Consider the following 71533-nt stretch of genomic DNA (forward strand, 5'->3'; position numbering starts at 1 on the left):
GCACGGGTTAAAATTGCATCATGAGCGCGGGATTGAAACTGAACCGTCCGCACATCATTTGGCTATATCGGTTCCGTAATGCTTCTGCAGGATTCTTTCCTGGAGGGGAAATTTCGCAGTACAGAGCAACAAAAGCAGGACCAGAAACAAACCCGAAACATTTGTGGTGTATACAGGATTTCAGGAGGAAGTTACCGGGGGGGGTGTTGCACTGATCAGAAGTAGACTCACCCTGCAGCTTTTGCCGGTGCAAACATTATTTGTAAAACCACAGAACTGTAGAATTGTAGGGATGGAATCCTCCTGCCCACCTAGCAGTTCGAAAGCACACCAGTGCAAGTAGATAAATAGGTACCGCTCCGGCGGGAAGGTAAAGGGCGTTTCCGTGCGCTGCTCTGGCTCGCCAGAAGTGGCTTAGTCATGCTGGCCACATGACCCGGAAGCTGTACACCGGCTCCATCACCCAATAAAGCGAGATGAGCGCCGCAACCCCAGAGTTGGCCACGACTGGACCTAATGGTCAGGGGTCCCTTTACCTTTACCTTTCGGGATGGAATCACAGCTAAATAATCTCAGACAGGTGAACCTGTGTTCAGAAATCTCCAATGAAGGACAGTCCGCTATCAAATAGCAATGACCCTCAGAAAGTTTCCCCAAATGTTTAGTCAGAAACTCCTTTCTTGTAACTTGAAGCCATGAGTTCGAGTCCTCTGCCCGACCGGGAGGCCAAGTGAGGTGAGCGCCTCAGGCGACAGGTACTGAGGGACAGGGCCTGGTCTGCACCCTCTGACCTGACCTGCCGCTCTCTGGCACAGCAGAGGACGCTGCCCTGTTGCCAGGCCCAACAGCTGGACTCGGTACCCTTTGCGCACAGAAAGAGGGGCAGAGCCATCTCGCCCTTCGCCTCAGGCGGCAAAATGTGCTTTGAAGTCCCCCACACCCTCTTCAAGCGCAGCAATAGCCCGACTTTTCCACGCAGAGGTAAACCGTGGCTTGCTGCTACACCCGACCCGGGAAACCGTGGTTTGTTGTGCTCAGCCTGCAAACTGGGACCAAGCCCTGGTGGGCAACCTGGCATTGCAGGGCTGGCACAGACTGGTCTTTGCCCGGTCGGGACGGTGCAGAGGGGGTCCTCGCGTGCCGCTCCCACTTGTTATTTATTGCCACTCGCTGGCGAGCTTCCACCGCGACAGCTTGAGCCAAGCTAGGCCTGGCGCTTGCCCGCCAGCTGCCGTCCTCGGCCGTCCTGCCAACCCATGGCACTCCGCTCCCCTCCGGCTTTGTTCAGGCAACAATGGTGCCATCTGTGCACACCCGGGGGGGGGGCAAGGCAGGAGGAACTGAGGCCGGGCAACAAAAGGGCTGCGGTTTCCGCGGCTGACAGGCCTCCTTTTCACCTGCCAGCTCCCTCCTTTGTGAGCAGGGAGAAGGAAGCGCACTCTGCGGCTGCACAGCTCCCCACCAAAGTGATTAACAGCTGGGGGGGGAGAGAGAGAGAGAGAGAGAGCAGAGCTGGCTTGCAGGGGGTTAATGGGGGCGAGGCGGCCTTGGTGGCTGTTGCTAGGTTAAATAGCCCGACCTTGCCCAATGGGAGCCTGTCCTGGTGACATCATGCTCACACAGCTGGGCTTTCCATTGGCTGCGCATGCCGTCCTTTCAGAGAGCCTCCAGGAAAGTGGATAGGGGAGGGGGGCTCTGTCACCTCTGCCTCCCCCTGAGTTTTAAGGCCTGAGCTGCAAACAAGGAATGACATCAAGGCTGGTTTAAATCAGCCAGGAGAGGAGAGGGAATCAGGGAATCCAGTTCTGCAAAGGAGTAGATGGAGCCAGTGGCGTAGCGTGGGGGATGCAGGGGGGGCGGCCGCACCGGGCGCAACATCTGGGGGTTAGGGGGCGCAAATCCACGGGTTAGGGGGCACAAATTACTTGCCTTGCCCCGGGTGCTGACAACCCACACTACCCCACTGGATGGAGCATGCATGCAAACTGGGGAAAACAGCTGGCAGCCTGGGAGGGGAACCTCTGCAGCCCATTGAGCTTTTGCGGGGGGCTTAGGTACAAAACGAAAGCCTTTTTCGTTCCCCATGCAGGTGCCAGGGAGTTAAGCAAAATTGTCATTTATCTGAAGGCTGCCGTTGCTTATGAACCCAGTGATCAGAGTAAGATTTAATAATACAGTGGTACCTCTAGATGTGAACGGGATCCGTTATGGAGCCCTGTTCGCATTTAGAAGCAATCCCACAGATAATTCCTTTTCCCATCACCATCCACCACCCCTCACCTCACCTTTGTGTTAGACTTCCAGTCTACTCAACTGCAATTTCTTTCCACTTCTATTACTTTCTTTCACACAATTCATGCTAATTTCATGCTTCTTTTTCTATTACACATTGTTATCCATCTTATTTAGTATTCCAGTATTTAAAACAGAACTTGTTTATTCTAATAGGAGTTCTGATTTTTCAATATGGTTTTGCAAGTATCCTTTAAACACCTTCCAGTCCCCGTAGGAATCTCTGGTCCTAAAGCTCTGATCCTTTGCAGGATATCTTCTTCTTCTCCTTTGGCAATCACTCATAGCCAAGTAAGATCTTCCAAAACAGGGTTTTAGCTGTGAGTCCGTAAGTGACCGTGGAGGCCAGTTCTGGATCCACACCTCCTTCCAAAGTGGGGACATTGGTTTCCGGGCGGGAGTTGATCACAGTGTGGATTTGCCAAGCGTGCCTTCCTCTTGGCATGTTTCTCCCTTGCATCCTGAGTTCGAGTGTCTTCAAAACCCATGACTGCTTTGGAAAAGGCTGTTCTCCAATTGGAACGCTCGCAGGCCAGTGTTTCCCAGTTATTGGATATATTCAAGGAAAGAAAAGGCCGGGGAGTTAAGGTAAAGGTAAAGGGACCCCTGACCGTTAGGTCCAGTCGTGGCCGACTCTGGGGTTGCGGCGCTCATCTCGCTTTATTGGCCAAGGGAGCCGGCGTACAGCTTCCGGGTCATGTGGCCAGCATGACTAAGCCACTTCTGGCGAACCAGAGCAGCGCATGGAAATGCCGTTTACCTTCCTGCTGGAGTGGTACCTATTTATCTACTTGCACTTTGATGTGCTTTTGAACTGCTAGGTTGGCAGGAGCTGGGACTGAGCGACGGGAGTTCACCCCATCGCGGGGATTCAAACCGCCGACCTTCTGATCAGCAAGCCCTAGGCTCTGTGGTTTAACCCACAGCCCAGTTGTCAGATATATTCAAGGAAAGAAAAGGCAGGGGAGTTAATCCTACACAAATCCAGAGCGGAGTCCCTAAGGTGGTTGGATGCTGCCTTGGGCGCCTCCTTCTGGCAACACCTGCAGCCAAGCGGGTGCCAAATGTCTTGTTCTGCTTTCCTTTGGACCACATCAGGGAGGCCAGGGGGGGGGTTGTCTTGCCGTCTGGGCCGCCCAGGATCTCCAGACGCACTGCCCAGGCTTGCACCCCAGGGAGCTCACTTTGGGGCTACTAACACAGCAGCTTGACTTCACCCTCGGAGGCAAACTCCATTGTCTTTTGAGACAGACGGGTGCCAACCACAACAGTGCAAGCATGCCCAGGGTCAGCTGTGTCAAGAATTTTCCAGAACACAGAAAGCTGCCTTCTGCTGAGTCAGACCATTGCAACATCTACCTCAGTGTTGTCTGCAAGGATAATAATAATAATAATAATAATAATAATAATAATAATTTTTACCCCACCCATCTGGCTGGGCTTCCCTAGCCACTCTGGCTAGGGCGGGTGCCACCACCGAGAAGGCCCTTTGCCTGGTTCCCTGTAATTTGGCTTCTTGTAGTGAAGGAACCGCCAGAAGGCTCTCGGCGTTGGACCTCAGTGTCCGGGTAGAACGATGGGGGTGGAGACGCTCCTTCAGATATACTGGACTGAGGCCATTTAGGGCTTTAAAGGTCACTTTGAATTGTGCTCGGAAACCTACTAGAAGCATTTCTGAAAAGGAAGCTCTTCCAGCCCTACCTGCTATCAGGATTTGAACCCAGGACATTCCAGCTGCAAGGCAGTTGCTCTCCCACTAAACAATGGCCAATGACTACTGGGCAATGTAGTGTTTCTCCATGAGATGGAAAGCGAAGGTCTGTGCTCTTTGGCCTGTTGAGATCTAAATATTCATAATTTGGAACTGAGCAGAATACCGAACCAACCTTGTTGGAGACAGTAAAATAGTAACATGATATCCTGTTGGCATTCGCACCCAGATGCATTATGCATTTGTGAGAATGCCTGTACAGTCCAAAGCAGCCTTGAGTGCCCAGACACTGGCAGACTACAACTCCCATCACCCTTGACTTTTGGCTACGCCGGAAGGGGACAATGGGAGTTGTAGTCTGCCACTGGCTTCTTGGGAAAAAAGCAATGACAAACCTATACAGCATCTTAAAAAGCAGAGACATCACCTTGCCGACAAAGGTCCGTATAGTTAAAGCTATGGTTTCCCCAGTAGTGATGTATGGAAGTGAGAGCTGGACCATAAAGAAGGCTGATCGCCGAAGAATGGATGCTTTTGAATTATGGTGCTGGAGGAGACTCTTGAGAGTCCCATGAACTGCAAGAAGATCAAACCGATCCGTTCTGAAGGAAATCAGCCCTGAGTGCTCACTGGAAGGACAGATCGTGAAGCTGAGGCTCCAAGACTTTGGCCACCTCCTGAGAAGAGAAGACTCCCTGGAAAAGACCCTGATGCTGGGAAAGATGGAGGGCACAAGGAGAAGGGGACGACAGAGGACGAGATGGTGGGACAGTGTTCTCGAAGCTACCAGCATGAGTTTGACCAAACTGCAGGAGGCAGTGGAAGACAGGAGTGCCTGGCATGCTCTGGTCCAGGGGGTCGCAAAGAGTCGGACACGACTAAACAACTAAACAACAACAGTCTGCCAATGTCTGGGGGCCCAAAGGTGAAGGACTCTCGTCCAAAACAGAGGCGGCTAATCTGTGGCGCTTGGGCAAACGTCATGCGAGGGAGCGATGGAAAGAGGAATGGGGAAATGTGGCCCTAAGCTCAGAGTTTTGGCAAGAGAGATGGCCGCTTTCCTGTCAAACAAGGGGGGAGAGGTGGGGAGGGCTGACAGAGAGAGAGAGAGAGAGAGAAATGGGGTGTCACAAACGAGGAAGAGGGGTGCTTGCACCCACCTTTGGCTCTGGGTCCGCCCATCGCAGGCTGCAGCCCCACTCACTGGCGGCCGGCAGCCCTGACAGTTTTCCTGCAAGGGGAATGCAAGGGGCATCTCGGCCCCAAGAGACAAATGCGGCCCTCCAGGCCTCTCAACCTGGCCCTCCCGACTCTCACCAGGCGAAAACCCTCACCAGCTCTGCTCTATACACCCTGTGTGTGGCCCTCAGAAGAAAAAAAATGGTTTCCTTTCATCACACCCCCCCCCAAATATTGCTCCCCAGCCTGTGAATTCGTTAGATTTAAATCTGCCTTCAGAAGCAAGGCCCCCGGGTCAAGCTTGGCTGGGGCTAATGGGAGTTGTAGTCCAAAGCATCTGCAGGAGGGCACCCGGTTGCTAAGCAACCGCCGGCAATGGGTGGATAAGTGTCATTCCGCGCTTGAGTCACTAGGTGGCGCTGGACTTGGCTGGATCTGCGTGGAATCTGGGAGCGATTAACCCAAAGCAGGGAAAACAAGAAACTTCAGGGGAACACCGACCAAAACTGGTTCAGATTTGTATTAAATCGGCATATGCTAATTTATATGGGTGGAAAGAATTGCTGTGATTTAAATGGAAACGCAAGGCATTGTGGGGAAGACCAGGTGATCTGTGTGTGACTGCTAGGTCTGTTTCATGATGGGTGGGCAATGACAAGGTTCCCCTACTTAGGACTCCTTAACGATGATAATTTTTTAATTTAAGCTGAATTGGGACCACACAACCCCATCTAATCGAGGACACCTTGAAACAGAGGACTGTGCTCTGTAAAGTAGGACACTTGTCTGCATGCTGCCTAGTGCAGAGAATGACAGTAGCCTGTTCTTCTGCTTCTCAGAATTGTAGAATTGGAGGGTCATCTAGTTCAACCCCCTCAATGCGGTTACAGCTACAAAAATCTCTGACACATGTCTAGTCAGAATCTCCTTTCTTGTAACTTGAAGCCCTGGGTTCGAGTCCTACCCTCCAGAGAGAAAACAAGCTTGCTTCATCATCTGTGTGACAGCCCTTGAGATATTTGAAGATGACTAGCATATCTCCTAGGGATGCGGATGGCGCTGTGGGTTAAACCACAGAGGCTAGGGCTTGCCGATCAGAAGGTCGGCGGTTCGAATCCCCGCGACGGGGTGAGCTCCAGTTGCTCGGTCCCTGCTCCTGACAACCTATCAGTTCAAAAGCACGTCAAAGTGCAAGTAGATAAATAGGTACCACTCCGGCGGGAAGGTAAACGGTGTTTCCGTGCGCTGCTCTGGTTCACCAGAAGTGGCTTAGTCCTGCTGGCCACATGACCCGGAAGCTGTACGCCGGCTCCCTCGGCCAATAAAGCGAGATGAGCGCCGCAACCCCAGAGTTATCTGCAACTGGACTTAACGGTCAGGGTATTTTACCTTTACCTTTTATAATATCTCCTCTCAGTCTCCTCTTCTCCAGGCTAAATATACCCAACTCCTTCAACTGTTCCTCATCAGGCTTGGTTTCCAGACCCTTCATCATCTTGGCTGCCCTCCTCTGCTTGTCCATCTGCGCCTTGTCCATCTCCTTCTTCCGCTGGGGTGCCCAGAACTGGACTCGGGACTCCAAGCGGGGTCAGACCAAGGCAGAATAGAGCAGAATATGACTTCCCTTGATCTGGACCCTTGATCTTGTAGATATGGTGTAAAATCCTCCTCCTGTCCATCAAACACATGAAGTCCCTGATACTGAGAGCATTGGTCCATCAGTAGTCATGAGCGTCTTGGCAGGACTGGTCTGAAAAGCAGAGGGGAAAATGGGGAATTGCTGGAATCGGGCTCTAGATATCATAAATAAAACTCAGTGAGCAAATGAAGAGTCAGTTTGCTGGAAAGCTTGGATAACATATTCATTCATTTGACTTTAGCTTTGATGCAACCTTATCTAAACTCCCCACAAACAAAGCAGGAGCAATGGTCCACAAACAGGTAATCTGGAAGCCACCCAAGGGACGATCTGTTGGCTGTAGGAACGATCAGCCGGGTCTCCTCAGAAGATCTGGCTTCAGTCTAAACCAGGTGGTTTGAATACTTAAAAGGTAAAGGGACCCCTGACCATTAGGTCCAGTTGCGGCCGACTCTGGGGTTGCGGCGCTCATCTCGCTTTACTGGCCGAGGGAGCCGGCGTACAGCTTCCGGGTCATGTGGCCAGCAGGACTAAGCCGCTTCTGGCGAACCAGAGCAGCGCACGGAAACGCCATTTACCTTCCCGCCAGAGCGGTACCTATTTATCTACTTGCACTTTGACGTGCTTTCGAACTGCTAGGTTGGCAGGAGCAGGGACCGAGCAACGGGAGCTCACCCCATCGCGGGGATTCGAACCGTTGACCTTCTGAGCGCCAAGTCCTAGGCTCTGTGGTTTAACCCTGTCAGTCTGACATCAATAGCAGGGAAGATTCTGGAGCAGATCATTAAGCAAACAGTCTGTGAGCACCTAGAAAGGAATGCTGTGATCACCAATAGTCAGCATGGATTTCTGAAAAATAAGTCATGTCAGACTAACCTGATCTCGTTTTTGACAGAATTACAAGCCTGGTAGATGAAGGGAACGCAGTGGATGTAGCCTACCTTGATTTCAGCAAGGCATTTGACAAGGTGCCCCATGATATTCTTGTAAAGAAGCTGGTAAAATGCGGTCTTGACTATGCTACCACTCAGTGGATATTTTTTTTAAAAAAAGATATTTATTACTTTCCAACAATTTAAACATACATAGAAAAAGAAAATAAACAATACAATACAATACAAAAACAATACCTAACACTTAACTAACAAAAACAATTTAAACTAAGAAAACAAAACAAAAACAATTTAAACTAAGAAAACAAAACAAAAACAATTTAAAACACATCAAATAATTTCAATCTTTCATTCACTTATTTCCATGACCTCCTCACACCTCCCTTTTTCTATTCCACTTCTATTTAGTTGTTTCAGCAATTCCTTTCCATCTTCCTCTGCTTTCCATCCTATAATTATCTTAACACATTTTAACCTTATTTTTCCCTTTAATTCTCTATTAATCTATTTATACTTAATTCCTTATAACATTTCTACTGAAGCCATATAACTTCATTTCAACATTTTTCTAACATTCAGTAATTTTACAATATTTCTGTAAATAGTCTTTAAACTTTTTCCAATCTTCTTCCACCGACTCTTCTCCATGGTCTCGGATTCTGCCAGTCATTTCCGCCAATTCCATGTAGTCCATCAACTTCATCTGCCATTCTTCCCGGGTGGGTAAATCTTGTGTCTTCCAATACTTTGCGATGAGTATTGTTGCTGCTGTTGTAGCATACATAAAAAAAGTTCTATCCTTCTTTGGCACCAATTGGCCAACCATGCCCAGGAGAAAGGCCTCTGGTTTCTTCAGAAAGGTATATTTAAATACCTTTTTCATTTCATTATAAATCATCTCCCAGAATGTCTTAATCCTTGGGCATGTCCACCAAAGGTGAAAGAATGTACCTTCAGTCTCATTACATTTCCAACATTTATTTTCGGGCAAATGGTAAATTTTTGCAAGCTTGACTGGGGTCATGTAGCACCTATAAATCATTTTCATTAAGTTTTCTCTTAGGGCATTACATGCCGTAAATTTCATACCTGTGGTCCATAACTATTCCCAGTCAGCCATCATTATATTATGTCCGACATCTTGTGCCCATTTAATCATAGCTGATTTCACCGTTTCATCCTGTGAATTCCATTGCAACAGCAAGTTATACATTTTTGACAAATTCTTGATTTTGGAATCTAACAGTTCTGTTTACCACTCAGTGGATTTGTAACTGGCTGGCTGACCGAACCCAAAGGGTGCTCATCAATGGTTCCTCTTCATCCTGGAGAAGAGTGACTAGTGGGGTGCCACAGGGTTCTGTCTTGGGCCCGGTCTTATTCAACATCTTTATCAACGACTTGGATGATGGACTCAAGGGCATCCTGATCAAATTTGCAGATGACACCAAACTGGGAGAAGTGGCTAACACCCCAGAGGACAGGATCACACTTCAAAACGACCTTGACAGATTAGAGAACTGGGCCAAAACAAACAAGATGAATTTTAAGAGGGAGAAATGTAAAGTATTTCACTTGGGCAAAAAAAATGAGAGGCACAAATACAAGATGGGGGACACCTGGCTTGAGAGCAGTATATGTGAAAAGGATCTAGGAGTCTTGGTTGACCACAAACTTGGCATGAGCCAACAGTGTGACGCAGCAGCTAAAAAAGCCAATGCAATTCTGGGCTGCATCAATAGGAGTATAGCATCTAGATCAAGGGAAGTAATAGTACCACTGTATTCTGCTCTGGTCAGACCTCACCTGGAGTACTGTGTCCAGTTCTGGGCACCACAATTCAAGAAGGACACTGACAAACTGGAACGTGTCCAGAGGAGGGCAACCAAAATGGTCAAAGGCCTGGAAACAATGCCTTATGAGGAACGGCTAAGGGAGCTGGGCATGTTTAGCCTGGAGAAGAGGAGGTTAAGGGGTGATATGATAGCCATGTTCAACTATATAAAAGGATGTCACATAGAGGAGGGAGAAAGGTTGTTTTCTGCTGCTCCAGAGAAGCGGACACGGAGCAATGGATCCAAACTACAAGAAAGAAGATTCCACCTAAACATTAGGAAGAACTTCCTGACAGTAAGAGCTGTTCGACAGTGGAATTTGCTGCCAAGGAGTGTGGTGGAGTCTCCTACTTTGGAGGTCTTTAAGCAGAGGCTTGACAACCATATGTCAGGAGTGCTCTGATGGTGTTTCCTGCTTGGCAGGGGGTTGGACTCGATGGCCCTTGTGGTCTCTTCCAACTCTAGGATTCTATGAACCCACAGCACCACCCGCATCCTGCGTTGGTTACTTAGAATCATAGAATTGTCAAGTTGGAAGAGACCCAACAGAACCCCCTGCAATGCGGGAATCTTTTGCCCAAGGTTGGTCTCGAACCCACAGCCCTGAGTCTCCCGCTCCACTGACTAAACTTTAAATATCAACCATGAAACTCTGATCTTGGCTGACCAGTTGCCCTGAACAGTTAGTGGCTGTCAACAGGCTGCTCCTAGCAGTGGCATAGCGTGGGTTGTCAGCATCCGGGGCAAGGCAAGTAATTTGCGCCCCCTAACCCGTGGATTTGCGCCCCCTAACCCTAACCCCCAGATGTTGCGCCCGGTGCGGCCGGCCCCCCCTGCACCCCCCACGTTACGCCACTGGCTCCTAGCCAGACAAGCAAGCTACATTTGTGCCTTCACCACAATTGTGCCCCATCTATTTGAATTATAACTATTATTTCTGAATTTGAATCTGTGCATATGAACCACCATCTCCAACTTTTACTTAGATATGCACATAACCTGTTCAAAATTTGTGCGCATTTTTAAATTTTTTTTTAAAAAAAATCATGCTTTTATTCATTTTTTGGCAATGCCCACCTTATCTAGAGATCACTAGACACACACACAGAGAGAGGACCCGGGCAACCAGCTGCCAGCACCAATTTTAAGGGTTTTTCATGAGCAGCTGTGATAGTGAAATTGGCTTAGATTCATTCGAGCAAATGCACTTGGTGGATTTGCTGTTTGGTAGAAGAAGTGGATCAGTCATCTTGCAGAGTTGGGCCTCCGGCGAGTCTCGCTCAGCCTGGGATCCCTGATCTGTGAAATGGGGAAAATAAGACATGGTGATGGGCAGTGGCGTAGCGTGGGTTGTCAGCACCCGGGGCAAGGCAAGTAATTTGCGCCCCCTAACCCGTGGATTTGCGCCCCCTAACCCTAACCCCCAGATGTTGCGCCTGGTGCGGCCGGCCCCCCCTGCACCCCCCACGCTACGCCACTGGTGATGGGTGATCGGCATTTAGGCTGAACCATTAGGACTCCTCCAGTTTGTTTCAGCTCCTTTCACTGCTAGTCTATGGCTTAGTTTAAGCACTAAGATCAGCCTTATTAATACAAACCCCGGAATTTGACCAATGTTGGGTTTGAGGGGGGATATCTGGGGCCCCTGGTATGATAATAATAATAATAATAATAATAATAATAATAATAATAATATTTTATTTATACCCTGCCCTTCCCGGTTCAAAAACCGGGCTCAGGGCGGCTAACAACAAATTTAAAACACTTAATTGTAAAAACAGCATAGAATACCGTATAAAAACATAAATAACAATAAAAATCAAAAATCAATTTAGGGGAAATAAGCATTAGATAATCCCCAGGGCTAGCTGGCTGAATTGGTCCTACTTGGGCCAGCGAGGAGGCCAGGGGAGAATGAGCTGTGGGGTCTCAGAGCGGGTGATCTTCATAAAAGGGGAGGAGGAGGAAGAGGAGATAAAAGATCAGGCTGAATTCAAATTAAAGGCCAGGCGGAATAGCTCTGTCTTACAGGCCTGACGGAAGGAGGTTAAATCCTGCAGGGCCCTGGTCTCATGGGACAGAGCATTCCACCAGGTCGGAGCCATCACTGAGAAGGCCCTGGCCCTGGTGGAGGATAGTCTGACTTCCTATGGGCCTGGGACCTCTAAACTATGGTTATTCATGGTATATCAGTTACTCAGCCGGGTGTGTGTGTGTGTGTGCAAAACAAATGCAACACTTTGGCATCTGTCTGGAGGGGATTCCAATTTTGGGGGTTCATTTATATTCCACCTCTTTCTCCAAGGAGCTTGAGTCAACTTACATGATTCCCCACCCAAGGTCACCCAGTGAGTTTCATGTGGCTGAGTGGGGATTTGAACCCAGGTCCTAGTCCGACACTCTAACCACTGCGCCACACTGCCTCTCGAGGAAGTGTGCTTAGGATCGTAGCCAGACAGGAGTGCACTATACATTTCAAGCGGGGCATCGGGCTCCTTTGAATAGTCGCAGCTTCCCCCTACCACCCCGGGAACTCTAGTTTGCTAAGGGTGCTGAGTTCAGAGACCCCCTATTCCCCTCACAGAGCAACAGTTCCCAGAGTGGGGATTAGCAATCGCTCTCTTCCCATTCAGAGGCACCAAAACGACACGAAAAGCTCATTTCTCCTTGCCAAAAAAAAAAAAAACCCAACACCAAACCTCACTGGTTGCGCGAGAGCTGGGGAAAGGCAGCCCGTGTGATTTCCACATTGACCAGCAGATGGCGCTCCCGCTCCATTCATCGCAAGCCAACGGCGCAAGCCTTCGGTTAGAGCAGGATGCTTCAGCAGACGGGCGCCACCACCCACGGCCACCAGGGGGCGCCCAGTGCCATCACGCCCAGGTCTCCAGGGGAAGAGAGATGAATCATTTGCATCCCGAAGATGGGATGTGACCAGCTTTTGATCTACTGGATAAAAGGATAGGCTTTGATCTATGCGGGAGAGCTGGGTTCGAATGTCGCCTCTGCGCCGTGAGTCATGGTTTGGCTTGGGGACCAACGTGTGTTTACAGACAGATGTGAGCTTCCAAGTCTTCTTTAAAGTGAGTAATATTCTAGCTAGCATCTGTGCTGGAGTGGTAAATGATATTTTTTAAAAAATTATTTATAAACTTTTTTTCAAAAGTATATTAAAAAACAACAACAGGCATTGGGGGGTTGGTTTATCACGAAGGACGTCACAAGCGCTAACCAATAGGTTGCTCCATCTCATGGCCCATGTCTGGGAGATTATGGGGTGCAGAGACATATTTTCACAGCGATGGAACACAGCGATGACCACACAATAGATGTGGTTCTTTGGGGAATGGCAGCCAGACCTCCCACAACGCCTGAGTAAATGCTACATGTTTCTTTATGCGCAGGAAGAACCCCGCAGAGCTGCCAGCTTTTCGTCTGACAAAACAAGGGACGCTGGAGTTTCTGAGCATATGCAGAGGGTGCATGTCCCAAGGTGTTCCTTTTTCAGGAAAGTGCCGTTTAGACAGGCGCCAAGAAGCAATGATATGAGCGTGTGGAAAGTGGCAAACCTCTCTGGCCGGAGGTGGTGCATAAAGGTTGCATGACTACACTGCTTTTGAACATGGACACATGTGTTGGGTTTGTACTGGAGAGGCAGATCTTCCTGATGCCCAATTTGGGGAGGAATTATGCCCACTGGGTGACCTTGGGCAAAAGCACCCTTTATTATCCGAACCTAGGGTTGCCATCTTTCAAAAAGTAAAAAACCAGGACACCCCGAAAATCTGGACGTGGTTCTGAATGCGAAAGACGACCGGCTCCTTGGAGAAACATAAATAAGAGAAGCGGCTTTGTTGTGGCATCTAGTTGGCAGCTGAAGAAACCAATAATCTGGAAAGAGGCATTTTTTTTGGGGGGGGGTCGGATATGGAGGAGGGGGGGCAGGCACCAAGATACCCTAGAGGTGGAGAAGGAAGGGGACCCGGGCAAAGGGGCTAGATTTACGGCAGCCAACAAAGACCCCTGGGCCTTCCTGCTAAATGGCTTTGCCCCCCCCCCATCCCTCCTCCAGATTTAAAGTGCATCTGTGTCCTTTGAATCTGGGGTGAAAGCCGAGGTGGTAAAATGTCACCAGCTGGGCCGTAAAACGCCCCACAAAAGCACCTTTTGTTTTCCAGCCGGAGCTCTCTGGGGGCTGCACAAAGGAGCGAGGGGACAGCCCCCCAGCACTGATCCCCCCTTCCCCCCCCCAAGGGGGGCTGCTCTCCATGGGAGGAGAAGTGGAGGGAGGGGGGGAGCTGCTGCAAAGACTCTTTGCTTCAAGGTTTGAACACTGCAAACGGAGCATGTTGTGAAGCAAGGCATTTAACAGCGCCTCTGAGCATATGCAGAGTGCTCTCCCCTCTAACCCTCCCTCCAAGGAGTGCATGTAGCCTGTTCCCACACAGAGTTTGGAATTTATGCAAAAGGGTTTGTTTAAAACAAAAAACAACAACCCAACGCATTTTAACATATGCTCATTTATTACTTTTTGAGCATCCCAGAGTGGGAAGCCAATAAGACGGCCAAGCCAAGGAAAATATAAAACCATAACTGTAACCACAGCAGTGTTCAGAGGTTGTTTACATCATTCTTCTTCACCCTCGGTGTTAGGAAATAAATAGGGAGCCGTGGGTCGGGATTTACATCAGATCAAAAGCCATCGGTATCGACAATGCAAATAATCGGTTTTGGAAAAGGAAAGATGTCTGGGTCAGGCAGAAGAAGAATCGCACGTTGAGTCACTGGAGGTCTGCAAAAACACACTGTGGTCGGTGATAAAAGTTGTAAATGGAAACCACAGTGCAAAACTTTTGGGGGCGCCGGGTTGGGGAATGCTGCTTCGGTGGTCCTGGAAGGAGGCCCCTCCCTCTCTGCCCCTCTCTTCCCTCCTTGCACACAAGAGGTCTCTCCCCCTTTGCTCCTTTGAAGGCCTGCCTGTTTTAGGGACTCCCCTCCAGGCCCCGCCCACTGCCGTCCTTGTCTCCGCCCCTTTGCCTCTACCAGGACCTTTTATGGCAATCCTTGGCCGGTTCCTGCTTGGGAAAACCCCTTCCCTGCCCCTCTTTTTTGGAGAGAGCACCCAATGATCAGGCGGCCAAGTTTCACCATCGCCTGCAGGGTACAATGCCAAGCAGGTGGGGAGGGGAATATGGGTGGGAAGACCCACTGGCCCATAGAGCCTACACTGGCTGGAAGCAGCGTTCTAGGGTAGAAAGGCTGGGAATTGAACCTGAAACCTCCTGCATGCAAATTGCAGTATGAATGCAATGCTAAATTAGTTCAGTTATCCCTGGGGTTTCAGGCTGGATTTCAGCCTGACCTGGAAAGGCTGAGGCTCAAACTTGGCTTCTTCCACATGCTGCTTTTGGGCACAAAACAGCAGCACTCACTACGCAGAGGGCAATCGTACAACTACAGAATTGTAGAGTTGGAAGGGGCACAACGGGTCATCTAGCCCAACCCCGAAACCCAGAGGTTTGCAGAAGTGCAAAAGAAGGTATGCCCCATGGCCCCAGGATGCTGGGGCAGAGAGAGGGGTGGGAAAAAGGAACGGAGCCTACAGAAAGATGTCTGGCTCTGCGCTGCAATTTTCTGTTGCAGTTCTAACTGGCTCACTCTCGCACTGCCTTCAGAATCTGAGCAAGCTTCCCGGGGCGCTGGGTCTATGTTGCCCCTTCACCGATTCATATAATAAACGTTCATAAATGTACCAACCAAGCATGTACATAGATCAGCACAGGAAGACCGACCTGAAACCATTTTTGACTCACAAACTGACCAAATGTTTTCTCTGCAAGGTCAAAGGAAAATGGAAAAGCCTCCCTATTGTCTTTTCCTTCACAAATCCTGTCTTAAGGGTATGTATGTGTTTGAATAGGGTGTGAGCCTGTGACCTGGCCCAGGAACTAAGTATTTATCATTACAAAAAACTGGCCAGGCTCCCCAGGCAATCCAATCAAGTGAGCATTAACAGGTCACTAAAACGACGCACTCAGATTTCTGCTGTAGACCGCCTTTGCTGTGATGTCAGTATTATGTTTCTGCGGGGTGGTCTTGGGTTACACCCCTTCTGTGATGTATGTATGATGTATGGAGGGGTGGTCTTGAGCTCCAGGGCAGGAAATTTAAAATGTCTATATAAGGGTGGGCACACCTTGGTTCTGGGTTCCTCCTCCTTTCCTGCGTGTGAGGGGAGCACCCTGTTGCAACAGATCAATAAAGATCAGGCTTATGAGCTTCTTTGCTTCTCAATATTCTCTGGTTGGCCTCTGTTATTTTCTCCTACCGATGGAGAACCCATGTAAGGACTCTATGCAAGCTCTTGGATGCCCCATAAGGGAAAAAGGGCAGATTTCCATTTATTACATGGGCAACTTGTTGGCCATTGTGGGAACAGGATTCCGTACAAGATGGCCTGATCCAGCCGCCTCTTCTTATGTTCTCAGGTTCTTCCCTATAGCGGCTGGGAGGTGAATCAGAGCACTTAGTGTGACACATAAATTGAAAGCTTGACCCTCGTATTGTGTTAAACCTGTGTCTCTATACACGCAACCCCCCCTCTCTCTCTTCCCAGCTCTGGTAAGCCTCATGACAGCTGAGGTCAACAGACTGTCAGAAGTGTCCGACCCCTGCCTTGCAGTGGGGCTGGACTAGATGAGCTTTGGGGAGACCCTTCCAACTCTCCAATTTTTATGATTTGGAATGAATCAAGCTTGGACTCCCCTTGCTTTTTAAATTTTATTTAATCATTTTCCCCCCGATACAAACAACCACCGCAAAAGACACTACAACAAAAACAATAATAACAACAATTTGACAATTCAGTTTTAAATGCACTGATATACCTATGACTGCATCGTTTCAACAATATTTTCCCACCTCTCTCTCCTCCACCCAATACCCGCCTTATCGCTTAAATATTCATTCCAGATTTCTTCATATTTATCCATTCTTAATTTGCATCGAGAGACGCAAAAAAGTAGAGTCATCACCTTGCCAACAAAGGTCCGTATAGTTAAAGCTATGGTTTTCCCAGTAGTGATGTATGGAAGTGAGAGCTGGACCATAAAGAAGCCTGATCGCCAGTGGCGTAGCGTGGGTTCTCAGCACCCGGGGCAAGGCAAGTAATTTGCGCCCCCTAACCCGTGGATTTTAGCACTCGAGTCTCTTCCGCGCCCCCCACAGATGTTGTGCCAAGTGCGGCAGGCCCCCCCTGCACCCCCACGCTACCCCCTGCACCCCCCATGCTCCCACCACAAGTCTTCAGGACAGCCATCCGAAGGCTGGCGCGGGGAGAAGGTCTCTCCGCCCCACCGCCAGCCTTCGGAGGAGGTCCGAGGACAGTGGGGTTCCTGCTTCCTCGAGGAGGGCCGGCCAAACGCGCCCCCCCCCAAATGTTGCGCCCGGTGCCGCCGGCACCCCTGGCACCCCCCACGCTACGCCACTGCTGATTGCTGAAGAATGGATGCTTTTGAATTCTGGTGCTGGAGGAGACTCTTGAGAGTCCCGTGGACTGCAAGAAGATCAAACCTCTCCATTCTGAAGGAAATCAGCCCTGAGTGCTCACTGGAAGGGCAGATCCTGAAGCTGAGGCTCCAAGACTTTGGCCACCTCAGGAGAAGAGCTTGGCAGGGGGTTGGACTCGATGGCCCTTGTGGTCTCTTCCAACTCTATGATTCTATGATTCTAAGAGAAGACTCGCTGGAAAAGACCCTGATGTTGGGAAAGATGGAGGGCGCAATGAGAAGGGGACGACAGAGGACAAGATGGTTGGATAGTGTTCTCGAAGCTACCAGCATGAGCTTGACCAAACTGCGGGAGGCAGTGGAAGACAGGAGTGCCTGGCGTGCTCTGGTCCAGGGGTCACAAAGAGGTGGACACGACTAAACAACAACAATTTGCGTCGAAGTGCAATTTGTTCATATGTAGCCAATCTGTTGGAGTCTCCTTGCTTATTCATTTAGTTTTATTCATTGCCTTCTGCAGGCATATGTATCAAGACAATGTGTATAAAAATGACTACAAATAGTGCCAAAAACCAGGAATAAATACAGAATAAAACACCCAAGGCAGGGGAAAAGCTTGTTGGGACGCAGATGATTTTTCAGGGATGCCGTTCTGCAAAACTGCGGCAGCTCTGAGTTTCCACAGACAGAGTTTCTGATATTTTAGGGACATCCGTGGGAAACTCCTGCAGAACAGAGCGACCCACTTTTAAGGAATGAGGAACGGCCTGCTCCTTTCTGGGGAATCCCTGGATTTCCAGTCGGGGCGTGTCTTGCCCCGGGTTTAACTCCAAAGCCACGCCATAAATGGGACGGTTCTAGAGATCTCTCCCGGGACGACGTGTCTCAAGCCCCGTCGGCTGCACACGCAGGACAAGAGTGTGTGACGGGGAACACGCAGCCTCTCTCTCTCTCTTGGCAGGGAAGAAGCCAGTTGCACAAGGCGGATTAAGGACTGGAAAGCACCAGCAATTACTTTGCAGGGTATAAATAGACGCAAGCTTATGCCTTGGTGCATTACGGAGGCTGCTCTTTGCCAAAGGCCCCCGCACAAAGAACCGTCCAGATGCCACACACCCCAGGTCTTCAAGCGCCTGGGCACAGCTGTCACCAGAGCAGCTCTTGACGCAAGAAGCTGGGTCCAGCCAAGGGCTTCTGTACTCCAGCATCTAGGATTCTAGGGCTGGGACCGCCAGGGGCCATCTAGTCCAACCCCCAGAAATGCAGCAATCACGGCTAAGGAATCCCTGGCAGATATGATAGGTAGGATAAAGGTAAAGGTAAAGGGACCCCTGACCATTAGGTCCAGTTGTGGCCGGCTCTGGGGTTGCAGCGCTCATCTCGCTTTATTGGCCGAGGGAGCCAGCGTACAGCTTCCAGGTCATGTGGCCAGCATGATGAAGCCGCTTCTGGCGAACCAGAGCAGCGCACGGAAACGCCGTTTACCTTCCCGCCAGAGCGGTACCTATTTATCTACTTGCACTTTGACGTGCTTTCGAACTGCTAGGTTGGCAGGAGCAGGGACTGAGCAACAGGAGTTCACCCCGTTGCGGGGATTCGAACCGCCGACCTTCTGATTGGCAAGCCCTAGGCTCTGTGGTTTAACCCACAGCGCCACCCGCGTCCCTGCATGATATGATATGATAGCCATCTTCAAATATCTGAAGTCGGCTGCCCCATGGGAACAAGCTTGTCTTCTTGCTCTGGAGGGTAGGACTCGAACCCATGACTTCAAGTCACAAGAAAGGAGATTCCGTCTCAACATCAGGAAGGACTTTTTGAAAAGGAAGAGCTGTTTGGCTGTGAAACAGTCTCCCTTGGGAGGTTGTGGACTCTCCTTCCTTGGTGGTTTTTAAGCAGAGGTTCGGTGGCCATCTGTCATGGATGCTTCAGCTGAAATTCCTGCATTGCAGGGGGTTGGACTAGATGGCCTTTGGGGTCCCCTCTATGATTTTATGGCAACCTCTGCATTAGAAACCTACAAGGAAGGAGAGTCCAGCACCTTTGGAGGGATGTCCACTGACAAACAACTCTTAGAAGTTCTTCCTTGTATGAAATCCAACAAAAACAATTTAATTCAATCAATTCAGTGCACCTGATGAACGTGATCCATTGCTACCCATTTTTCAAAGTCTGGATCATTTGCACCTATTGCCCCCCAGCTTCTCTCTTGATTCTTAGTGCCCCCCAAGTAATCCCTCCCCCAGGAAGCGGTACCACTGGAGCAGATGTTTAGGACTGCCTTGAAGGGGGTTGGTCTGGATGACCCCCAGGGTCCCTTCCAACCCTACAGTTCTGTGATTCTGTTACTGCGCTGTGAGGGGGTGGACACGCCTCCCGTCTCCCCAGGAATCCTGGGGCTTGTAGTTCTGGGAGCGGGGGGGGGGGGCTTCTCAGCCCCTTCTCCAAACTAAAGAACCCATAAGTCAGTCAACGGTGAGTCGACATGGGATAAAACCAACACAAGTTTTGCGTTTGTGTGTCAGATATTTCCAAAGCCGCTGCTCATCGACTTGGGATCCAAGCTGGAGAACAATTCTTGAAAGCCACAAATAAGTTCTAAGGCCACATTCCCCTGCAAGCAAGCTGGGGGGGGGGGCAGCCCTCCTCCAATGGGTCACGCTGCCTCTTTCACCTCAAGCGGGGAACCACGAGAAGGGAGACACAAAGCAGGTCAAACGACAGCATTTGCTGGACAGGATTTGGGGGGGCTGAGGCATGAGAGGGCAAGTTTTCCAAGAGGGACAGAGCGTTCTGCGAAAAGCCCAGATTGCATCTTTGGTCCAGCAGGAAGGGCAATCGGGTCAGATGCCTCTTACCGGCAAGCCGGTAAACTCCAAATTCTGCCAAGCCTTGGGTATATTTTAAGAGGGGAAAATTATTATATTTTAAAAGGGGAGGTAGCTGAGATAAAAAAGAGGGAGAGCAAACACAGACTGGTTTGCCATGAAGATCTGCAACCAAGGAATTCATGAAGCCGCAGTGATAACCGTGTCAGCTGTCTAATAATAATAATAATAATAATAATAATAATAATTTATTTGCACCTTGTGCATCTGACAGGGTTGCCCCAGCCACTCTGGGCAGCTTCCAACATATAAAAATATATACTATATATAAAACATAATAAAACATTAAACGTTAAATTGAATTGAAGAAAATGTTAAAAATAACTTTTGTAAAAAAAAAAACCCAAAGCCTTTTTGTTAGGTATTTTAGGTCAAGACATACCAAAAGAAATGAGGACTTTATTTATGTGTGCCACTACAGCAGCAAGAATGTTGATTGCACAAAATTGGAAGACTGGAGAAATACCAACTAAAGAACAACGACAAATGAAGTTGATGAACTAGGCAGAACTGGCAAAAATGACAGAAAGACTAAGAGAAAAGAGACTTTGAAAAAGATTGGGAACCATTCCTATTATATTTGAAGAAAAAAAGAAAGGCAATAGACTTGATGGCAGGATTTAAATAGACATCCACATTATCAGCATCAGAAAATGTTTGGAAGACAGTGAAATAAGATGACGTATTTAATTTTATTTGTATGTTTTTAAGGTTTGATGTTATGTTATTAGTAACTTTTTCTGCCGAGAGATAGCAGAGCGGGTGAAAATATAAAACAAACCAGAAGCGCAAGTTGGGGGAAGCCTTGGAGGGGAGGGAGGGAGGAATATATAGTAAACGTTGAGAATTTGAGATGTATGTAATGAACAAAAATGAAAAATAAATAAAAGAATTTAAAACAAAAACAAACAAACATTAAACGTTAAAAAGCTTCCCTAACCAAGGCATCAGGAACTCAGAAAACAAAAACATGCCGGCCTTCTGTCACAGGCAATTGCTATGGTCAGAGCGCATGAAATGGAAACCCATCTCAAAATGGTCTCCCATATGACTCACGGGGAAGCGCAGCATGCTGGGATACGTAGTCCGCCCCGCAGCAGAGGCAGCAGGCCTTTGATTTAGCAGCCCATTTATGTCCACATAAAACTGCTTCCTTCCCACAGGCTTCGGACGCTGCAGGTCACAGAGCGTCCCTTGTGGCTGATTTTGTCCGGTCAGTGGGGGGGGGGGGTTGCTGCAAGATCGGCTTGCGGCCTGGAGGTCAGGGAAACTGACCTTTCCCCACGGCTCCAGCTGTCAAGAGGACAGGGGGTGGGGTGGAGAAGCCCCTGCAAGGCTTCAGTAGAGGGGGGAGAGAACCTCCAACTCCAATCTGACTTCCCCGGCTGTTTTGCACCGTCAGTGCACAATAAGCGCATCCTTTCGTCTTTTTGGCATTTTGTGGCGCCGGTTCCTTCTGTCTCCACTTAACCCAGAGCGCCTTACAGAGAGGATATTTGTATCAGCCCCACAAGCGGAAGGCCTCCCCCTGCCTCCCAGGCATCTGGGGAAACGCTGGGTTTCATCTCTCCGGCGCCTGCGGAGCGTTGTGAGCAAAAGGGGAAGAGAAAGGTCCCCGCCCGGAGGAGCTTACAATCTAAATTTAAGTCGGCAAGAGAAAGGAGGAAGCAAGATAGGGAAGGGTAGCAGAGAAGTCGTTCTGCTGATGCCACCAACATTACCCCATGATTTTTGTCCTGGGATCTTTTCTCTGCCCCCTAAGAAACATCGACCCCTGGGTCCACCTAGGCCCCAGTTTTGTCTACTCTGGCTGGCAGAAGCTCTCCAGGATTCCACAGGAGGTGGATTTGCAGCCCTACCTGGAGATGCCCAGGAAGGATGCTGCGAGGGCTGTTCCCCAGGAATAAGGGGGGGGCACCCTCTGGTCTCTCCCCCCCCCCACCTCTGGTTTCCACTGGGGACTTTCGGCCCACGCTCTCCCTCCCCGCCCTTGCCTTGCTCCCAATCTCTGCCCGCCCCAAATCATTTGAAAAGAGGGTGGAGAAAGAGAGAGAGACTAAAAAACACCCTTCCTGGTTTTGTACTCCTTAAAGGTAAAGGGACCCCTGACCATTAGGTCCAGTCGTGACCGACTCTGGGGTTGCGGCACTCATCTCGCTTTATTGGCCGAGGGAGCCGGTGTACAGCTTCCGGGTCATGTGGCCAGCATGACTAAGCCGCTTCTGGCGAACCAGAGCAGTGCACGGAAACGCCGTTTACCTTCCCGCCAGAGCAGTACCTATTTATCTACTTGCACTTTGACGTGCTTTCGAACTGCTAGGTTGGCAGGAGCAGGGACCGAGCAACGGTAGCTCACCCCGTGGCGGGGATTCGAACCGCCAACCTTCTGATCGGCAAGTCCTAGGCTCTGTGGTTTAACCCACAGCACCATCCGCGTCCCTCTTTTGTACTTCTTACCCAACCCCCCAAATACCCCCAATTCATCTAGTCCTAACTCCTATGCCTTTAAAATAAAATAAAATTGAGGTGTAATTGGGTTGCTGTTGCTTTTATTTTGATTATGGATTTTGTGGTTTCATATTTTGATTTTATTCTGTATACCGCCATGCGAGGATAGGGCAGCATATAAATTTAATAAATCTAATAATAATAATAAATCTAATAAATCTAATAATAATAATAATAATAATAATAATAGTTTCTTTCCTAAGCAGGTAACGCAAAAGTTAAACATCCCGATTTGGTGAGCTTCTGGCTATTTTTAAAGCTTTGTGCACTGAAACCTGCAAGCATGCACACACACACACACACACACACACACACACACACACCACCACAACGCAAAGGGTTCCAGCTAGGGGAAATCTGAAGTGCAGTCAAGCGCAATGGGAAGCACTCCCCCCTTCCTGCTGCTGTAGTATTTTCCAGGTTGAGCAGGTGAGTCACCCGTGCAGATTTCCATATCCCTTCTGGTCTCAGCCAAATTTTCCTCCCCCGCCTCTCCCCGAAAGTGCTCCCGCCCACACCTGTCATTTGTTGCCAACATCTGTGTGCATTACAAGTGCCTATAGTCACGTGTGGGGTAATGCACTCTCCCCCTCCCCGTAGCTCAGGGGTCCCCCTGCTCCCATGTCCTGTTTGCAACAGCGGACGGATACCTCTGGGAAGAGCGCTAGCAGGGAATTTGGCCGGGCACCTCCTGCCAAAGCTGGCAGACTGCCTCTGGACAAAGAGGTTCCACGTGTGTTGTGTTCACAGTTGGCCAACTATCTCTTGGCAGTTGCGGTTCTTTCTTTTTCATGGGGGGGGGGGTATTGTGAGCTTGAGGAGGCTCCAGCAGGAAGTACCCCTTGCGTTCAACAGTGCAGAAATAACCGGTGGAGGAAAGACTCTCAACAGCACCCTCCAATAATTCATGATATTATCTACCACCCCGTGGCCATTAAAAAAAGGGGGGAGGCTTCCTGCCCCTCCCACTACCTCACCAAAGCTCTGTGAAGTCGCCTTCTCTTTTGGTCCCATTTTACAGATGGGACAACCGAGGTGGCAGGATTGGAGAGCGGAGCCGCTCCAAACCACCCCAGCAGCGCCTGCACCAGGAACCAGGGCCGAAAATCTGGATCCCACTCTCTGGGGTGCTTGCATGGCTGCCCCCACCCCGTAAATCCTAACGTGCGGTGGGGATTGCCAACTCCATATCTCCCTCTGCGCATCTTCGGCGGGTGGATTCCTCCACGAAGCCAACGCGCGCGCGCGCTCCCAGCAAGCAGCTGCAACCTCCGCCCCCGAACCTATTTATTCGTGCACGCGCCTCCCAGCGCAGCTGTAAACGCCGCTTGCAGGGGGCTGAGCTGCGGGAGGAGGGAAAGAAAGGAGCGCATTCCTCGCGCCCTGCCGGGCCTCCCCCTCGAAACTTGGACGGCAGGCGCTCGGCCAGCCTCTCCCTTCCCTCCCTCCCGTCGAGCCGCGATGGTACAACCCTCTCTCCACCCCCCCATGTATTTTTCCATTACGCCATAAGTACCTCTTTTGTTTCCTTGCGGAAGGCAGCCCCGCCGAGCCTCCGCTGCTGGAAAATAACCTCGCCACGCCCCACCCCACGGGCCGGGGTGCGACTCCAGGTTCCTCGCTGGGGTGGCTGTTGCGGTGGGAGCAGGAGGGGTAAAGTGGGGCGGGCAGCTCCCCGCTTGCTAACTCCCGTTCAAGCTGTTTGCACCCCCGACACTCAAAGCACGCCCCCTCCCGCATCGAAGAATCCTGGGATCTCGAGGACGCTGGGAGTTGTAGCGCGGCGCAAACTACACTTTCCGGGGTCTTTTAGGGGTGCGCGCACTCTGTGCTGAAAGCCAGCTTGGTTTGGCAACGGAAGCAGAACACGAATGAAAACAAATGACATTAATTTGGTTTTAATGTGCGCACCCAGCCCCTTCGCGCTACAGGGGACAGCTGAAACCTTTGGAAGAATGCGCAGCGGGGACTGTTACGGACGACCCGCTTTCTGTCTTTTCCAGAAGCGCAAATAGATCCTCTTTTTGCGTGGAAATAACAACTTGTAAAAGCTCGATTTTAAAGCGCTTCCCACGCGCGCTTCCTTTCCAAAGCGACACATTCCAATAAAAGCAGCGCAAGGGTAAACGGGCTTACGCCGAAGTAAATATCGTCGGCTTCCATGGGGCTTCCTCCCTAAGCACGTTTCCGAGACCAGCCTAAAAAATGGAGATCTGGAGTATTCTGGGGGTAAACCCAGACTTTAAAAGCCACAATTGCAGGAGAGCCTCTGCAATCGCTGGTTATTTGGAAAGGATTTCCATGGCGCGCTGCTCTTAAGCGCGTCTGAACCCACCCCTGCGTGTTGACCCGGGATGTCTCCGAAGGGCTGTTTTCCCGACTGAAAACCGGCCTGCTTCCTCTCTCCCTCGCTTGAAGCCCCCATATGTAAAATCTACGCTAAGCAACAACAACGAAAAGGGGACATTTGGTTTCAAAATGGTTTCTCTCCTGCTCGCTATGCTGTGCTCTCACGATGCCGCATTCCGGGCTAAAAATGGGACTCTTGGGAACCCGATCATCCGACAATGCGCTTAGCAAGCCTCGTGGCTTTGCCACCCGAAAACAATGCTGCTCTTTGCTCGACGTTTACCCCGCCCGCTTCTCCCAGCTTCACGTTAAACCAGCAGAAATGGCGGGGCCGAGAGCGCGCAGCTTTGCCCGGGCAGGGATTCAACGCCTGGCTCCCCACATCTAAAGCCGGCACCCCAAAATTGAACAGCTCCTCTTTGCACCTTGTAGCCGCCACAAGCTAAAAGGTGCAAAGGCGCTGAAAGCAGCCCCCCCCCCAAAAAAAAGTCAGCCCGTCTTTTTACACTCCTCTTTCATGGTGATTGTTCAGATTGTAAGGTCCTCGGGGCAGATGATCCGGGGTCTCGCTTCTAGTTAAGCTGCAGAGTCATGGCATCAATTAATGGAAATAATAACCAGTCGTGGGGCCACGGAAGCTAATGCAACGCGCATTTTTTATTAACATTGCCATGGAAGGGATGCTGGGGAAGGGAAACAGACGGGAAATGGAGGGGGCAATTTTAGGAAAACTCCCGTCAAGCCCACAAGCCCCCTCTTTGGCATAAAGCTAGTCAGTCATCCTCAGTTGCTTGTCTGTAGAATGGAACCAATCCTCAACACAGAATTTAAAAAGATGCGAGTCAGCGAGGGAGGCGGGGTGGTTTGTCCGTGCACAGTGAAAATTGCAGCTAGACGTGGCGTTTTAGCACCACGGACGATACCCAAAGGAGAGCTTGTTAAATAATAAGACATTGTTGGTGGTGTATAATCGGAGGTGCGGGTGGCGGGACGAATATGAGGGATGGAAAAACAGGTCGGAGTGCAGAGAACAGTATTTGGAGGGGCGAGGGAGGAAGGTGAAGAGACAATAAATCGGACGCATACTTACCTGCGGAAATTTGCAAGGAACAAGAACAACCCCTCGACTCCTTCGTTTCTAAAAAGACGCATATATATAAAGGATTCTCAAGACGTAAAGGCGACCTCGCCATGGCGCATTTGCTTGGGCAGGAAAATAAAAGGAGACGCGCTGCTCTGGCTTTTTTCCCAGCACACAAACCACTGGCTTTTTGCACACACCCCGGGAAGGCATCTAATGGTGGCCCCTTCATCCAACCCCCACCAGCCCAAAGAGCGACCACCACCTCGCGCCCCCCGAGACTCCTCTAGCGAGCAAAGGAGACCCCCGCGATCCTTCCGAGGGAGCCCAGGGCGAGGCAAGATGGCTTCCTTCGCGCGTCCGTCTCCCCACCTTACGCAAAACGGACTTTCTGCAGCGAAGGGCCGTCGGATTTCCCGCGAGGAAGGATCGAGGGGCGCCCGGAGGCCGTCCCGTCCCCCTTTCTCTCTTTTGGGGCGCTGTTCAGGGCAGCCCGATGGCCCCCTCCCCAACCCGCCTCGACGGGTCCGGGCTCCCCGCAGTCTTCTCGGAGACCGGGCCTCGTTCTCTCCCCCTCCCGTCCATTCCCAAATCCTCCTCGTTCGTCTCCCTTCCTCTCTCGTGCTCCCTTCTCTTAGTTTCCAGCGTCCTCCGTGTTTTAAATCTGACCCCCTCCCTTCTCTCCCCCCCCCCGTCTATTTCCACCAAGCGCTGCCTGATGCGGTGGGTTGGGTTGCGGGGGGAGCAGCAGATCGGGGCGCACAGCGCAAGGACACACACGCGCAGACACACACACGTGTAGCAGCAGCAGCAGCGAGGAAAGGACAACTCGGGGTCACCCAGAACAAAGAGCGGCCGCGGCCGGGAGAGCGCCTTTTCCGCACACCACCATCACCCAAGGGCGCCCGTTTGAAATGGGGACACGGTTCCCTTCCAGAACTGGGGCACCGGCTCAAGACGTGCGCGCCAGGGGGACACAGTCGCCGGTAGAGGTCGAGGCTACTAGCCACGACGGCTCAGTGCGACCTCCGGGGACAGGGGCAGTCTACCCGTCTGAATAAGAGGCCTCGGTGCCTTGATTTTTGAGGGGGGGCGGTATTCGAAGGCACCTTTGTTGGCCACTTTGGGTGAGAAAGTGCTGGGATCGACGGCTGATCTAGCCGCGGAATTAGAACGCTTTTAAATATATACCCCCTTCGTTTTTGTTTTGGGGAAATCCAGGAGGTTGCTTATGTGCGCGTGCAAAATGCAGGTTCCGCAGCAACGTCGGAAGTTTTTTTGGGGGGTTGGCTGGGTTTAGCGAGCTGGCGTGCCCGTCTAGGCTCGCCTCGGCCCCGTTTGGGTTTTGCAAGCTTTTGCTGCGGGCCTCCCCGCCCCCTCGGGGGGGGTGTACAAAGATCCGCTTCCCTTTACCTCCTGCGGGCCCCCACCGCCCCGTCACCGAAACTGCCAACAGCAACAGGTCAGGAGGGATATAGGCTAAAGCGCATGTTGGTCCAGAGGACGGGGCGGGCGAGGGGGGGAAGGCGGAGGAGGATTTGCAAATCTCCCCCCTCCCCGCCCAGCTGGTCCTTTCTCCTGACATCCGACACCCCTTCGCCCTCCCCGCCTGCTGCTATCAGGCACCGACCCCTCCCGCCCAGCAGGCAGATGCTATTAATACCCAGCACGTTTCGGACGTGCACAAAAGGAGTCCCGCGTGGTCCTTGGCAGCGTGGGGAGGGGCGGAAGGATGGGGGGGGGAGTCGGAGCTCTCCCTGCAAAGGGATGTGTCCGCCACTAGGGGCCGCCGGCGCGCACGGCAGGCTGAATGAATGGAGGGCGCGCCCGCGATCCTGTGCCGTCGGGGGGCTGAAAAAAGGCTTGGGGAAGGAGCCGGGGGCCGGAGCAAGTGGCTTCCCAAGGCATGCAGGGCGAGAGCTGACTTGGCAAGCAAGCCCGGGGGCCGGGGGGGGCGCACAGAGCAGGCTCACCCTTGAAGTGCAAAGCTCCTGGACGTGTCGTTTTGTGTTTAAAGCCCCCTCCTTGTTGTCAGGGGTATGCGAAATGGCACCAGGAGGGCATCTGGAGGATGCCAAAGAAAACCCCAGGTTCTTTCCTGGTCACAGGGGGGCAGGTTTTTTGGAATTGGTTTGGAATTAGAAGCGGTGTGGGTGCCAGTCGCAAAATGGCTGGTGTGGGGCCGCTGCAGATGTGGGGCATAACATGGAACGGCTGGTGTCGGTGGCGTAGCGTGGGTTGTCAGCACCCGGGGCAAGGCAAGTAATTTGCGCCCCCTAACCCGTGGATTTGCGCCCCCTAACCCTAACCTCCAGATGTTGCACCCGGTGCGGCCGGCCCCCCCTGCACCCCCCACGCTACGCCACTGGCTGGTGTGGGTCTGTCTCATAATGCAAAATGGCTGCTGTGACATGTGTGGCACAACAAAATGGCTGTGGCCGAATACAAAATGGCTGCTGTGGCAGGTGCAGGGGAGGCAGAGCAGGAAAAGCAAACAAGTCCCGTGTGATGTGAGAGGATATGACAAGGGGATATTATTTTTGTTTTGTTTTTGATATATTCACGGAGCTGTTACAGTAGCTCGGAGCCCTGCCGCTAGAAAGCTAGAACCTCTCTCCCTGACCTGCTAGTTTTCTACGTGCGGTGATATTCACAATAAAAATTTGGGGGGATGACCATAAAGTCATGTGATAACAGTAGCAGAGCTCTGGCCGCTATGGTAGCCTTTTCTTGCACGCTGAGGTGTTTGCTGCCTGCAAGGCCTCAAAAGATGGCACCTGTCCCCCTTGCCGGCAGTCCAGCCAGCCGGATGAGTAACTCCTTACTCATGGTTCAGGATGGCGGGACTTTCTCAAGCTCCCAAACATGGCCGTGGCCCAGCGTATCTGCAGTCAAAGCACATTTTGCCCTGCAAATGTATCTTTATGGCTGTGTAACTGAGCATGCAAGCGCATCTATTTTTTGCAGGAATTGCTACCCAATATTTATGGAGGCTTTTCACTCTTCTGTTTCTTACATTTATGCTCCTTCATCGAGGGAAATGGCCTTTTACAAAGCCACCGGAAAGGCAGATATTTCTAAGCTCCCTCCTGATTTGCAGCGGGCCTCATGCGCTTAAGCCAGAGCTGCCTGCTCACGATTCCTAAACACAGCGATGTCTCGAGAGATTCAGAGTGCGTGCAAAATTTGTAAGTGCCAAATGGCAGCGGGGACTCACTGCAGAAGCAGGGAGGAGATCACAGAGGAGTCCCTCCGGCCCTGCCGTAGAGCGAGAGAATTGAGGACTTGCCCCAAGGAGCTTACAATATATATATTTGTAGTGGGGAAGGGAAAGGAGGGCGAGACAAAGGAAGAATGTGAGCTTCTGCCCTTGAATACGCCTGGGGAAGTATTAGCCTTATCCTCCATTAATTTCTCTTTTCTTCTTTCAAGTTGGTGGCCGTTGCTGCTTCTTGTGGCAGTGAGTTCCGCAGTTTAACCCCACGCCACGTGAATAAGTCCTTCCTTTTTTCTGTCCTGAAACTTTCAGCTTCACCAGACACGGCAGGACTGTGCCACTTCTGAATCACACGAACCGAAGGATTCTTCCTCCATTTAAATAAATAAAAATAAAATAAAATCCTCGCATGCAGAAAAGTAGCATGTCAGGGAGGAAGGTTCCAGTTTTCTATTGGAAAGGCTTTCCATTTTGTTTGGGGCCTTGGTCCAGCCCCACAGGGAAGGCCCATGGCTGCCCTGCAAAAGGTACCCTCCAATGGACACTGCTTGCATCTTTTAATCTAGCACAGGGGATGATTTTGCACTGTTCGAAACTCAAAAAGCTGTCTGAAAAGTTTGCATCCTGCCTTTTCAAGAGCGGCATATTCAAAGGAAGTTGAGTTCATTTATCTTCTCTGTTTCGTGGAAAAATGGATAGCCCTTTTGCTCCCTGCCCCCTAACTCTCCCTTTTTTAAAAAAAGGAATCCTCCCTGTGGTTTTGCCCTCATCCCATTTGAACCCTCCCAGTTCCTGCTTCCTCCCTTCCCAGTAAACAATGGCAAGAGGAAATGGTCCCTCCAGTGAATTTTTTCCACCTCTTTACATCATAAAAGACCTGCATTGTGGTCATTCCTTGAAGGTTTTAATTGAATCTCCACCACCACAATAAAGGGGGGGGGTGGCTTTGGAAACAAGTGGAAAGAGCAACACAACAACTCTCTTGCACCCTCTCCCCATAGGGCTACCCCATAATAAGTTTATGGGGCTCTCCTGTGAAGGAATGGGAGCTGCCCTAAATTCTTTGAACCCCCTTCCAGCAAAGAAACAATTGCACCTCCGAACCCAAGAAGTGCTCCCAGGATTTTCTCCCAACCGACTAAAATTGTGCCACCTTAATTTGCCAGCCTGTGATGAAATTTGCCGCAGCCTGGAAGTGCCCCCAGGGGGTGGGCTCCCCTCTCTCCCTTCCTCATTTGCCTCTTCCATAAGAGGTCTGGAGGGTGGCAACACGAGAACAGGGCCTTTTCCGTGGTGGCTCCCCGTTTATGGAATGCTATCCCCAAGTAGGCTCACCTGGTGCCTTCATTATACATTATATTGTGATTTCATGTTGCAAACTGCCCTGAGGTCCATGGGTATAGGGCGGTACACAAATTTAATAAATAATATAAAATAATAATAAATCTTTAGGCACCAGGCAAAAATATTTCTTTATAACAAGGACTTTGGCTGATTTAACATTTTACGGCCTTTTAAATGGGTTTCTGGGAGGTGGGTTTCTGGTTTGTTTTTGTTTGGTTCTGCGACGTGTGTGCTCATTTTGTATTTTTACGTTGTGATGACGGGCAACGTACAAATTTAATATATAATAATGATAGCTGCAAATTCCATCGGGACATCTGCCTGACCCGATTATCCGGTGGATTACGCGTAATCTCAGGATTTGCAGGGACGAGCAGGTGGTGGCGGTTTCGAAAATCTGCCCGGGATGCAAAAGTCGAGCCATGCAAGCACCCTGGTTTTTTTGCAGCTAGCGTTGCAAAATCCATTTGGGGGAACTTTCCTAGCGCTCTGCTGGCCTCCCCTGAGTCACCGCAAAATCTCCAGGAAACAGGAAAGACTCCTGCTCCCAGCTGCTCCGCCGACTCCCATTTTCTCTTTATCCCCCAGTTCTGCTCCTCCTCTGCAATGTTCCCTAGGAAATTTGTTGCCCTTTGTCTCTTCCCCGCAGCCACACGATGAGCTTGGCATGGTTGAAATAATAAGATAATAATAATGATTTATTATTTTTACCCCGCCCATCTGGCTGGGCTTCCCCAGCCACTCTGGGCGGCTTCCAACAAAATATTAAAATACAGTAATGCATCAAACATTAAAAGCTTCCCTAAACAGGGCTGCCTTCAGATGTCTTCTAAAAGTCAGGTAGCTGTTTATTTTCTTGACATCTGATGGAAGGGCGATCCACAGGGTGGGCGCCACCACCAAGAAGGCCCTCTGCCTGGTCCCCTGTAACCTCGCTTCTCACAGTGAGGGAACTGCCAGAAGGCCCTCGGAGCTGGACCTCAGTGTCCGGGCTGAACGATGGGGGTGGAGGCGCTCCTTCAGGTATACAGGACCGAGGCCGTTTAGGGCTTGAAAGGTCAGCACCAACACTTTGAATTGTGCTCGGAAACGTACTGGGAGCCAATGTAGGTCTTTCAAAACCGGTGTTATGTGGTCTTGGCGGCCGCTCCCAGTCACCAGTCTAGCTACTGCATTATGGATTAATTGCAGTTTCCGGGTCACCTTCAAAGGTAGCCCCACGTAGAGCGCATTGCAGTAGTCCAAGCGGGAGATAACCAGAGCATGCCCCACTCTGGTGAGACAGTCTGCGGGCAGGGAGGGTCTCATCCTGCGTACCAGATGGAGCTGGTAGACAGCTGCCCTGGACACAGACTTGACCTGTGCTTCCATGGACAGCTGTGAGTCCAGAATGACTCCCAGGCTGCACACCTGGTCCTTCAGGGGCACAGCTACCCCGTTCAGGACCAGGGAGTCCTGCATACCTGCCCGCCCCCTGTCCCCCAAAACAGTACTTCTGTCTTGTCAGGATTCAACCTCAATCTGTTAGCCACCATCCATCCTCCAACCGCCTCCAGACACTCACACAGGACCTTCACCGCCTTCACTGGTTCTGATTTGAAAGAGAGGTAGAGCTGGGTGTCATCCACATATTGATGAAAGCTGCCTGTTCCCCTCCAGCCATTGCAAAAGAAGGGTAGCCGACAAACGGATTTAACCTGGCAAGGAACGTGGCCAGAGAACAGCAAGATGAAGAGAGCAACAAGGTCCAGAACTTAAGGTCCGTTAGAGGATCAACTGGATCCAAACAATGGCTCATGCTAGTGTGCCCTGTGTTGCACGAGGCTTCAAAATTTATTTGCTTATTTACGTATCACCTTTTCCTCTAAGGAGCTCAAAGGGGGTGTAAATGGTCCTTTCCCACCATTTTTATCAAAGCTGAAAGATAGGTTAGGTTGAGTGACAGTGACAGGCACCCAAGATCACACTCAGCGAACTTCATGGCCGAGTCAGGATTCGAACCCTGGTCTCCCGGTTCGTAGTCTGATGCACTTACCACTTTACCAGCAGCACCCTGGTGTGGAAGGAGGGGATGGGAAGGTGCGGCAGAAAGATTCAAGGACAATCAAGGAAACATTTAAACATTTCAGAGTAGCATAGAATATATGTTGTAAAATATTTATATTTATTTGCGGAATATGGATGTTTTTTCAAAGTGAGAGCAAGATGATCAAGTGATACTAAGGACAATCCTGAGGACATTTGAACAGAAGGCTGGAGAAGACTCATTTATAATTATATTTTGGGAATGCTTATATGTAGCTGCTTTGTTTTATATTTTCTGGGCGTCCCACGATCATATTATAAAATAGTTGTGTTCTGAGTTATAAATCAAGCACTGCTGGAAGTTGTTTCTTTTTGTTTCGTAATGTCTTACCAATATATTTTAAAAATCATGGTGGCACAAGGAAATTTTTATTCCAAAACTGGCCCGGAGAAAAAGAGTTTGAGAACCCCTGTGCTAACCACTACAAAACGCTGTCCCTGGAAAATCTGGGCTGCTGTTTAGAGGCTTTGCAAGCAGCATCAAGATCTGCTTCCTGCACTGGAAAGAGTGATGGAGGATGTATGGCTGAGTCACAAAACACCCTCTTTCCATGCTTTAGTTGCAAGGGACCCCAAGGGTCATCTAGTCCAACCCCCTGCAATACAGCTAAAGCAATCCTGAGGCATTCCTCCAAAAGAGGCTTCACCTTCAGCTGGTCTCCTCTGGATGTTCTGGATTACAGCTGGACTAAAACTCCCAAGTGGTTCAGATGTTTTGGACCACAACGCCCAGCTGAACTAAAACTCCCAAGCAGTTCCCTCCAGATGCTATGGACTAAAACTCCCAGCAGAACTAAAACTCCCAAGTGGTTCCCTCCAGTTGTTTTGGACCACAACTCGCAGCTGAATTACAACTCCCAAGCAGTTCCCTCCAGATGTTTTGGAGCACAATTCCCAGCTGAACTAAAACTCCCAAGCAGTTCCCTCCAGATGTTCTGGACTAAAACTCCCAGCTGAACTAAAACTCCCAAGCTTATCTCTCCAGATCTTTTGGACCCCAACTCCCAGCTGAACTAAAGCTCCCATCTGGAGAGCGCCAGCTTGGGGGAGGCCGCAGTAAAACAAGAGCCCTGTGGCGGCCAGCTCTCCCTTGTGCAGAAAGGAGCGCTTGGCTTTGTCGCCTCCTGCCTCCAAGGCTCTCCATCCCCAGGTCTCCCTTCCCGAGGAGCCTCCGTCCAGGGTGGGTGGGGAGCACCTTCTGGGGGTCGATTTTCCAGGGGATAATCCTGGGAACGGAAATCTGATGGCAGCAGCCTTCTCCCCTCCTCCTCCATCCTGCTCGATCTTTGTTCGGCTTCCGCAAGGGCTGGGGATATTTTTAACTTGCCTGGCAAGGCCAGCAGCCGCCCTCCTCTCCCGTAAACAGGAGGGGAGGCATCTCAGCGGGCAGGGAGCGCTGGGTGGCAACCGTAACGCTGGAGATGGCAAACAAACAAGGCACCTCGCCTGCCTGCCTGCCTTGCCAGGCCTCCTCCGCTCTGACTCACCCACTCCAGTCTCATTCTTTCCTGGATCCTCATCTCTGCCCTCCGCCCTCGTTCGTTCCCTCCTTCTCATCTGATTTTCTTGACATCCCGTTTCTCCCCCTCTGCCAACCTCCTCCGCGCCTGGCTCATCGCTAGAAAAAGCTGCACCGGGAATTTTTAATAGGCAGTGTGGCCTAGTGGTGAGATTCCTGCATTGCTGGGGTTGGACTAGATGACCCTCGGGTCCCTTCCGACTCTTGTTGTTGTTTAGTCGTTTAGTCGTGTCCGACTCTTCGTGACCCCATGGACCAGAGCACGCCAGGCACTTCTGTCCTCCACTGCCTCCCGCAGTTTGGTCAAACTCATGCTAGTAGCTTCAAGAACGCCATCCAACCATCTCATTCTCTGTCGTCCCCTTCTCCTTGTGCCCTCCATCTTTCCCAACATCAGGGTCTTTTCCAGGGAGTCTTCTCTTCTCATGAGGTGGCCAAAGTATTGGAGCCTCAGCTTCACGATCTGTCCTTCCAGTGAGCACTCAGGGCTGATTTCCTTCAGAATGGAGAGGTTTGATCTTCTTGCAGTCCATGGGACTCTCAAGAGTCTCCTCCAGCACCATAATTCAAAAGCATCAATTCTTCGGCGATCAGCCTTCTTTATGGTCCAGCTCTCACTTCCATACATCACTACTGGGAAAACCATGGCTTTTACTATACGGACCTTTGTTGGCAAGGTGATGTCTCTGCTTTTTAAGATGTTGTCTAGGTTTGCCATCGCCTTTCTCCCAAGGAGCAGGCGTCTTTTAATTTCGTGACTGCTGTCACCATCTGCACTGATCATGGAGCCCAAGAAAGTAAAATCTCTCACTGCCTCCATTTCTTCCCCATCTATTTGCCAGGAGGTGATGGGCCCAGTGGCCATGATCTTCGTTTTTTTGATGTTGAGCTTCAGACCATATTTTGCGCTCTCCTCTTTCACCCTCATTAAAAGGTTCTTTAATTCCTCTTCACTTTCTGCCATCAAGGTTGTGTCATCTGCATATCTGAGGTTGTTGATATTTCTTCCGGCAATCTACAAGGCTATAATTCTGTGTACTTAGAGCGCTGGATCTTTCTGGCAGACTTTTCCCCCAACCCCAAATGTTAAAACTGTGCCACTTAACTGTAACAACTTCATGTGAGTCCTAGCACCCCTTTTCCTCTGAAAAAAGTGAATAACATTATTATTATTATTGTTATTATGTTTATTTATTTACATCCTGCCTTTTGCCCTGGCAGGGACTCAAGGTGGCTTACAGACAAGATAAAAAGGTAAAGGTAAAGGTACCCCTGCCCAAACGGGCCAGTCTTGACAGACTCTGGGGTTTGTGCGCCCATCTCACATCTATTGGCCGGGGGCCAGCGCTGTCCGGGGACACTTCCGGGTCACGTGGCCAGCGTGACAACGCTGCTCTGGCGAGCCAGAGCCGCACACGGAACGCCGTTTACCTTCCCGCTGGTAAGCGGTACCTATTTATCTACTTGCCCCCGGGGGTGCTTTCGAACTGCTAGGTGGGCAGGCGCTGGGACCGAGCAGCGGGAGCGCACCCCGCCGCGGGGATTCGAACCGCCGACCTTTCGATCGGCAAGCCCTAGGCGTTGAGGCTTTAGCCCACAGCGCCACCCGCGTCCCATTACAGACAAGATAGGAACAGCTAAAAACGCAGGCATTAAAAAGCAATTGAACATTGAATTAAAATTTTGTTTTTGCTAGGTTGGTGTTGGTTAAATGTTTACTTGAGTTTGGTGGTTTTTAAAATTTGGGTATAACTAAACTGTTTATTATTATTATTATTATTATTATTATTATTATTATTCATTATCATCATTATTTTCTATTGGTTTATTTATGGACTCTTTAAGATATTATGTTTTTTAACGTTTGATGTTTTATTATGTTTTTATATATGCTGTGAGCCTCCCAGAGTGGCTAGGGAAACCCAGCCAGAGGGGCGAGACATAAATAATAAAATTATTATTATTAAACCACACAACACTCCATTAAAACACACACGCCATCACAATAAAAATAGCACAGCAACCAGCCCTTTCCTCAAAAACAGTTCCGGAAAGCCCGTTGGAACAAAGAAGTCTTTACCTACCAGAGGAAGGATAGCAAGGAGGGAGCCCGGTTGGCTTCTGCAGGGAGGGGATTGCAAAGTTGTCCGGGGGAGCCACCACTGAGAAGGCCCTGTCCTGCTTCTCCCCTAAGAACGCCTGTGAGGGTGGCAGGACCTAGAGAAAGGCCTTCCCCGAAGATCTCATAACTCGGGCAGCTTCGTATAAGGGACTATGTTATTTCAGATAGCCTGGACCTAGGGCTTTATAGGTCATAACCTGCACTTTTGATTATTCCTGAAACTGGTGGAGCTCTTTTAGCAAGTCATCTGTTCACTAAATCATAAAGTGCTCCGGGTGGTTGTTGGCCAGACACTCACTCTCCGCCTCCCCTACCCTACCCTAAAGGGTTGTTGTGAAGGTAGAATGAGGAGGAAGGTCACCACAGGGTCCTTGGGAAGAAAGGCGTGGTATAAATCCAGCAAAGAAGATTTGTTGTTGTGGTTGTTTAGTCGTTTAGTTGTGTCCGCCTCTTCGTGACCCCCTGGACCAGAGCATACCAGGCACTCCTGTCTTCCACTGCCTCCCGCAGTTTGGTCAGACTCATGCTGGGAGCTTCGAGAACACTGTCCCACCATCTCGTCCTCTGTCGTCCCCTTCTCCTTGTACCTTCCATCTTTCCCAACATCAGGGTCTTTTCCAGGGAGTCTTCTCTTCTCATGAGGTGGCCAAAGTATTGGAGCCTCAGCTTCACGATCTGTCCTTCCAGTGAGCACTCAGGGCTGATTTCCTTCAGAATGGATAGTTTTGATCTTCTTGCAGTCCATGGGACTCTCAAGAGTCTCCTCCAGCACCAGAATTCAAAAGCATCCATTCTTCGGCCATCAGCCTTCTTGATGGTCCAGCTCTCACTTCCATACATCACTACTGGGAAAACCATAGCTTTTACTATACGGACCTTTGTTGGCAAGGTGATGTCTCTGCTTTTTAAGACGCTGTCTAGGTTTGTCATTGCTTTTCGATACCATTGTTTTATTTCATGTCTCTCTTTTTTATCAAAGTGGGCTCGAAGTGGCTCACACGATTCTCCCGTTCCTCATGCCCACTAAACATGCGGAGGAACTTTCTGACGAGCTGTTTTGACAGCTGAGCAGACTGCCTGAGAAGGTGGGGGACTCTCATTCCTGCAAAGTTTTAAAGCAGAGGTTGGGTGGCCATCTGTCGTGGATGCTTTAGCTGTGATTCCTGCATTGCAGGGGGTTGGGATGGATGACCCCTAGAGGTCCCTTCCATCGCGACAGTCCTGTGTACAGCCCAAACATACGCCGTTCCATTTTTGCCATTCAGAATAAGTGTTTTTTTTACCCTATTCGGCATGCAAATTCCAATCTACGCATCTCCCTGCTCTGCTTGCTGGCTACAGAGCTATCCTCTAGCAAGGCAGCTGCAGGTGCGATCGAAATTCTTCAATCCCCATTGCAAATCAGGTGGGATTCATCTGAAAATGCATTTATATAGGCTTCCCCAGTCTCTAAGTTGCATTTTTAGCTGAATTTGGGGAACCACTTGAAGCATCCGTTGTGTCAAGCTATTTCCATTGCTTCTGTGTGTTTTTCAAGCGGCTGAAAGTCTGCAAATTTTGAGAATGAACTTGATTGGCAACGAGGGTTGAATAATTTCAATTGCATTCATAAAGCTGTCGCCTATAGCCCAGGCTTTGCCAGACTGGCTTTTGCAAAGGACCCTGGGATCTAGTGTAATAATAAAATTTAAGGTCTTACATATATAATAAATGTTCATAAATGTACCAACCAAGCAAGTACATAGATCAGTACAGGAAGACCGACCTGAAACCAGTTTGACTCCCAGACTGACCAAATGTTTTCTCTGCAAGGAGGGAGGGGGTGAGGGAACCTTCCCATTGTCTCGGGAATTGGGAAATCACCATCTCAAACGAATGGGCAGACTACCAGGAAAGGTAATCAGATAAGGCGTTATCAGATAACCTGGCAGACAGGAAAAACAACAACATTCAAATTTCTGTTGTAGACCACCTTTTCTGTGCTGTAGGTTTGATGTATCTGGGGGGAGGGGTCTTGGGTGTTGTATGTATGATGTATGGAGGGGCAGTCCGGAGCTCCAGGGCAGGGAATTTAAAATGTCTATATAAGGGCAGGCACACCTTGGTTCTGGGTTCTTCCTCCTTTCCTATGTGTGAGGGGAGCACCCTGTTGCAACAGATCAATAAAGATCAGGCTTACGAGCTGCTTTGCTTCTCAATATTCTCTGTTTGGCCTCTGTTATTTTCTCCTACCAATAGGGAACCCACTTAAGGACTCTATATGGGCTCTTGGATACCCCATAAGGGAAAAGGGCAGGTTTTGTTTACAACAGTAGTCTGGGAGTTCTCCTTTGGTGGAGCTGCCCTGCTTCTTCGGGGCCTCTCCTGGTTGCTTGCAGGGAGCACGATCTGGCTTTGCAACGGATGCTGTGCATGGATTTGGAAAGCTCAGATCTGGGACAGCTTCCTTTCACTGCCAAGAATAGGTGGGACGTCTCCAAAAAAAAGTCCAGGGCAAAAGGCAAGTCGGAGAAGAGGAGAGAGATCCAGTTTCAAAAGCATCTGCACTGGGTATCTCCAGCTGCCTTGGCAATTCTTATGCCCCATCCATCTCTTCCTTGGAGGCCTCCTGTTTTCTCCAGCCTGAACTCCCAGGCTTTGCTGGGCTTGTTGCTTGGTACCTCTGCAGCGCATACTTTGAAATCCTCCTTTTGAGCTCCCCGCACCCCTCCTCTGGCTTCCTTCTCTGCCTCCGTGGCTCAGCTCCCAGCGCAGGGGGCCATCTGCTTGCAGGAAGGGCCAAGAACATTCGGGATGAAAACACACAACATTCGGGATTGCACCCCCCCCCCTGCAAACGGCAGAATGGAGAAAGAACAGAGCTTGGAGGGGAGGGGAATATAATACCGTTGCATGCCACCCCAGGGGTTCCAGGAACACTTACGCTGGGTCTGCGTTTCCTTTTGGAAATGAGGCACAGCGGAGACTGCGGGATAGATGGTTCATTTACACAGATATACAACCTGAGCCTGCGATCGAGCGTCTCCCAGCATCGTGCTCCAAGAGGGTCTGGCGTCTTCCCCGCCCCTCCTAAACTCTCCACTCTGCATCCTGTTGTAAACAAAATCTGCCCTTATTCCCTTATGGGGAACCCAAGAGCCCATATAGAGTCCTTTTGTAGGTTCTCCATCGGTTGGAAAAAATAAGAGAGGCCAACCAGAGAAGACTGAGAAGCAAAGCAGCTCATAAGAAAAGCCTCCCCATTGGCTTTCCCTTCACAAATCCTGTCTTAAAGGCACATTTAAGATATGAATAGGGTGTGAGCCTGTGACCTGGCTCAGGAACTAAGTATTTATCATTACAAAAGACTGGCCAGACTCCCTAGGCAATCCAATCAAGTAACCATTAAACAGGTAACCTGTCAGACAGGAGATAAATAACACACTCAGATTTCTGCTGTAGACCGCCTTTTCTGTGATGTAGGTATGATGTTTGTGGGGGGTGGTCTTGGGTTACACCCCTTCTGTGATGTATGTATGATGTATGGAGGGGTGGTCTTGAGCTCCAGGGCAGGGAATTTAAAATGTCTATATAAGGCCTTGTGCGCCATTGTTCTGGGTTCCTCCTTCCTCCTGCGTGTGATGAGTGAGGACCCTGTTGCAACAGATCAATAAAGATCAGGCTTATTAGCTGCTTTGCTTCTCAGTATTCTCTGGTTGGCCTCTGTTATTTTCTCCTGCCAATAGGGAACCTACGTAAGGACTCTATATGGGCTCTTGGATACACCATAAGGGGAAAAGGGGAGATTTTGCTTAGCGCACCAAGACTGGGGAGATGGAAAACTGATGCTCGACTTTCTGAAACTTAATCTAAGCCGCAGCCTCTCTTGGGAGGGGAGCCAGAAGGGGTGCTTGGTGAAGCCAGGCCGGCTGATTACGCTAAAATGTTCCCTGTCTGAGTGGATTATGTGGAGTTAGCAACCAATTAGTACAAGGTTTTTTGGAATAATTCCCAGTAGCTGGTTGGCATGTCTGAGGCTGTTTGCGGTCCTCTTGTCTGGCTCTGGTGAGCCAGGTATCGGGAATGTCAGAAGCTAAGCAGACCCGTCTTCTGCTGGTCTGGACATTGTTTTTCATTCCCACTCCTTCACGGAGAGGTGGAAAATTCAGGGCGCACTCCTTCTTTTGAGGGGTAAAAGCACCGGAGACTCACAGGGGAGGGATTTGCAAATTGGCAGGCTGGGAAATCAACACACAGACCTTCCGGCACAGTTGCAAAACTAATCGGAGCAGGTAAAAAAAAGAGAGAGTAATCCTCTACAATGGTGCAGAAAATTTGGGGGCGCACTCTCAGGCCCAAGCCTGAATTCAGTGGGCAATAATTTGGTTTTTCTTCATTTGCTTCATAAAATTTATACGCCGCTTGCAACCTCAAAGCGGTTTGCAAGAAGGCAAAACAATAAAATCAAAAAAATCCACCCAGTGAAAATAGGGACATCCCATTCTACATCAGAAAGCGCCTGCCGCATTGGATCTCGCCAAACGCGTAGACTGGCAAAACTGTACTGAGAATCACAGAACTGTAGAGTTGCAAGGGGATCCTAAGGGTCATCTAGTCCAGCCCTCTGCAGCGCAGGAACGTGGGGCTCGAACCCACGACCCTGAGATGAAGAGTCTCATGCTCTGCCGACTGAGCTATCCCAGCTGTCACGTAAAAACATCCCGCTGGATCCGGCCCGTGTCCCATCTATTCCAGCAGCCTGTTGTCCCAGGGGCCAGACAGATGCCTGTGCCAAAACTGCAGGCAGGATTGGAACACAGGACCCCCCTCACCTCCTGTGGCTTCCAGCAACCTGTCTGCGGAGGCAGGGCATAGCCATCAGGGCTAGGAGCCATCAGTAGCCCTCTCCTCCTCCCTGAATTTGTCTATTCCCCTCTGTTCCTAGGACCCACGTCCCTACGGGGCCGCCTCTCCTGGTATGCCCTGCGGAGGACCTTAAGGTCCACAAACGACAATATTTTGGAGGTCCCAGGTCTCAAGGTGGTTAGATTGGTCTCAACTAGGGCCAGGGCCTTTTCAGTACTGGCCCCGACTTGGTGGAACGCTCTGTCACAAGAGACCAGGGCCCTGCAGGACTTGACATCTTTCCGCAGGGCCTGCAAGACAGAGCTGTTCCGCCTGGCCTTTTGGTTTGGACTCAGTCTGGCCCTTATGTTTCCCTCCCCTTATGGTCTTGATCTATGGGCTACTCTTAAAATGAGGTTGCATTTTAAATTGCATTCTAACCTGTATTTTAAATTGCCCCCCCCCCCGCCGCGCGCATTATGTTTTTACTGTGATTTTATTGGTGTTAGCCGCCCTGAGCCCGGTTCTGGCAGGGGAGGGTGGGGTATAAATAAAATTTATTATTATTATTATTTAATATTATAAGGGAAAACTGCTCCCTTTCCCTTATGGGGTATTCCAGAGCCCATATAGAGTCCTTAAGTGGGTTCCCTGTCAGTAGGAGAAAACAGAGGCCAACCAGAGTTATACAGTGGTGCCCCACAAGACAAATGCCTCGCAAGACGGAAAACTCGCTAGACGAAAGAGTTTTCCGTTTTGGAGGTGCTTCGCAAAACGAATCTCCTATGGGCTTGCTTCGCAAGACGAAAATGTCTTGCGAGTTCCTGCAGGGTTTTTTCCCTTTCCCCCTTTTTCTAAGCCGCTAAGCCGCTTATCAGCAGATCCGATAAACTGATAAGCCGCTAATAGCGCTAATCCGCTAATCCATCAATGGGCTTGCTTGCAAGACGAAAAAACCGCTAGACGAAGAGAATCACAGAACAGATTCTTTTCGTCTTGCGAGGCACCACTGTATTGAGAAGCAAAGCGGCTAGTAAGCCTGGTCTTTATTAAACTGTTGCAACAGGATCCTCACTCGCCACACGCAGGAGGGAGAAACCTGAACAACAGGGGCAACCCCTTATATAGACGTTTGAAATTGCCCACCCTGTAGCCCAAGACCACCCCCCAAAACATCATACATACATCAGAGAAGGAGGCGGTCGACAGCATTACCTGGGCAGACTGGCCATTCTTTTGCGATGGTTAATACTTTAGTTCCCGAGTCCAGGTTACAGGCTCACCCTATTCATACACAAATATACCCTTAATCATAGGCGCCGACTCCATGGGGCTTGAGGGGGCTTGAGCCCCCTCAAAAAAATTTTTGGGGGGGCTCAGCCCCCCCAATAATCTCGGGCGCCGCCGCCGTCCCCCGCCTCCTCCCCACCTGCTCCCTCGCCAGCCAGCCAGCCGCGCGCCCTAGCCGGAGAGCCCCGGCCGTCCCCCGCGAGATTAGGGAATCCCCGGGGGCGGGGGCTCCTGCCTCTAGCCCCAGGTTTCCCGCATATCAGCTGTTCCGGAGCTGATAAATAGGCAGCAGCACGCTCTCCCCTATTCGCTCACGAGGGGGCGGCGCCACTTTATTTGCATATTCATGAGCTTATTTGCATATTCATGAGCTTATTTGCATTTCACGAGCTTTCCCGGGCCCCCCCAATATTTTTTATAAGTCCGCGTCCCTGCCCTTAATACAGGATTTACAAGCAAAAGGACAATGGGAAGGCTTTCCACATGTGGGTTAAACCACAGAGCCTAGGGCTTTGCTGATCAGAAGGTTGGCGGTTCGAATCCCCGCAACGGGGTGAGCTCCCGTTGCTCGGTCCCTGCTCCTGCCAACCTAGCAGTTTGAAAGCACATCAAAGTGCAAGTAGATAAATAGGTACCGCTCCAGCGGGAAGGTAAATGGCGTTTCCGTGCGCTGCTCTGGTTCACACAGACTGTAGAACTCCCTGCCACAGGAGGCAGTGATGTCCGTCAGCTTGGACGGCCTCAGAAGGTGATTAGAGAAATTCTTGGAGGAAAAGGCTGCTCATGCCTACTAGCCCTGATGGTCCTGTCTCCCCAGCTGGAGGCAGAGATGCTTCTGAATCCCAGTCGCTGGAAACCGCAGGAGGGGGGAGTCGCTCTTGTGTTCGAATCCTGCTTGCAGGTTTTGCACAGGCATTTGGTTGGCCCCTGGGAGAACAGGATGCTGGACTAGATGGGCGGTGGGCCTGATCTGGCAGGCTCTTCCTACAACCCCCACTGCAAATCAGGCAACGTCCAGCCGAAAATGCAACTTAGCCTGGCTTCTCCAGTCTCACTCTTAAGTTGCGTTTTCAGCTGAATTTGTTGAATGGTTTCTTTAAATGTAAAGGTTCATCATTGTTCCACTCCATGTGTGTGTCTTTAAGGGGCCGGAGCAAGGGCCAGAGCAAGATAACAAGACCCAGCTTTACAGCTGTGAAACATAGCAGGTGCTGCTGAGTTGTACTGATTAAACTATGTCAGCAATTGGGTAGAGTATATAAGGAGCAGCACCTAGCTCTCCCATTTCCCTGGGGGATAGGTTGGTGGTTGGGTCTGGTTTGTTGATGTATTCAGTGTAAATGGAGTTTTTGTTTTTCTTATTAAAACCTTCTTTAAGTTATTTTTGAGTCCCTTTTTAATGCATGGTCTCCCCAGCAAGCTCTCTGCAGCGTACCATACTGCAAAAAGCCAACAGAATTTGGGGGAACTACTTGAAGACGCCTGCTTCTTGGGAGAAAAGAAATGACAAACCTAGACAGCGTCTTAAAAAGCAGAGACATCATCTTGCCAACAAAGGTCCGTATAGTTAAAGCTATGGTTTTCCCAGTAGTGATGTATGGAAGTGAGAGCTGGACCATAAAGAAGGCTGATCACCAAAGAATAGATGCTTTTGAGTTATGGTGCTGGAGGAGACTCTTGAGAGTCCCATGGACTGCAAATAGATCAAACCTCTTCATTCTGAAGGAAATCAGACCTGCGTGCTCACTGGAAGGACAGATCATGAAGCTGAGGCTCCAATACTTTGGCCACCTCATGAGAAGAGAAGACTCCCTGGAAAAGACCCTGATGTTGGGGAAGATGGAGGGCACAAGGAGAAGGGGACGACAGAGGACAAGATGGTTGGACAGTGTTCTCGAAGCTACCAGCATGCGTTTGACCAAACTGCGGGAGGCAGTGAAAGACAGGAATGCCTGGCGTGCTCTGGTCCAGGGGGTCACGAAGAGGCAGACACGACTAAACGACTAAACAACAACAACAACAAAACCCGAGTTATCACTGTATTTATCTAAGTGCTAATCGCACAGTAACGTTGTTCCATTAAGTTCCAAAGTTCTGACACATTGGGAAAGAAATAGGAACGCTTTATTTTGCTGTCCCTAGCCTATGGCCAACTTTAAACTTACTTTAGACTCCAAACCATGACTAAACAACAGCAAAAACAGCAACAACTTGAAGCATCCGCTGTTTCCATTGCTTTTGTGCGATTTCATAGAATCATTGAATCATAGAGTTGGAAGAGAGCACAAGGGCCATCGAGTCCAACCCCCTGCCAAGCAGGAAACACCATCAGAGCACTCCTGACATATGGTTGTCAAGCCTCTGTTTAAAGACCTCCAAAGCAGGAGACTCCACCACACTCCTTGGCAGCAAATTCCACTGTCAAACAGCTCTTACTGTCAGGAAGTTCTTCCTAATGTTTAGGTGGAATCTTCTTTCTTGTAGTTTGGATCCATTGCTCCGCGTCCGCTTCTCTGGAGCAGCAGAAAACAACCTTTCTCCCTCCTCTATGTGACATCCTTTTATATATTTGAACATGGCTATCATATCACCCCTTAACCTCCTCTTCTCCAGGCTAAACAGATTTGCAAACAGCTGAACGTCTGTAAAATTTGGGTATAAGCCTGACTGGCCATGGAGGGTTGAATAATTTCAGATGCAACTGTATGTTCTTCCTATGTTCTTGTCTTTAGTCTGGCCTAGCCAGCAGAGGTGGAGCAGGAAGACGGCAGGCTATATTTAAACCCAGGAGCTTGTGGGGCGGCGACGGCTGTCTTCCGTCGGCAGCTCCCCTCGCCAGGCTCTCCTGGTGCCAAGCCAGAGAGGGCAAAAGCCAGCCGTGTCTCGCTGCCGGCCGCACCCTCGTCTCGTTCGAAACTATTACAGCTCTCCTGCTGCCAAGGAGCTGTTTCGTCGGGAGGCGGGGTGAAAGCACCCGAGGCAGCAACAGAAGACGCTTGTCTCAGGGAGAACAACGGCTGCCTCTGTGTGGTGACACAGAGAGACCCACACATGTGCAAAGGACTGGCCGCCCCCCCAAGAGAGGCTCCCACTCAGGAGAGTTGTGACTCACAAGGTGGTGCATGCCCTCACCAACAAACAGGGTTGTGCATGGAAGGAGCATGCCTGATGACTCTTTCGCTCTCAAAACACACACTGAACCACAGAGTCGTGGAGTCGGAAGGGGCCACCAAGCAAAGAAGAATGGCAAACCAAGTTGATGGACTGTGCTGAGATGGCAAAATGAACTGGGAAGCTCGGGAATATGATAATTTTTTTAAAAAAGAAAGGGAAATGTTTATAATGTGCGTATGTTTAAAGCTGGCCATAGGTTAGGGACAGCAAAATGAAGCGTTCCTATTTCTTTCCCAATGTGTCAGAACTTTGGGACTTAATGGAACAACGTTACTGTGCGATTAGCACTTAGATAAATACAGTGATACCTCGGGTTTTGTTGTTGTTGTTTAGTCCTTTAGTCGTGTCCGACTCTTCGTGACCCCCTGGACCAGAGCACGCCAGGCCCTCCTGTCTTCCACTGCCTCGCGCAGTTTGGTCAAACTCATGCTGGTAGCTTCGAGAACACTGTCCCACCATCTTGTCCTCTGTCGTCCCCTTCTCCTTGTGCCCTCCATCTTTCCCAACATCAGGGTCTTTTCCAGGGAGTCTTCTCTTCTCATGAGGTGGCCAAAGTATTGGAGCCTCAGCTTCAGGATCTGTCCTTCCAGTGAGCACGCAGGTCTGATTTCCTTCAGAATGAAGAGGTTTGATCTATTTGCAGTCCATGGGACTCTCAAGAGTCTCCTCCAGCACCATCATTCAAAAGCATCAATTCTTCGGCGATCAGCCTTCTTTATGGTCCAGCTCTCAGTTCCATACATCACTACTGGGAAAACCATAGCTTTAACTATACGGACCTTTGTTGGCAAGATGATGTCTCTGTTGAATGGTTTCTTTAAATGTAAAGGTTCATCATTGTTCCACCCGATGTGTGTGTCTTTAAGGGGCCAGAGCAAGGGCCAGAGCAAACTAACAAGACCCAGCTTTACAGCTGTGAAACATAGCAGGTGCTGCTGAGTTGTACTGATTAAACTATGTCAGCAATTGGGTAGAGTATATAAGGAGCAGCACCTAGCTCTCCCATTTCCCTGGGGGATCGGTTGGTGGTTGGGTCTGGTTTGTTGATGTATTTAGTGTAAATGGATCCAGTAGTAGATGGGTAGCCGTGTTGGTCTGTCATAGTCAAAATAAAAAAAATTCCTTCCAGTAGCACCTTAAAGACCAACTAAGTTAGTTCTTGGTATGAGCTTTCGTGTGCATGCATGTGTATCTGAAGAAGTGTGCATGCACACGAAAGCTCATACCAAGAACTAACTTAGTTGGTCTTTAAGGTGCTACTGGAAGGAATTTTTTTTATTTTTAGTGTAAATGGAGTTTTTGTTTTTCTTATTAAAACCTTCTTTAAGTTATTTTTGAGTCCCTTTTTAATGCAAGGTCTCCCCAGCAAGCTCTCTGCAGCGCTACCATACTGCAAAAAGCCAACAGTCTCTGCTTTTTAAGACGCTGTCTAGGTTTGTCATTGCTTTTCTCCCAAGAAGCAGGCATCTTCAAGTAGTTTCCCCAAATTCAGCTGAAAACACAACTTAAGAGTGAGACTGGAGAAGCCAGGCTAAGTTGCATTTTCGGCTGGACGTTGCCTGATTTGCAGTGGGGGTTGTAGGAAGAGCCTGCCAGATCAGGCCCACCGCCCATCTAGTCCAGCATCCTGTTCTCCCAGGGGCCAACCAAATGCCTGTGCAAAACCTGCAAGCAGGATTCGAACACAAGAGCGACTCCCCCCTCCTGCGGTTTCCAGCGACTGGGATTCAGAAACATCTCTGCCTCCAGCTGGGGAGACAGGACCATCAGGGCTAGTAGGCATCATAGAATCATAGAATCATAGAGTTGGAAGAGACCACAAGGGCCATCGAGTCCAACCCCCTGCCAAGCAGGAAACACCATCAGAGCACTCCTGACATATGGTTGTCAAGCCTCTGCTTAAAGACCTCCAAAAGTAGGAGACTCCACCACACTCCTTGGCAGCAAATTCCACTGTCAAACAGCTCTTACTGTCAGGAAGTTCTTCCTAATGTTTAGGTGGAATCTTCTTTCTTGTAGTTTGGATCCATTGCTCCGTGTCCGCTTCTCTGGAGCAGCAGAAAACAACCTTTCTCCCTCCTCTATGTGATGACATCCTTTTATATATTTGAACATGGCTATCATATCACCCCTTAACCTCCTCTTCTCCAGGCTAAACATGCCCAGCTCCCTTAACCGTTCCTCATAAGGCATCGTTTCTAGGCCTTTGACCATTTTGGTTGCCCTCCTCTGGACACGTTCCAGTTTGTCAGTGTCCTTCTTGAATTGTGGTGCCCAGAACTGGACACAGTACTCCAGGTGAGGTCTGACCAGAGCAGAATACAGTGGCATTATTACTTCCCTTGATCTAGATGCTATACTCCTATTGATGCAGCCCAGAATTGCATTGGCTTTTTTAGCTGCCGCGTCACACTGTTGGCTCATGTCAAGTTTGTGGTCAACCAAGACTCCTAGATCCTTTTCACATGTACTGCTCTCAAGCCAGGTATCACCCATCTTGTATTTGTGCCTCTCATTTTTTTTGCCCAAGTGCAATACTTTACATTTCTCCCTGTTAAAATTCATCTTGTTTGTTTTGGCCCAGTTCTCTAATCTGTCAAGGTCGTTTTGAAGTGTGATCCTGTCCTCTGGGGTGTTAGTCACCCCTCCCAGTTTGGTGTCATCTGCAAATTTGATCAGGATGCCCTTGAGTCCATCATCCAAGTCGTTGATAAAGATGTTGAATAAGACCGGGCCCAAGACAGAACCCTGTGGCACCCCACTAGTCACTCTCCTCCAGGATGAAGAGGAACCATGGATGAGCACCCTTTGGGTTCGGTCAGTCAGCCAGTTACAAATCCACTGAGTGGTAGCATAGTCAAGACCGCATTTTACCAGCTTCTTTACAAGAATATCATGGGGCACCTTGTCAAATGCCTTGCTGAAATCAAGGTAGGCTACATCCACTGCGTTCCCTTCATCTACCAGGCTCGTAATTCTGTCAAAAAACGAGATCAGGTTAGTCTGACATGACTTATTTTTCAGAAATCCATGCTGACTATTGGTGATCACAGCATTCCTTTCTAGGTGCGCACAGACTGTTTGCTTAATGATCTGCTCCAGAATCTTCCCTGGTATTGATGTCAGACTGACTGGGCGGTAATTATTTGGGTCCTCTCTTTTCCCCTTTTTGAAAATAGGGACAACATTTGCCCTCCTCCAGTCTGCCGGGACTTCGCCTGTTCTCCAGGAATTCTCAAAGATGACTGCCAGTGGTTCTGAGATCACATCTGCCAGTTCTTTTAATACTCTTGGATGCAGTTCATCTGGCCCTGGAGACTTGAATACATCTAAACTGGCCAAGTATTCTTGTACTATCTCCTTAGTTATTCTGGGCTGTGTTTCCTTTGCTGAATCATTTGCTCCAAATTCTTCAGGTCGGGCATTGTTTTCCTTATCGGAGAAGACTGAGGCAAAGAAGGCATTGAGGAGTTCAGCCCTTTCTGTGTCCCCTGTTTGCATTTCACCATCTTCTCCTCTGAGTGACCCCACTGTTTCTTTGTTCTTCCTTTTGCTACGAACATACCCATAGAAGCCTTTTTTGTTGCTTTTAACCTCTCTAGCAAGCCTGAGTTCATTCTGTGCTTTAGCTTTTCTGACTTTGTGTCTACACATGCTGGCTATTTGTTTGAATTCCTCTTTGGTGGTTTCCCCCCTTTTCCATTTTTTGTACACATCCTTTTTTAATCTTAACTCAGTTAAAAGTTCTTTAGATAGCCACCCTGGCTTCTTTAGGCACCTTCCATGTTTCCGTCTCATTGGTATTGCCTGACGTTGTGCTTTTACTATCTCCCTCTTAACAAACTCCCAGCCATCATGAACTCCCTTTCCTTTTAGTATTACTGTCCATGGGATCCCACCCCGCACTTCCCTAAGTTTTATGAAGTCGGCTTTCTTAAAGTCAAGAAATTGAGTCCTAGTATGCTTGGCTGCTCCTTTCCGCTGTATAGTAAACTTCAGAAGAGCATGATCACTCGCGCCTAATGATCCTTCCACTTCTACCCCACTAACCAGATCATCAACATTGGTTAGGACCAGATCTAAAATGGCTGTTCCTCTAGTTGCTTCTCCCACTTTCTGGACAATGAAGTTGTCTGCAAGGCCAGTGAGGAATCTGTTTGACCTTATGCTCTTGGCTGAGTTTGACATCCAACAAATATCCGGGTAATTGAAGTCCCCCATTACTACTATCTCCCTTCCTTTTGCATGCTTGGCCATCTGTTCCAGGAATGCATCATCTATGTCCTCCGTTTGGCTTGGGGATCTATAGTAAACTCCCACAATGAGGTCCCTGTTATTCTTCTCTCCCTTAATTTTGACCCAAATGCTCTCACTTTGGCTTTGAGGTTCTGAATCTTGGATCTCTTCACAGGTATACACATCCCTGACATATAACGCCACTCCTCCTCCTTTCTTGTCTGGTCTGTTTCTCTGAAATAGATTGTATCCCCCCATTATTACATTCCAATCGTGGGACTTATCCCACCAGGTTTCAGTGGTGCCTATTATGTCATATTTAGTTTGCTGTACCAAGAGCTCAAGCTCATCTTGTTTATTTCCCATGCTTTGCGCATTAGTGTACAGACATTGAAGTCCATTAATCATTCCCCCGTGTCTCTTATTTAAGGATTTTTTCCTCCCACCACTAGGTCTGCGTGCTGTTTGCTCCATTTGGTCTATGACATTTGGATGATCATCTTCATCAGTTGATAGGCTCCTACCTTCAGGAGCACTGTCTCCCTCCCCCACATTAGTCAGTTTAAAGCCCTCCTGATGAGGTTTCTGAGATTTTTGGCAAAAACATTTCTCCCAACCGTTGTGAGGTGCAGCCCATCGCTTGCCAGAAGTCCATCTTCAAGAAACTGCAGTCCGTGATCTAAGAATCCAAACCGTTCCTGTTTACACCATCTGCGAAGCCAGCTGTTCACTTCCACTATTTTTCCCTCTCTCCCTGGGCCACGTCGTTCAACTGGGAGGACAGATGAGATGACAATTTGTGCATTTAGTTGCTTCAATTTCCTGCCGAGAGCCTCGTAGTCTCTTTTGATCTTCTGGAGGCTATTGCTTGCAGTGTCATTGGTTCCCACATGAACCAAGAGGAAGGGGTATTTGTCAGTGGGTTTTATGATTCCTTGCAGTCGTTCAGTTACATCTTGGATCTTAGCCCCAGGGAGACAGCACACTTCCCGAGACATCTTGTCAGGCCCACAAATCACTGCTTCTGTTCCCCTCAGTAGGGAATCCCCTATCACCACTACACGCCTCCTCTTGGGTTTGGTCGGGGTTCTTCCATGAGCTGTCCGTTCCAAGGTCGCCTGCACATTCCCTGAGGACTGACTTTGCTGCTCGTCTTCATTTACCTGATCGACTGAAATGAGGGAGAGATCCTCAAATGGAGTCTGCTCTTCGTCTTCCATGCTAGGGGAGAGGACCTCAAAGCGATTGTGTATTTCTAAACAATCAGAACGAACCCTGGGCCTCCTACTTCTTTGAGTCACGTTTCTCCATATATCTGGCTCCTGTGTTGGTGAACTAGCCTCCTTCTCAGGGGAGTCCCCTGTCTCCTCCTTGATGGAGACGGTGTGGTCTGTTGCTTCCAAGAAGAGCTCCAGTTCTCTAATTCTTTGGAGCGTAGCTACACGTTCCTCCAGTTGCTGGACTTTGTCTTTTAAGAGGGCAATCAACATGCAATTGCTGCAGGTAAAGCTGCCTGCAACCTTTGGCAAGAAGGCAAACATTGTGCAGGAACCGCAGGCGACAGCAGCTGTTCCCTCCCCCTCCATCTTGAGAATGTGTCGTTGGGGGTGGCTACAGCGGTCCTCCACCATAAAAAGCGTGAAGACAGGACAAATAACTCACCCCACAAAAAAAAAAACCTAGGTCTCCCCCAACAAACGTTTGAGACTAGCTCCCCTAAATCTAAAAGATGGATCAAACTGCCCTGCTAGCTCTGATAAGCTCCTCCCACAGCTAATCACCTTCCTCAAGAGAAACCCTGCCCCCTCTGACCTTTGCACAGGGAGAACAGCTAGTCAGTCACAAAGAAACACAAACACACAAGAGAAAACCCTTTTTGTTCCTTCTTCAACTGCTTTCCTGCTAGCTCTGATAAGCTCCTCCCACAGCTAATCACCTTCCTCAAGAGAAACCCTGCCCCCTCTGACCTTTGCACAGGGAGAACAGCTAGTCAGTCACAAAGAAACACAAACACACAAGAGAAAACCCTTTTTGTTCCTTCTTCAACTGCTTTCCTGCTAGCATCAGCAGCCTTTTCCTCCAAGAATCTGTCTAATCCTCTTTTGAGGCCGTCCAAGCTGACGGACATCACTGTCTCCTGTGGCAGGGAGTTCCACAGTCTGTGTGAAGGACCTCCTTTTCTCTGTCCTGAATCTTTGCTGGACGTCCACTGAAGGAATGATCGCACACTTCCACCCGCAGACAAGCCACAGCTGCCTGAACATCATGCCCTCTATCTAACCTTTGCTCTCTTAGTGGCCTGCCGTGCCCTGTCTGTGACCTTTGTCTCCTTCATCATACATGGTTCAAGGGGGAAATGACACAGTGGAAACTGGTGCCAAAATAACTTCGTACCACCCCACGATCGCGGGATTGGTAGATGTGTAAAGGTCACAGTCCATTTTACCTGACTGGTTTTGCATATTGTGCTAATAAAAAGAGCTTCGGCAGAGCTAGCTGGCAGCTTGCCTGTGCACAGCTCACCTGCATTACCAACTCCTGCCTCATGTCCTTCACTTCAGTCCGCCAGTTCTGGCCTTAACAAGAGAGGGAGAAAACCTTTTCTCCGTCCGCGTTCTCCATACGGTGGATAATTTGTACAAACTTCCATCACGTTGTCTCTTACCTTTCCTCGGAACTCAAAAGTCCTGAATGCTGCTACCTGAGTTGCTCCAATTCCTGGATCATTTCGGATGCCCCTTTCGGAAACTTTCCCAGCTCTGCAATAAGCTGAGATTCCACTCTCTTTGGGTATCGGAGTGAGAAGGGCATCCTATGACCCGCAAGTCATGGGCATCTTGGTGCTGGGCTGTGTGTGTGTTACTCAATAAACCATAACCCCCAAATTCACAGATTTCATTTAAAAATAAAAGCAAACGGAGGGGTTTACACACTCCCCTTATTCAGGTGTTATGTACTGAGTTGAATAGGATCCAAACTGCAGCAGTCTGATTGGTCCTAGAACAATAGGATTCAGAATGCAGCAGTCTGATTAGTCCTAGAACAATAGGATTCAGAATGCAGCAGTCTGATTGGTCCTAGAACAATGCAGCAGTATGATTGGTTGGCAGGAACCACCCAATCCTGCTCCAGATAGAAGTGAATCCACAACCTGATTGGCTTACAGTAGAATTCCGGAATTAGCCAATCATGTGCAGCCCATTGTGTAAATAATGTATATAAAGCAGATACTGTGAGGGGACTTTTATTCATTCCTCCTCACCACTATGAGCTGAATAAAGAGCATGAAATCACTTTGCAACTCTGAGTATATTTCATCAGGGGTGTAGGAAGGGGGTGCGGTTCCCCCCCAGGTATCATCCTTGAGGGGGTGACAAATTGGCACACTGCGGGGGGTGGCACTTACCGCGGGGCCTGGTCTGCAGTGTGCCTGAGCCATGCGTCTCTCCTGCGAGTGACGCAGTGGCTCAGGGCCTCGCATTGCCTGAGACAGCAGCGTGGGGCCTTCGCCCGCCAGGTGGACTTTCTGAGCATCTCGCTGTGCCGCCCGTCTGGGTGGATTGCTATGGCGCCCCCATGGGTGGATGACGGTGGCGCCTCTGCCCTTTTCCTGCATCCAATATGTCCCCCGTCCCCCCAAGTTTGGGATCCTGTGTCTGCTTGACAGTACCTACCACCCATAGCTATCTGGAGGTATCTGTCCTATAGATAAGGTAAAGGGACCCCTGACCATTAGGTCCAGTCATGACCGACTCTGGGGTTGCAGCGCTCATCTCGCTTTATTGGCCAAGGGAGCCAGCGTACAGCTTCCGGGTCATGTGGCCAGCAGGACTAAGCCGTTTCTGGCGAACCAGAGCAGCGCACGGAAACGCCTTTTACCTTCCCGCTGGAGCGGTACCTATTTATCTACTTGCACTTTGAGGTGCTTTCGAACTGCTAGATTGGCAGGAGCAGGGACCCAGCAACGGGAACTCAATTCGTCGCGGGGATTCAAACCGCCGACCTTCTGATCAGCAAACCTTAGGCTCTGTGGTTTAACCCACAGCGCCACCACTATAGCCACAGCGAAACCCCTATAGTTTTTGACAAAATACCGTGTTTTGGTGCAGTTTCCCCCTCAAACCAACTTCAATCCAGACTGAGGAAAAGAATCTTACTGCATTTTCAGTCAGTACTTTTGTGCGCAGCCTAATGCCACAAATAAAACGCACATCGTAGCTTTAAACGTGATTTTAGCAAACTTGCCAGCCCTAACAAGCGGAAGCACTGGATCCAGATTGTGAGGTTGGCAACCCAGTGAGTATGAGCACTAAATGCTGAGCTTTCATTCTGATTTTTTGGGGTGGGGAGGTCAGACGACGTTGTGTCAAGGTAATTTGCTGGTATGCAATTGAATCCCACCCCCCACTCCCCCAAAAAAACAACCATCTGGAATTGCCCCCCATGGTTTGGAAAGGTCCAATGTTTCTTTCCTCAAATTTCCCCCACTTTTTAAATATTTCTGACATATTTTAATGACATTCTATTATACTACATAAACGCCTGACGTGCGATTGTATGGTATTGTATGCCATTAAATGTGCTAAGTGCTAATTGATGGGTTACAATTTTTATGCAATTTTCCCGCAGAGGACCTGTTGTTGGTGCAGAAGGAACTCATGTGGGCATGCCAGAGAGCTGGGAAATGTGCAAGTCTGACCTTTTAGATACACCTAGACATGGGGGAGGGAACGCGGGTGGCGCTGTGGGTTAAACCACAAAGCCTAGGATTGCCGATCAGAAGGTCGGCGGTTCAAATCCCCGCAACGGGGTGAGCTCCCGTTGCTCAGTCCCTGCTCCTGCCAACCTAGGAGTTCGAAAGCACGTCCAAGTGCAAGTAGATAAATAGGTACCACTCCGGCGGGAAGGGAAACGGCGTTTCCGTGCGCTGCTCTGGTTCGCCAGAAGTGGCTTAGTCATGCTGGCCACATGACCCGGAAGCTGTATGCCGGCTCCCTCGGCCAGTAAAGCAAGATGAGCGCCACAACCCCAGAGTCGGCCACGACTGGACCTAATGGTCAAGGGGTCCCTTTACTTTTACCCTTAGAGATGGGGGGAGAAAATTGGTTTTGTTTGCATTTCAGTGAGAAACTCTCTCATTCGCACCTCACAAGCTGAAACTGAAACTAGCACTTCTCTAAATTGGGCAGCGTGGTTCTCCAACCCAGCAATGCGGGGGGGACGGGACACATACATAGTAGTGAAAATAGCATCTACAAATGTATTATAGCTGGGCGCATCCCTTTCAAGAATGCACCTTGCATTCCCAAAATGTGCTTATTAGGAGAATTTTGCACAGAAATGCTGCTGAATTTCCACGAGGATTTAAAAGCAAGTTGCACGCTGCTGCCGAAATGTGGAGAACAGACTTCAAGATCGAAACCGAACAAAATTAAGAGATCTGCCCCTCCCTGGTTAAACCCCAAGGCCCCAACCTTCCTTCCTGCCAGCCTGCCTTGGGGTTGACCTTTGCTTCACCCTTGCCCACATCCTGAAGCAGTTTGGGTCACAGTGTCAGTTTCAGCGGAGAAATCTATAAATGCTTACCCTGCTCTTGTGGCAGATGCCTTCGGTTAGCTGGCAAGGCTCCCCGAAGGCCATGAATTTATTTACAGTGGCATATTATGGGGGGGTGGCCCCATGGGGCTTTTGCCCCAGGTGCAAAACTGTTACCTTCTTTGTGACCTCCAGGTCCGTGTGCAGGAAGGAGTAAGGGGCTCCTTACCTACAGGGGCTACTAGCACCATAACCTAAATTCTTCTCTTGCAATCCTGGCTTAAATCCAAGCCGGGAATGTAAAGGGTCTTTCTTGCAAGCTGGGACCAGGAAAAGTGTCCTTAAAAGCCTGGTCCCAATTCTTTCCTTTGAAGTGGAATCTCCTGGCCTCATTGTAATGTAGGAGATATTCGATTTAGTCCCCGTTTAAAGGTGAGCCTGCAAGTAACCTGCCCTTTCTGAAACAATATTCACACCAAAACGCAGCCCTCCTTCAGAACTGATGCTTCTCTGAATTTTGCAATGCAGTTTTTTTCCAGACGAGTGATCAGTGACAAAAATGTACTTAGTGCTTGTAGTGAGATATGTGCATATTGAGGAGAAATTTGCTGAAGGCTTTTCACAAGGGCTTAAAAGAAGAAGAAGAAGAAAAAAGAAAGAAAGAAAGAAAGAAAGGAAGGAAGGAAGGAAGGAAGGAAGGAAGGAAGGAAGGAAGGAAGGAAGGAAGGAACAAGCGTGGTGAAAATGTGGAGAACTTAACTGAAGGCTGAAATAAATGAGAAGTGAGAAAAACCGAAATTGACAGGTTTGCCTATTCCACCCGCCTGTCAAAGTGACCCGCTGAATACAGATGCTTGGAGGGTAATTAACGATGAACCCCCAAAATTGGGGTCCCCTCCAAACCTGTGCCAAAGTTTTGCAAAGTTTGTTTGTTTGCTTGCTTTTTGCAGCAAACTATAAGGTCTGGCTTGCTCCAATTGGGAGCCTCTCTTGCAGGGCATCTGCGGCTGACGATTAGAGGAGATGGATTGTGCAAGACGAAAAGGGGCATTTTTCCTGATCCAACCAGGAAGCAATGAGGACATGCAAGCTCCATGCTGCAGGCTTGAGAGCTCTCCAGCAAGCTCCGCTCTGGCGATGCATTTGGCGCTTTTGCACATTCTCAGAAAGCGCAGGATGAGGCCTCGCTGTGGTCCAGCACCCAATGGCTGCTGCACAGAGAAAGAGGAAGGAGCGGTTGGCGTTCCATCTCTGCCGCCGCAGCCCGTGTACTTGGCCACAGGCCCAGTGACAAGAAGACGCCCACACACCGTCCGCCTTGGCTCTGGTAGCGGATGATCAATATCTGTGCTGCCTGGCTCGTCTCATGACTGAGCAGAGTGGCGCATTGCAGTTTCCCTTCGTTGATGGGGAGGGAAAGATGGGTGATGAGTGGGCTGTGGAAACCCAGATTCTAAGTTAAAGAGGGATCTACAGCCTTGAGGAACCTGTGGTGGTTTCATGTGGTTTTCAAAAGGAGAAAGGGAACGTCATCAGCAATCCATGGTTGCACAAGATCCCAGGTTCTTTGCATCTGCATAACCCAGATGTGTAACCCAAGATACACAGCGGTTTTCTGAGTGATGTAGTAAGCAGCATCGTAGAATCTTAACCTGGTTCAAAATTCAGATGCAATTAATTTGTTCTGCCGTGCCGAGTGTAGGATAAGGGCTTAATATTAGACGATGCTAACCAGAGCTCAGGGACACGGGTGGTGCTGTGGGTTAAACCACAGAGCCTAGGACTTGTTGATCAGAAGGTCGGCGGTTTGAATCCCCACGACGGGATGAGCTCCCATTGCTCGGTCCCAGCTCCTGCCAACCTAGCAGTTCAAAAGCACGAAGTGCAAGTAGATAAATAGGTACTGCTTTATAGCGGGAAGGTAAACAGCGTTTCCTTGCGCTGCTCTGGTTCGCCAGAAGCGGCTTAGTCATGCTGGCCACATGACCCGGAAGCTGTACGCCGGCTCCCTCGGCCAATAAAGCGAGATGAGCGCCGCAACCCCAGAGTCGGTCACGACTGGACCTAATGGTCAGGAGTCCCTTTACCCTTTACCTTTTTTATGAATTTAAGGACAACATCCCCTGACTTTGGCCTCCTGCTTCTCTCCACTTGGGCGTAGAATTGCTGGTTTTACGAGGTGAGGAGAAGCAGAAGGCAATTGTGTGTTTGTGTGACGGAGGAGGAAAAAGTGCATGTGAACACCAGGAGAGGAAGGGAAACAGAATGCAAAGGCCAGGTGTATTTTTTGAGGGGGGGGAGGGACCTAGGCAGTTAGGTCTTCCTTGCACAAAACTGCTAGCGTCTCCAGGCAACAGTTGGCCCCCTGCCCCAGGGCACTTGGCAGATGCTCAAGGATGTTCAACGTCTAGAACTTGCTTTCTGCAAAGAGTGCTTTCTGGAAGTGATGCAAGCTTTTATCTGGGCAAACACTTTGTGGTCAAGAATGAGCAGAGGCTTCCTTTTAACGGCAGGTTTGCAAGAGAGTGATCTGCAACAGCAGAGATTTCTTAACTGCAGCCAGGCACGCACTGGGCTCTTGAGGAATCACCCCACTGAAGGAAATCACAGTAAATTCTCAACAAAAAGTAGCAAGTCCACACCCACATGGGTCCATGAAGGTTCCTGCTTCTACAAGGCAAGCTTTGATACTAGACCATTGTTCTGGAATCGCTTGATGATTTTAATGGTGACTCCAGGTGACATCGTTGCGTTATTGATTGGGGCGGGACCCCACTAAGCCATAGAAATTAATAAATTGTAGGATTTGGTTATTTGGGATGAGAAGGGAGGAATACAAGCTGCAGAACGGCTATGCAAAAGGACCAGGCCAAGCGAGGGCCATTAAGAAACAATTGGGGGCCACTGAGGGCTATTGGCAATGCAGGAGAACTGCCCTCCCCGCCCCCCGCCCCCCGTCCTGAGGTGTGAATAGAGACGGGGGTGGTGGGTGGCTGGAAGGTTGCCAGGGAAACTGGGTGTGAAGGAAAAGAGAGTTTTTAGCAGGGTGTTCTGGGAAGAAGAAGGGAGAAGAGAGACTGGGATCCATCTTGGGCAGGTTGGCTGAAGGCTGGCTGCACTGCTGTGGGGGTCAAGCCCCTCTTGAAAGGACCAAGCTGTAAGATCTGGACCCCCTCCATGCCGATTGAAGGTGTAAATAGGTGAATAAACCATTTTTTCCCTTAAAGCTACGACAGTCTACACCACCTCTCAAATCTCCAAAGGAACACAGACTCTGGGTGAGTGTCTGGTACCCCAGGGATTCTTCCTATTTCTCAGCAGGGAGAAGGCGGCACCCGACTTTTGTAGCAGTTATCAAATAGCTGCAATCCAATGTTTTGTGTGTCGCCTTCCCGTGTTTTTCTCAGGTTGGACTTGGGGTGGTGTGTTTTGGCAACAAAATGGAACCACAGCCTTGTCTCATTCCTTACTGAAATATACTCGGAGTCAAGAGTGGATTTCATGCTTTTTATTCAGCTCATAGTGGTGAGGAGGAATGAATGTTTTTCCCAAACATCTGCTTTATATACATTATTCACACAATGGGCCTCACGTGATTGGCTAATTCTGGGATTCACCTGTAGGCCAATCAGGTTGCGGATTCACTTCCACCTGGAGCTGGATTGGGTGGCTCCTGTGGACCAATCAGACTGCTGCATTCTGGACCCTATTGGTCTAGGACCAATAAGACTGCTGCATTCTGGACTCTATTGGTCTAGGACCAATCAGACTGCTGCATTCTAGACCCTATTGTTCTAGGACCAATCAGGCGGCTGCATTCTGGATCTTATTGTTCTAGGACCAATCAGACTGCTGCATTCTGGATCCTATTGTTCTAGGACCAATCAGACTGCTGCATTCTGGATCCTATTGTTCTAGAACCAATCAGACTGCTGCCTTTTGGATCCTATTCAACTCAGTACATAACACCTACGGTGCCTGGTTGATCGTTTACTGAATCTCACTTACTGGATCAAGCAGAGCAGAGTTTGCTGGTTGGGTCCAGAGTGTGGTTAATGCATCCCTGCATGAGGGGGGTGTTCCCTGCTGCCTTGAATGAGGAAGTGATGCAGCCTTAAAGAAACCAACTCTGGACCATTTGGATTGGAATAACTATTGACCCGTTGCAAATACCACCATCTTGAGGACGATGGTGGAGAGAGTTTTGCTTGGGCAGCTGCAAGCATTCTTGGGGCACACAGATTATTTAGCTCCATTCCAATCTGGGTTCGAGCTCAGTTGGTGGAGCATGGGACTCTTAATCTCAGGTGGGTTTGAACCCCACCTTGGACAAAAAAAAATCCTGCTCTGAAGGGGGTTGGACTAGATGACCCTCGGGGTGCCTTCCAACTCTACCATTCTATGATTCAGTTCTGGCCGTGGAACTGAGTTGCCCTTGGTCGCCCTGATAGATAACATTTGCATCCAGTGGTCTCACTCTAGTATCATAAGGAAGCTTCCTTTTCCTTTTCCTTTTCCTTTTCCTTTTCCTTTTCCTGCTGAAAAGGAAAATGCCACTAACATGGGGAACGACTGGATAGGGTTTGAGACACATACACACACTGCCACCACCGGAAACAAATTCAGGGCTCTCACATCACCTGCCAGCATCACATAGCGCCTGCATCTCTATGCACTGTTGATTTCTTGGGTATTGAGCATGATGAAGAGTTCTGTGTGCCTCGGAAGCCTGTACTTTTAAACACCAATGGGCTGAAATGAAGATTTCTTTGCACTGGCTGTGTGCAACCCACAAGCCACAGCAAATTTCTATTGGCTGCAGGTTCTTAGGATGTGCATAAGCAACCAAGGGGGCAAAATGCATCATGTTGCTCAAAAATTATGCTGTACATGCAATGTAGAAATTCCTATGCAGAACTGGTCTCTGCATTGAACTGCTTTATAGTAAGCTGTGTAGGTTTTTAAATGAATGAACGAATGAATACAACATCCCTGAAGGAAATGTGCTGTGTCTGAAGCCACCTGTTAGGGATTCTTCAGCTGAGATTCCTGCATTAAAGGGGGTTGGGCTAGATGACCCTTAAGGGTCCCTTCCAACTCTACAATTCTATGATTTCCTCTTTCATGGGGTGGACATTGCTACAGACTTGAGCTGCTGCTGCTACTACTGATTGTCACCATCGTTGTTGTTGTTTAGTCGTTTAGTCGTGTCTGACTCTTCGTGACCCCCTGGACCAGAGCACGCCAGGCACTCCTGTCTTCCACTGCCCCCCGCAGTTTGGTCAAACTCATGCTGGTAGCTTCAAGAACACTGTCCAACCATCTCGTCCTCTGTTGTCCCCTTCTCCTTGTGCCCTCCATCTTCCCCAACATCAGGGTCTTTTCCAGGTGGCCAAAGTCTTGGAGCCTCAGCTTCAGGATCTGTCCTTCCAGTGAGCACTCAGGGCTGATTTCCTTAAGAATGGATAAGTTTGGTCTTCTTGCAGTCCATGGGACTCTCAAGAGTCTCCTCCAGCACCATAATTTAAAAGCATCAATTCTTCGGCGATCAGCCTTCTTGATGGTCCAGCTCTCACTTCCATACATCACTACTGGGAAAGCCATAGCATATAGATCTTTGTTGGCAAGGTGATGTCTCTGCTTTTAAATATGCTGTCTAGGTTTGTCATTGCTTTTCTCCCAAGAAGCGTCTTTTAATTTCGTGACTGCTCTCACCATCTGCAGTGATCATGGAGCCCAAGAAAGTAAAATCTCTCACTGCCTCCATTTCTTCCCCTTCTATTTGCCAGGAGGTAATGGGACCAGTGGCCATGATCTTCGTGTGTTTTTTATGTTGAGCTTCAGACCCTATTTTGTGCTCTCCTCTTTCACCCTCATTAAAAGGTTCTTTAATTTGCCATCATGATTTATACTTAATCTCACCTTGTGAAATGCAAACGCATGGCAAGTAAACATCTGATATATGTGTAATAAATACTTGTACCTATGTGACCCACACATGTGTAATTTTAATGGACTGTACCCAGGGGCACGAGACTTCTGTGCGCACCCCCGAGATCTCTCAAAAGCAGCTCTGGAGGGTTGGGGTACCCTCTGGAGCAGATTTTGTGGCTCATGGGAGGAAGAGGAGAAATGGAAGTTCCATTTACCCTGCTGGTAAATGATGATGATGATGATGATGATGATGATGATGATGATGATGACACATCTATACTGGCTTGGTCATGTCCACAGACTGGAAGATGGCAGGACCCCCACGGATGTGCTCTACAGGGAAGCGGCTTCAGGCACCAGGCCAGGTGGGAATCCCTTGCGGACGGCTGCAGTGCCTGGAGACGGACAGGTCATGTATTCACAGTAGTGACCAGAGGAGGAATGACCTCTGGGAGGAGCACAGAGAGAAGAAACACCATTTTGCATCTGCAGGAGCGAAACCGGACGCCTTCGCCTGCCCCAGCTGCAACAAAACATGTCTCTCCCACATCAGTCTCGACAGCCACAGCAGGCGCTGTAACTCTCAAACAGTTTGACTTCACGCCCAAAGGCGCCCTCCTCCATTGTCTCCCGAGACACTGGGATAGCTCAGTTGGTGGAGCGTCTCACTCTCAGGGTTGTGAGTTCTAGCCCAGGTTGGGCAAAAGATTTCTGCATGGGGGGGTTGGGCTAGATGACCCTCGTGGTCCCTTCCAGCTCTGCAATTCCATGATTCTATGAGACAGGCGGGTGCCAACCAATCTCCCTTCGTCCCCAAGGAACCTAGAGGACCTGTGTGAAAATGGACAGTTTAAAATAAAACAGAAACGTATTTTAAACAGTGAAAAGCACCAAGGCATAGTTACAAGCAACTGGGCACCTAAAAGCACATAGATATCGATATATTTGTTGTATGTGGTCCATAGCTCAGGGAAGGTCTTCGCTTCAATCCAAGGCAGAGACTCCTGACTGAAAACTTGGGAGAGCTGTTGCCAGTCAGTGTAGGGCAATACTGTTCTAGATGGAGCACCTGTCTTGACTCAGCTCTGTATGCTCGCTTGCAACGGGTCTGCCTATCACAAGGTGGCAGCATTCGGCCACGATTCATATTTCCAGCTCAAATCTCTTGCTTTTTTTCGGTGACTCCAGGCTGTGCTGTTCTTTTAAGTTGGGTGTTCGGTTTGGAGGCAGCCGTGTCAAACGAAGAAGTTCCCAGAAGGCACAGGAAATCTGCAAGGATGAGAGGCAGAGGAACCTTCCACAACCTGGGGGGGGGGGGAACCTATTTAAGGAACAGTGCTAAGAAACCAGGTCAGCAGCTCAGGTGAACTTCAGGTGATGCCTTCTCTTAAGGAGGCTGGATCACATGGGTGGAGAAGCAAAAGTACCCTTTGGAAAGGAGAAGGTGGGTACCCCTGGCAAGATGTGAGCTGCAGGAAGTGCGGGTGGCATTGCTGGGCACCCTCTCAGAGCCAGCAGCCCACCCAAAGTCTCTAGTTAGTTGGTCCCCATCCTGCTGCCACAGACAGTGGACTCAGGACTCTTCCAGCCTGTCCCTATTTGAGGGTGGGATTCAGTCGCATTGCTGGCGATTTGAGGCCGTGCAATTCAAGCTAGTTTGGTGCTCCCCCCGCGCAGCAAACCTTCTTCGCCTCTGAAATTGGATGTTTCAGCAAAATTGGGTTGCATAGTTGATCGGGAAGCCCCATTTCCTGGAAGATTGGGCATTTTGTTTTTTGTTTTTTATAATATATTTATTAAGAATTTTTGGATATAAGAAAAAAAAGAAAAATAAACATACAAAATAATAAACAGTTAAAAACAGACATTAATTTTCAATGACATAACTTCCATACCCTTATTTCCTCCGACCGCCTCATACTTCCCTTCTTTGTATTCCAGTTCAATTTGTTAGTTCAGCAAATCCTTACCATTAATCTTTTACCCATTTATAATCCTTTTTTCATGTCTCCTAAAGCATTACAGCTGGAAACCACTTAGTTTCTATCCAACATCTTTCTAGCATTTATTCATTTTACAATATTTCTTTAAATAGTCCTTAAATTTCTTCCAGTCTTCTTTCACCGACTTTTCTCCCTGGTTTCGGATTCTGCCAGTCATCTCAGCCAGTCCCATGTAGTCCATCACCTTCATCTGCCATTCTTCCAAAGTGGGTAGATCTTGTGTCTTCCAATACTTAGCGATTAGTAAGATTGGACATTTTGTGATAAGGAAGTGACAAGAAGATGCACTGAAAAGTCCAGGAGAACCATGGATTGGATGCAAGATCGTCCGAAGATTATAAGGAGAGCCTTCTGGATCAGGCCAGCAGCCCATCTAGTCCAGAATCGTGTTCTTGCTGTGGCCAAGTGGATTCCTCTGGGATGCCTTTGAGAAAGATTTGATCACAAGATCACTCTCCCCTCCCGTGGTTTCCAGAATCTTGGATTCAGACGTATAGTGGTACCTCGGGTTAAGTACTTAATTGGTTCCGGAAGCCTGTACTTAACCTGAAGCGTTCTTAACCTGAAGTGGACTTTCCCATTGAATGTAATGGAAAGTGGATCGATCCGTTCCAGACGATGAAAAAACACCCCCTAAAACAGCAATTCAACACGAATTTTACTGTTTCACAAGACCATTGATCCATAAAATGAAGGCAATAATCAATGTACTGTACTATAAAATAAATAAGGCAGTATTTTAGATGAAAAAAATTAAAATTTACTTCCAAACTCACTGTTTGGAGGGGGCTCAGGGTCCTCTTCCACAATCACAATCGGCTTGGCTCCCGACATCCGAGGAGCCGTTCTAGGCAACGCGGATGTTGGGGCTTGGTTCCTGGCATTCGCGGAGGCCTCCAAGAGCTCCATAGGCCCCGCCAATATCTGGGTTTGCCTCCAGGGAGCAGCGAGGCCCCTGAGAGCTTGGACAACTTACTTCCGGGTTACAATCGTTGGTAACCCGAAAAAACGTAAGTTGAAGCATTTGTAACCCGAGGTACCACTGTATTGCTGCCTCTGACCACAGAAGCAGAGCGGGGGCATCGTGGCTAGTAGCCCTCTCCTCCTCCTCGGCCAGCCTTTCCTCAACTGAGTCAGAATGAACCCCAGTACAGTGGTGCCCCGCAAGACAAATGCCTCGCAAGACGGAAAACCCGCTAGACGAAAGGGTTTTCCGTTTTGGAGGTGCTTCGCAAAACGAATCTCCTATGGGCTTGCTTCGCAAGACGACAATGTCTTGCGAGTTCCTGCTGGTTTTTTTTTCCTTTCTAAGTCGCTAAGCCGCTTATCAGCTGATCCAATCAGCAGATAAGCCGCTAAAAGCCGCTAGAAGACGCTAATAGCGCTAATCCGCTAATCCGTCAATGGGCTTGCTTCGCAAGACGAAAAGACGGCTAGACGAAGAGAATCACAGAACGGATTCTTTTCGTCTTGCGAGGCACCACTGTAAACTGCTGCCACCGTCTAACTGACCTGCCCACTTTGGGCAAACAAATCAGCATGGGTGCTCAACGAACAGGACACCCAGAATTTCCGCCCTCCCTTCCCCACAGGTGGGCGGGGTTTGCAGCACTGAGCGGGCTCACCTGGGCAGGTGCCACCCACCTGCTTGGGCCGGCCTTTGAACCGCCCTCGGCCAGGGAGGACAATGGATGGCCGGCCAGGGGTGGAGCTTAGGCCAAAGAAAAGAAGCTGACCCCATTGTCCAAGCCTCTTTTGGTGTTCTTCCTTCCAGGGTCACCCACCCACCCTCCCTCCCTCAAATTAATAATTTTCTTGCCTCCATAATTTCATCCTAGGTCAGCGGTCTTCAAGTTAACGATACTTTTCCTTACAGGCTAATATTTTGCATTCCAGGTCAGCGGGCGCTGCTGCGGTCGTAAGATGGTTGCTGTATTCAGAACCGGGAAGGAATTTTCCCTGCATTGATTGGCAGGTTTCACCTTCCCCGTAGCATTTCGTCACAACTTTGGCGGTTTTAGGCCTTGGCAAGGTATCCTTTAGTCTAGCATCAAGTGTGGGGGTGCATTCATGCTCCCTCCCCATGCGGCAGCGCTTGCAGGGCCCGTTAAAGGTCAAAAACCAGGAGTCCCTGACCCTAGAGAGGCGGCATGTAGGTCAAACTCATGGGACGAGGTGGTGAAGGGCATGCTGTGTAAGTTTGCGCTTTGCAGTCCCCTCTCACTGGATCTCACTGAGAGGGTTACCTGCCAAGGCCTGTGCCAAGTTTCCCACTTCTGAAGCTCAATAAAGTTGTGGCCAATTTGAACCCATACTCTGGTCTCTTGTCTCATCATTTGGGGTAAAGGGGTGGGCACCACAGACAGGGTTTAGCTCGTGTGCCCGCAAGCAAACTTGCTTCAGTGTTGGCCTGAATTCTGAGGAATTCTCCAGCAAATAATTCTCCCTGTTCCCTTCCGCCTGCTGGCCTCCCTGCTCGACTCACACTGATCCCCATGAGCATGGGCTGTTGCAAAGCTGTTGGCCGCTAGGCTGGCAGAAGCAGAGTCTTTCTTGACATCTACTTTGTGTGCTGCTCTCGGCCTCTCCAGTCCTCCTCCATGCAAGCATTAGAGGGCAACCGCAAGGTGCCCGGCTCAGAGGAAAGACGAGCTGGAAGAGAACGGCTGTACAGTGTTTGTGGGAGCGCATGCATCCTGGGCACATGATGAGCTGGACGCCTGCCCAGCCACATGGCCTGCCCAGCTGCTGAGGGGCCTGAGAGCACCTGCTTGTGGGGAGAGTGCAGAGATGATGCTCCAGGGCCCTGCCAGGCACTGCCCGGCCCTGGCGGCACAGCGAAGTGCGCTGCTGCAGTGCGCCCCACTGTGAAATTATAATGTTCAACCCACCGCACCAGAGCAAAGCAGCGCCTCTCCATGCACACCCTGTGACGGACCGTACAATGGCGCCATTCTGTCACCTGGAACAGCAACCTCTGGACTTCCAGGCACCTCGACTTGGCTTGCCACCACTGTGCCAACACGGAAAAATTGCAGGGAGTCGCGGCGGATGTGCTCCATGCCTCAAACCTGCTCAACAAGCTGAGCTGGATGCGCCACCGAGGGCGCTCCCTTGACGCTGGGCTGGCACACCGGGAAGTGAGCATGCCTGCCAAATGTGCTCACGCGCATGGAGGTGCCAAGGCGCTGGGTGCCAGGATCCTGCTCCCACCCCCAGAGAGAGGAGCCAGGAGAGGCGGCCGAGAGGCAAGGCGTTGGGAGGGAAAGAGGGTAGCACAAGGCGTCCTTCTCACGCGGGTTCTCCTCGGGCGAGATGGGAAACAGGTTCTGCCGAACTGGATGGCAAAGCTCCAAGGGGTCAGGGGTCAAGAAATAATGGGGGGGGTGAAATAGGGCCTACCTGGACTCAAGGTGCACTGTTATTTGTTATGACATTTACAGGCTAGCTTCCCTCCAGGGAGGCCAAGACGGTGTACAGTGGTACATCAGGTTAAGTACTTAATTCGCTCCGGAGGTCCATACTTAACCTGAAACTGTTCTTAACCTGAAGCACCACTTTAGCTAATGGGGCCTCCTGCTGCCGCCGGGCCGCCGGAGCCCGATTTCTGTTCTTATCCTGAAGCAAAGTTCTTAACCTGAAGCACTATTTCTAGGTTAGCGGAGTCTGTAACCTGAAGCGCATGTAACCCGAGGTACCACTGCATGTACTTCTCTGCACTTTATCCTCATAGCAACCCTGCGAAAGAGACACAAGGTCACCCTAGCGGGTTTCACGACTGAGTGGGGATTCGAACCCTGGCGTCCCGAGCCTGGCACTCAAACCACTGCACCACCGCTGCCTTTCCTCAGTGCCCATGAACCTTGGGAGGAGTCAGCAACGAGTGTTTGGGAACCCAACGCCCTCAAGGGGCGGGTCAAGATGGCACAATTTCCCCCCATTCCACACCCAGAGGCCAACTGGCATAGCCACAGAATCGTACTGGCGAGGGGCGAGCACCCTCTGCTGAACCCGAGGCGGCTGGTTAGATTGGGGGAGCCCAGGAGAGGCCGCGTGGCAAAAGAGGGGCCTATCTGGGGGTGTAGTGCAGGAGGAATAGTTAGGGGCCGCCGCCGCCCTGCCAGCTTCTGCCGCCTGAGGCGGTTCGCTCATTTTGCCCAATAGTGGAGCCGGCCCTGTCAGTGGGCGCCTTCGCAATGCACCTCTTCCACAGGCCCTGCGGCAAGTGAAGGCAGGCAAGCAAGTGGACTTGCCCTTCTTGGGCAATGCCAAAATTATTTTTATCTCTACAACAAAATTCCACAGCAGAGTGGACCTCTGGTGGGTGGGTGAAAAGAGGAACCCAGGAGGCCAGGGTGGCAAATGGATTGCTCCGAAAACTCGTTGGAATCTACATTACTCTGCTATGTATATGAAGCCATGTGAAGACCTTAAATAAGTGCTGTTGAACAGACACCGATTTCCGAGAGGCTTCAGTGGTTCCAGGTGCTTCCACAGGCTTGGTTTCAAGAATCAGAGAATTGTAGAGTGGTAAGGGACGTGGGCGGCGCTGTGGGTTAAACCACAGAGCCTAGGGCTTGCCGATCAGAAGGTCGGCGGTTCGAATCCCCGCAATGGGGTGAGCTCCCGTTGCTCGGTCCCTGCTCCTGCCAACCTAGCAGTTCAAAAGCATGTGCAAGTAGATAAATAGGTACCACTCTGGCGGGAAGGTAAACGGCGTTTCCGTGAGCTGCTCTGGTTCGCCAGAAGCGGCTTAGTCCTGCTGGCCACATGACCCAGAAGCTGTACACCGGCTGCCTCAGCCAATAAAGCGAGATGAGCGCTGCAACCCCAGAGTCATCCGCGACTGGACCTAATGGTCAGGGGTCCCTTTACCTCTAATGGACCCCTGAGGGTCATCTAGTCCAACCCCTTGCAATGCAGGAATCTCAGCTCAAGCATCCATGACAGATGGCCATCCGACCTCTGCTTAAAAACCTCCAAGGAAGGAGAGTCCACCACCTCTTGTGGGAGTCTGTTCCACTGCTGAACAGCTCTTACTGTCAGACAGTTCCTCCAAATGTTTAGTCGGAATCTTCTTTCTTGCAACTGGAAGTCATGGGTTCGAGTCCTACCCTCCAGAGCAGGATAAAACAAGCATGCTCCCTCCCCTTGGGACAGCCCTTAATATATTTGAATATGACTATTGTGTCTCTTCCCAGCCTCCTCTTTTCCAGGCTAAACATACCCAGTTCCTTCAACTGTTCCTCATCAGGCTTGGTTTCCAGACCATCTTGGTCAGAGGACCCCAAACTAAGGCCTGCGGGCCAGATAAGGCCCGAGGGACTTGTTTACCCGGCCCGTGGCAACCCCTGCCGCCCGCTGCCTGTTCTTACGGGCGCTGCGCTGTGTGGCTCCCCACTTCTGGGTCGGTGGGGCACCAGAAATAGCTTGTGCGCATGCGCAAGCGTTATTTGCGCATGCGCAAGCATTATTTGCGCATACACAAGCGTTATTTCTGGTGCACATCCAGGTCGGAGGAGACCCGTGCACATGCGCACAAGCTATTTCTGGTGCTCCTCCGGCCCGGAAGTGTGCCGGAAATAGCATGTGCGTACACGTATGGGCACACGCTCCCCCGGCCCTTTGCGTGATCGGCACTGGAGACACCGGCCCGTGGCGCGGTAAGTTTGCTGACTCCTGATCTTGGTTGCCCTCCTCTGCACACGTTCCAATTTGTCAATACTGTATCCTTAAATGGTGGTGCCCATAATGGGATATAGAACTGGTTTCCTTGGACTGGAGGTCACTGGAGACTGTGGGGTCTTTAGGATACGTGGTTTCATTTGCACAGCATCCATACTCCCAACAGATCTTGCTTCCCAATTAGGTTTGGGGGGCAGCGAGAGGTCCCCAAAGCCATAGCTTTGGATTCTGTGCACAGAAAAATGATAAGCCCCTGTATCTTGCCAACAAAGGTCCGTATAGTTAAAGATATTGTTAAGTTGTGGGTTGACATAGCAGACGACACAGCGATTTCTCCAAAGCAGCTCTTTATTTTGTAAGCTGGAACAGAACTGAGCAGCAAACAACTCAGCCGGCCTGCTTTTATAGGCAGCCGGCTGTCAACATTGTAGCAACAACAACCCAGGGTTTCCTGCCTAAAATAACTGCCGTGGACCTGAGTGAAAACTATCTACACTATCCCCCTGCTGGCCCAGGGTGAGAACTTCAGTACATAACAGATATGGTTTTCCCAGTAGTGATGTATGGAAGTGAGAGCTGGACCATCAAGAAGGCTGATCGCTGAAGAATTGATGCTTTTGAATTCTGGTGCTGGAGGAGACTCTTGAGAGTCCCATGGACTGCAAGAAGATCCAACCTATCCATTCTTAAGGAAATCAGCCCTGAGTGCTCACTGGAAGGACAGATCCTGAAGCTGAGGCTCCAATACTTTGGCCACCTCATGAGAAGAGAAGACTCCCTGGAAAAGACCCTGATGTTGGGAAAGATGGAGGATACAAGGAGAAGTGGATGACAGAGGACGAGATGGTTGGACAGTGTTCCTGAAGCTACCAGTATGAGTCTGACCAATCTGCGGGAGGCAGTGGAAGACAGACGGCCTGGCGTGCTCTGGTCCAGGGGGTCACGAAGAGGCGGACACGACTAAATGACTCAACATCATCATCATTATTATTATTATTATTATTATTATTATTATTACACAAACACGCACACAGACACATTAAGCCTCATCCTCCCCGCTGCCTGCTTCCAATGCTGCCCATCCCCGGGATATTATTTCTGAACATTCCGGGGTAAACTACTCCTGAACATGGAGGCTCCACCCAACAGCTGGATGCCTCTTCGGGCTTGTCGTCGCCCACGCTGCCTTGCCTCGGCTCCAGCATCCCTGTTTTGGGGGGGGGGGTTGGGCCTGAGGATGGAGCAGCTTTCTTGGAAATACATCCAAATACATCCAGCCCTACAGATGTGTACAAGGTCACGCAAAACATCATTTTTTTAAAAAAGAGGTGGGTTTGTTGTGCTGGATGCAACAGAGTCCTTAAAGCCACTTTCTTTGCTTGAATCCCTCCTACCGACACTCAAAGGCTCCCTGGGGTGTAAATCAGGATGCGTTCGTTGAGATTCCTACATTGCCGAGGGGGGTTGGACTAGATGACCCCGGGGTCCCTTCCAAATCTTCGATTCTGATTCTAAGTCCAGGATTCAAGTCCTCACTTTTGCCACAAGCTCCTTAGGTGGCCTCAGTTCCCTTATATGCAGAATGGGAGATAATAATCTTGACTACTTGCCAGGTCTGCTGTAAAAAAAACCCCACACCTAATGCATTTGTATTGCTTTGAATCCACCAAAAAATGCTAGGCAAGTAGAATGGTTATGAATTATGGTTACTGTTATGTACTGAGTTGAATAGGATCCAAAATGCAGCAGTCGGATTGGTCCACAGGAGCCACCCAATCCAGCTCCAGGTGGAAGTGAATCCGCAACCTGATTGGCCTACAGGAGAATCCCGGAATTAGCCAATCACGTGAGGCCCATTGTGTAAATGATGTATATAAAGCAGACATTCTGGGGGAACTTCCATTCCTCCTCACCACTATGAGCTGAATAAAGAGCATGAAATCCACTCTTGACTCCGAGTATATTTCAGTTACCTTGCTTATTTATTTCATTAGTCACCTAATAGAAGACTGTCGCGAGGTGACTCTGACACAACACTTATAAAAACACACATTTTGAAACAAGCAAACGTTAGAGTGCTCGGCATTGTCAACAGCAAGTCTGCAATAAGGGCATAGCAAAAAAATAAAAGAATATCAACGGTGGGGCCAGGTGGACCTTCCTGGGAAGAGCATCTCAGAGTCAAGGGCCGCACGGACAACCCTGTCCTTTTTGGTTCTCCGTCCATGCCCCTGCCCCATAGCTGGTGCAGCCCTAGGGAAGGGCAGTTATAGAGGAGCCCTCGCCCTTTTTGAACCTGGCAAGTTGCAACCGTGAAACTGCAGGAGCTCCTGCCTGTAAAAAAATAAAAATCACCGAGTCCACCTCAGCAAATCACAAAAAAGTCTTCACATCCATTAAAAACGAATAAGCGGGATTGGCCTTTCCAAACGTGCCCACGCAAAAGCTCATGGAGGATTGCTCCATTTTTCCTGCACAACCTGCTCGCCAGGAAAACTTGGTTTCTATTTAAACAGGTGCCGTGGCAGCAGAAAACTGCACCAGGGAGAGAGACTTCAGCCATCCCAACCCAAACTCCCATGTTTCAGGGCAGCAGATTAAAACATGCCTTCCTCTGGATCAGGGCAAATAATGGATGGATTGCGGCTAATGGATTGAGGTTGAATCCTGACAAGGCAGAAG

The 71533-nt window shown here is 49.7% G+C and overlaps 2 long non-coding RNA genes across 2 annotated transcripts; one reads left to right on the forward strand and one right to left on the reverse strand.

Annotated features, from left to right (window-relative positions):
* Positions 1 to 6320: 6320 nt before the first annotated feature.
* On the reverse strand, positions 6321 to 28096 carry LOC309533386. The gene is made up of 3 exons (XR_014220197.1): positions 25893 to 28096; positions 10627 to 10848; positions 6321 to 6932 (listed from the first exon to the last, which is right to left on the reverse strand). It is a non-coding gene; the product is annotated as an uncharacterized lncRNA (long non-coding RNA).
* On the forward strand, positions 11827 to 13057 carry LOC309533362. The gene is made up of 2 exons (XR_014220168.1): positions 11827 to 12632; positions 12954 to 13057. It is a non-coding gene; the product is annotated as an uncharacterized lncRNA (long non-coding RNA).
* Positions 28097 to 71533: the final 43437 nt, after the last annotated feature.

The sequence above is a fragment of the Podarcis vaucheri genome, assembly GCF_965113315.1.
Source record: "Podarcis vaucheri genome assembly, chromosome: 5".
NCBI lineage: Eukaryota > Metazoa > Chordata > Lepidosauria > Squamata > Lacertidae > Podarcis > Podarcis vaucheri.